Genomic DNA, 72,089 nt, shown 5'->3' on the forward strand with positions numbered 1-72,089 from the left:
CAAAAACGCCCGCGACCATGAGCGGAATGATGGCCTGCGCAAGGCCGGCAGACCCGGCAGGTATTGTACCGGCCGGGCGAGAAGATCGCGCCTCACGGGTGGATCCCACGCCGGCTGCAATCCTTCGGGCAGCGTCGGCAGGTTGGGCCTCAGCAGGAGCATTGAAGTCAGTTGGCTCATCAGCAGATTCATTTGCTAGAGTGGGTGTGTGTAGGTCGTAAGAGCCGCCGCCAGATGGCGCTCGAGTCACGTGAGAAAGATCTCTGACGTCTGCAGATTCATATGCCAAAGTGGGTGCATGTAATTCGTAAGAGCCGCCGTCAGATGGCGCTCGAGTCACGTGAGAAGGATCTCTGCCGTCTGCAGATTCATATGCCAAAGTGGGTGCATGTAATTCGTAAGAGCCGCCGTCAGATGGGGCTCGAGTCACGTGCTGCGTTTGCCGCACATCGAGAGGAGTTTCCAAAGCAGGAGCATGTCGCTTGTTTGAAGTAGGCGTTCGAACGCCAGTCAAGGTCGGTCGTGCTGCGGCCGGTCGCGTTCGCGCCATTTGTTTCGGCGGCCCGGTGTATCTCACCAAGGTCGGGCGTGCAGCCAGAGGCCCGCGAGAAGGAGAGCGGCTCATCAAAGCCGAGTGAGGCGCCCCGTCCGGCGCTCGATCCGTTGGCTCCGCGATGAGCCCATTCAAGGTCGCGCGGGGACGCGTGCCCCGAGTGGCCTTCCTGCAGACCTTTGCAAAATGGCCCTTGGTGGAGCACAGGTGGCATGTAGCCTCCCGGGCCGGGCATTCAGAGCGAGGGTGCTGCCGATTCCCGCAAAAATAACATTTTGCATACCGGTCAGGCCGTGGCCGGGCAGCGGCGGCAGCAGTGAGGCCGGAAGCAGAGTCCGCTTCAGGAGCTCCCGGAGACTCGGCCGTGGTGGTCGGGTCCTCCTCCGTATCCTCGGCGGTAGCCCTCTCCGGTCGCGCGAGTTGCGAGGTCCCCGCCACGACTCGTGGGTGATCATATGCGGTGGATTGTTCTCGGGCATCTGTATATACGCGTGCCAGCCGTAGTGCCTCCGTAAATGTCAGATCCGCGACCTCCAGGAGTCGGAGCCACAAGACTCCAGAATTAATTCCGGAGATGAATGAATCTCGGAGCAAGTCGTCCTGCACTTGCTCGTGGGTCCGGACGTCCTGCACGCAGTCCGCCAACAGGTAGCGCAACTCCTGCGCGAAGCGATCGATCGATTCAGATGGTTGTTGTCGCCACTGGGAGAGTTGATGCCGGCCGTGCACAGCGCTCTGTGTCTTTACGTATAGGCGCTTCAGCTCGGCCAGAGCCGTAGCGTACGTCTCAAATCGAGAAATGTTCCGGAAAACGGTGTGATAGACCTTCGACTGTAACACGGACAGCTTCATCGCAGCGGTGGGCTCTGTTTCGTGAGCAGCAAAGTAATTCTCCAGCGTTTTGAGCCAGTGTGTGAACTCCGATGCTGATCCCTCAGCTTGAGAGTCGGCTCCGAGAATCGGTACCACGATCATCTTGTGGTCAGCCATTCCGGCGATCTAAATGATATTAAATGTCGTGAAAATCAAGCTCAGACACGACTTGACCTCTGGGTAGGTTTAATATCATTTAGATCTGAAGTACATCCTGTAAAAAAATACATTCATGCAACAGGCATTAAAATCAGAGTATTTCATGAGCAATGGTCGATTCAATATGGCAATGGTCCAATAGAGAAGACAGTCAGCGCAGCATTTAGGGGCGTACATACCATTCAAACTACAGGACTATGTCACAGTGAGTTCCGCTGGAGTGTCCGTGCGCCCCGGTTGTCCCGGGTCTTATAGACGCCCCTTTTGAAGCGAGCACACCCTGGGTTCACCTTGGTATAATTTCACTACAGTCATGATCCTTGTAAATACCTCCGTAGTGTAAATGTCAAAGGGCGTCTCGGTAGTTATTCCATAAACACCACATTGCAGGACCCGATAAAACCCTTGTTCAGTAGCTTATATCTTATTATGTGTCTTAGGGTAAGGCTGTGTCTCCCATTAATTTAAATACTCCATTGCACCAAGTGAAATAAGAGTAGATCCCCTTTCATTTCATTTCAATGGCCAAGTGCATTTTGGGCGGTTTTCTTCAACCACCATTGGCCACGAGGCAGGGTTGGGGAAGAAAGGCGGGTCCCCACCTCGTCAGAGAGGGGAGGAGTGGCCCGGCCCCAAACAACCAACCAAGCACGAGGGGTTTGGTTTGAGAGGGCGGAGGAAGAGCGATCGGGGAGGTTCGCAAAGGTTCAAGGGTGGGGCGATATATAGCCCATGAGAGACGCCCCCAAGAGAGATGAGTCCAAGGAAAGAGCTGGGTCGTCAGAACAGAGCTGCGTAGAGAGGTCCATGACAAGAGCTGAGTTGGTCGTCAGGGGTGGTCAGTGGTTGCGTTGAGTGGTTGCGTCGAGTTGTCGGTGGAGAAAGAGTGGTTGGACCAAGAAAGAGAGAGGAGAGAACCCGTCACGCCAGAACCCCCACCAGCGCGTCGGCTCCACCAAGCAGCTCCGACCCGTGATCCCGCGCACAGACAGGCTCGGTGGCATCAGCGGCCGTCGAGGTCCAGCCCGACGTCCCGTGCGGGATCAAGCTCCAGCCAGCTCCGTGCCGTCCTCCCCCTCCAGCCACACACCTCCTTCCAGCCAATTCCTATCATCATTCCCCGTGTGTCGTCTTTGTTTGTTCTGTCCTGGGTAGATAATTAAGTCTGTATAAGCTAGTATTTTCCCTGTGTCTCTAAAAGCTTCTGTATATTATTTTCTTATCTTTACTTCTCCTTGGTTATTTTGAGCCTGTAAATAGTAATAAATAGTAATCGTATTTCAAACCTTTCTTTGCCTTCGTCTTCCTTTTCTTCACATTGGTGTCATCTTAGTCTTTTCCCGATTGAATAGCGGTGGCGCGATACGGCCAACGTTTGGGTAAATCGGGTTTAGTCGAGGAACAACTGTTCGGCCGCGGTTATACCTCCACTCGGTAAAAATAACATCCTAATCCGCGGACCGCAACAAATTATATATATTGTGGCGGACACAAGGGACACGAATTCAGCACACCAGCAGGTGGCACGAACATCCAGGTGGGGAACTGGAATGCATGCCCCGCCTATCGACCGATCGGCCACGCCCGGGGACTAGGCGTGGCCTCGGGATATATATGCGGGCTTTAAGCTCGGGCCCACTCAGTGCTGCAGTACGAGCTTTGGAATAAAGACTTTTTGTTGTAACAAACGCGTTGTGGCCTACCTCTTTGGCATTCGAGTTGTGTGTGTGCAGCACCACACTACACTGGTGACCCCGATTGGTTCAGCCGTTGCTGACCACCGAACGCGCCATGGCCACCAACGCCGTTGCAGTTAAACTCCCCGAGTTTTGGGAGGCACAAGCCGACGTTTGGTTCGTCCAGGCCGAAGCTCAATTTCAGCTCCGAAGCATAATGGCGAACGAGACCCGGTACTACCACGTGGTCTCCGCCCTCGGGCCCGGCACTGCCGCCCGAGTCGTGTCCATCCTTCGGTGCCCGCCGGGCGACAACAAGTACGAGGTGATCAAACGTCTCCTGCTCGCCACGTTCGGGCTCACGGAGATCGAACGAGCCGACCGCCTCCTGGACCTTCCCGAACTCGGCGACACACGACCATCCGTGCGGATGGATTTTATGCTGTCGCTGCTTGGTGACCAACCCCCGGATTTCTTATTCCGTTCGCTGTTCCTACGCCAGCTACCCGCACAGGTACGCCTCGCGCTGGCCGGTTCCAAGATAAAGGAACCCCGCGCTCTGGCCATAGAGGCCGACAAGTTTTTCGCGGCTTGCGACACGCGGTCGGGTTACGGTGCTGCCATCGTGGATCCCGGGGCAGCGGCTACAGCGCCCTCGGCTTCCCTCGTGGCCGCTGCTGCGCCCCGCCCACTACCGCCGCCACCAACACTACGGCTGCCGCGGCCGCCGCAAACCTGGTGCTACTACCACGCCAGGTTCGGCCGCAAGGCTAAAACGTGTCGCCCGCCGTGCTCTTTTGACAGGTCGGGAAACGACCAGGCCGGTGCTCATTAATGGCCCTGAGCGTCGGCCATTCCGGCAGCCTCCTGTTCATCACGGACACCTTGTCCGGGCGCCGTTTTCTTTGTGACACAGGAGCGCAGGTGAGCGTCCTCCCCGCCTCCACGTCCGACAAGCAAACCGCGGGCTGGGGCCCCCGCTTTGCTTGACGCCAACGGTACACCCATCCACACATTCGGGAAGCGTTGCCTCTCCCTGCGGTTCAGAGGGCAGCACTTTCAATGGTCGTTCGTGACCGCCAGCGTGCCAATGGCACTGCTCGGTGCGGATTTCCTATGTGCGAATGGGCTGTTGGTCGACGTGAAGCGCAGACGGCTCGTCCAGGCCGAAACATTCAGCTCGCTCGCTTGTTCTTTGCGACACAGGAGTGCAGGTGAGCGTCCTCCCCGCCTTCACGTCGGACAAGCAAGCCGCAGGCCGGGGGCCCCGCTTTGCTTGACGCCAACGGTACACCCATCCACACATTCGGGAAGCGTTGCCTCTCCCTGCGGTTCAGAGGGCAGCACTTTCAATTGTCGTTCGTGACCGCCAGTGTGCCATTGGCACTGCTCGGTGCGGATTTCCTATGTGCGAATGGGCTGTTGGTCGACGTGAAGCGCAGACGGCTCGTCCAGGCCGAAACCTTCAGCTCGCTCGCTTGTTCGCTGAGCGGCTCGTTGAGCGGCTTGCCAAGCGGCTTGCTGGAGGGTTCCGTCCCGGCGAGTTTAGTTTGCACGCTTCCGGCAGCGGACGAGTTTACCCACCTCCTCGCCAGTTTCCCGGCCCTCACACGGCCCACCTTCTCAGCGGTGGCCGTTAAACACGGGGTGGAGCACCATATCCCCACAGTCGGGCTGCCGGTCTATGCCCGGGCATGCCGACTCGAGCCCACGAAGCTCGCGGTGGCGAAAGCGGAGTTCGCCACACTGGAGCGGCTGGGGATCGTGCGGCGCTCCAACAGCGCTTGGGCTTCCCCTCTGCACATTGTGCCGAAGCCCAGCGGAGGATGGCGGCCGTGCGGGGACTACCGCCGGCTCAATGATGCCACCACCCCCAACCGCTACCCGGTCCCGCACATCCAGGACTTTTCCGCCCGGTTGGCAAACACGACCGTGTTTTCCAAGGTGGACCACATCCGGGGCTCCCGCCAGGTCCCCGTCCAACCGGACGACGTCCCGAAGACGGCCGTCATTACCCCTTTCGGCCTCTTCGAGTTCCTGAGGATGCCTTTCGGGTTGAAGAATGCGGCCCAGGCATTCCAACGGCTTATGGACAGCGTCTTGCGCGACTTGCCTTTCCTGTTTGTCTACCTGGACGACATCCTGGTCGCGAGCGTGTCCCGGGAGGAGCACCTGCTCCACCTCCGCACGCTCTTCGAACGCCTGGGCCAGCATGGCCTAATCATCAACCCCGCCAAGTGCCGTTTCGGCGTCGCCACCATCGACTTCTTGGGGCACCGCATCACCAGGCACGGGGCCGTCCCTTTACCGGCCAAGGTGGAGGTGGTCAGGGATTTCCCACGGCCCCGCACGATGAAGGGGCTCCAGGAGTTCCTGGGCATGGTAAATTTTTACCACCGCTTCGTGCCCCACGTCGCCCAGCTCCTCCGCCCCTTGCACGAGGCCCTCCGGGGCAAGCCGGGCAAAGGTGACATTGCCTGGTCGGCGCCGATGACCGCGGCGTTTGCGGGCACAAAGCTGGCCCTGGCCGACGCCACCATGCTGGCGCACCCGGCGCCCGATGCACCGATCGCCCTCACCACCGATGCATCGGACTACGCGGTGGGCGCGGTGCACGAGCAGTGGGTGCGTGGTGCTTGGCAACCGCTAGCGTTTTTTAGCTGGCAGCTTCGCCCGCACGAACGCCGCTATAGCACCTTCGACCGCGAGCTGCTCGGGCTCCACCTGGCTGTCCGACACTTCAGCCATCTGCTGGAGGGCCTCCCGTTCACGGCTTTCGTCGATCACAAGCCCCTTGTGTTCGCGATGGCCAAGGTCGCCGAGCCATGGTCGGCACGGCAGCAGCGTCACCTCTCTGCCGTGTCCGAGTACACGACGGACATCCGTCACGTGGCAGGTAAGGACAACCCGGTGGCGGATTGCCTTTCCCGGTCCGTCATGCTTGCGGTCCACCTCGGGGCCGACTATGCCCGGATGGCGGAGGACCAGACCGCCGACCCCGGCGTCCAGGCCTTGCGGACCGCCGTCACGGGCCTCCGCGTCACCGAGGTGCCATTCGACGCCGCGGGCGCGGCCCTCCTATGCGACGTCTCCCTCGGCCGGCCTCGCCCCATCGTGCCTGCTGGTGGCGGCGCCCAGTTTTCGACGCCATCCACGGCCTGTCCCACCCGGGCACGAAGGCATCCCAGAACCTCGTCGGGGCGAAGTTCGTCTGGCACGGTCTCTGGAAGGACGTCCGCGACTGGGCCAGGACGCGCCTCGCGTGCCAGCGTGCAAATGTCCACCGCCACACCCAGAACCCATTGGCCCCATTTGCGGTGCCCGAGCCTCGGTTCGACCATGTGCACGTCGACTTGGTGGGTCCTCTGCCCTCCTCGCCGGGGTTCACCCACCTCCTCACCATGGTGGACCGCACCACATGGTGGCCGGAGGCCATCCCATTGGCGGCGACGTCTGCAGCTGATGTGGCGCAGGCCTTCATCGCCACTTGGGTTGCCTGGTTCAGTGCCCCTTCGGACATCTCGTCCGACCACGGCCCCCAGTTCACCTCGGAGCTGTGGGCCACGGTGGCGCAAGGGCTCGGGGTGACACTGCACCGCACCACGGCCTACCACCCCCAGGCCAATGGCCTGTGCGAGCGCTTTCATCGCTCAATAAAGGCCGCACTCCGGGCCAGCCTCCGCGACGGCAGCTGGGTCGACAGACTCCCCTGGGTCTTGCTGGGCCTCAGGACAGCGCCCAAGGACGACCTGCGCACATCTTCGGCGGAGCTGGTCTTCGGACAACCACTGCGGGTACCGGGTGAATTTATCCCCGACTCCACGGCTCCTTGGTCCACGGTGCAACAGCGCTCCGCCCTTCAGGAGACCGCCCGGAGGTTCACCCCGGTGCCGACGGCACACCACGGTTGCCCGCCTTCCCACGTTGCCCCGGAGCTTCGCACGGCGAAGTACGTCTTCGTCCGGCACGACGCCCACCGGGCACCGCTACGGCCCCCGTACGACGGGCCCTTTCGCGTGCTGGAGACCGGGGACAAATTTTTCACCATCGACATCGGCGGTGCCCCGGATCGCATCTCCGTGGACCGCCTCAAGCCGGCCCACCTCGATCCGGACCACCCCCCGCAAGCAGCTCTGCCTCCGCGTCGAGGCCGCCCCCCGGCGGTCGGACCCCCGGCACCCCCCAGCCCCGCCGTCCCGCCACCCCCCAGACCGGCACTCATCGCCAGGGGGCGTTTCGGCCGGGTCATCCAGCTTCCCCACAAACTCACCCTTCAGGTGCGCGGGAATTCTGGGGGGGGGGTGCGTGTGGCGGACACAAGGGACACGAATTCAGTGCACCAGCAGGTGGCGCGAACATCCAGGCGGGGAACTGGATGCATGCCACGCCTATCGACCGATCAGCCATGCCCGGGGACTAGGCGTGGCCTCGGGATATATATGCGGGCTCTAAGCTCGGGCCCGCTCAGTGCTGCAGTACGAGCTTTGGAATAAAGACTCTTTGTTGTAACAAACGCGTTGTGGCCTACCTCTTTGGCATTCGAGTTGTGTGTGCGCAGCACCACACTACAATATATATAATTTCAAAATAAACCTGATCACAAGGTTTATATATACTGCACAGATACATTATATATATACTGTATCTGTGCAGTGTCTGTCTTGTGTTGTGTTGTCTTGTCTCGTCACTGAACTACTCCCTCAAACTCTTGTGAAATCGTACCAAACTTCTGGTATGCACATATCTATCCCGTCGGTATGTCCTAAGGGTATTTTCTTTTTTAATTTCCAATTTTTAAAAATATTTTTTTTGGGAATTTTTTGGGGATTTTTTTTTTTTCAACTTACGTTTTCAACTTCAATTGTTTATGAAGTGTGATATCACGTATATTACAAATACAATTGTGCAAAATAATTGTTTGAATTATGATTGGTTTAAACCATGACTAAATGGCAACTCGGGTACAGTCATTTATCTATATATCTACACATCTGAGCAGTGTCTGTGTTGTCACTTAACGACTCCCTCAAACTTTTGTTTCCGTGATTGTGAAGTGTTTTTAATGACGTTGTGGTGGTTTTGAATCACGTGGTGGTGAGGTATTTTGAATTATGTGGTGGTGAGGTGTTTTTAAATGACATGGTGGTGAGGTGTTTTTAAATGACATGGTGGTGAGGTGTTTTTAAATCACATGGTGGTGAGGTGCAATCGTCCCAAACTTCCAGTCTGCACCCTCCCCTAGGTATGTGCTGAAAGGTTCTTTCTTGAAAAAAAAAACATTCAACCTAAATCTTCAACCTAAATTGCCTATAAAAATGTAATATCACAAACACAACAAATACATTTGTGCAAAATAATTGTTTGTATTATGATTGGTGTGAATCATGACAACACAGAAACTCAGGTACAGTCATTATCCTCACCTAAAATAAGCCCGTTCATCAGTAACGACACGTGGTGAGGGGAGCGCAGCGAGCCGAGCCAAGCTAGTATATACAGACTTGGCATTTAATATGGAATATTTTTTTTTTCTTGACTTGGGTTTACTTTCTTAACTCAGTATTTCAATCTGGTGAGTTTCTTTTACACTTTGGTGATTTATTTGTTCAAAGAACCATGTCACTGATTGTCTGTCGCAGCAAGAAGTCAACAACAGGATTATATCACAAGTGGCATGGCAAAATGTACGGACAGGTGCATTTGATGATTGGCTTCACAGTCGGGTATACAAGGGTTGTTGCGTTCTGTATTAGTGGAAAACAACTGCTGCACGTCTCCAAAAGTTATTGTCGCTTCCTCTGGAGATGGTCCGTCAACTCGACAATGCTGTTTGTCATGGAGTGGTGGCTTTACGAAATTACGGCATGAAACAGCGTGCTATTGCTCGGTAGTATGGCATCACTCAAGGTCAGGTGTCAAAGATCCTGAAACGAAATGCTCAGAGGGGTGTCCCTACTCTAATACCGAGGCCAGGACGTCCCCGCAGAACCACAAGGAGGGATTATCGCCAGCTGCACCGGTTAGTCCGCAATGGCCGTACCAAGTCAGCTAATCGGCTTAGGGCTGAGTGGCAGCCACTGACAAATGTGCCTGTATCCAGAAGGCTAGTCAACCAACGACTGGTTAAAGCAGGCTATCGTGCCAGGCATCCCCTGAGAAAGCCACGCCTGACCAGACAACACCACCAGCGCCGATTGCAGTGGGCCAGAGAGCACCGTCAATGGCAGCCAGGACACTGGAATCACGTGATCTTCAGTGATGAGTCTAGATTTCTGGTCTATCGTCAAGATGGCCACGTCCGAGTTCGCAGATAAGTGCATGAAGCCTACAACAAAGATTGTATAGTGCCAAGAGTCCAAGCTGGAGGTGGTGGGGTGACCGTTTGGGCTGCTTTTCATGCAGGGGGCAAAACTGACCTGGTTGTTCTGAATGGAAACCTGAACCAGTTCAAGTACAGGGCCATTCTGGAAGAAACATTGCTTCCATTTGCTCGTGTAGCCTTTCGAGGAAACTTTGTCTTCCAAGATGACAATGCACGGCCTCATCGTGCTCGCATGATCCAACACTTTCTTGCTGACCATGGTGTAGAGCATATGGAGTGGCCTTCCATGTCCCCAGATATGAATCCGATAGAGAACTTGTGGGCAGAATTAACGCGTCAAATCGACCACTTGAACCAGCAGCCGACCTCTGTGCGTGAATTGCAGCAGGCTATTATCATTGCATGGCAAGCGATTCCTGTCCAAACCTTGGCAAATATCGTGAACAGCATGCCTCAACGTGTACGTGCTCTCCTGAATGCTCGGGGGGTTACACGAAGTACTGAACTGTAATTTTACTGTCCGTAATCCCAGTCGTAATTTAACTTTTGTTTTTGTTAAAAAAAAATTTGGGTAATGTGCAAAATAAAGAGATACTTCTGGAAAACGTACAGAAGTTTAACACAGTACTGTCCATGAATCGAGTTCGATATCAGTTTACATCACTTTCAAGGATCAATTTATTTGCTTCGAAATGTCAAATGTGGTTTTTGTTTCTTTTAAAGGTCACATTAACAAAATCTAGAATAATTTCAACATAATTCCAATGAACTTTTGGTTCTAAGACATCTTGAAAAGTAAGTTCACCCCCACAAAAAAAATATTCCATATTAAATGCCAAGTCTGTATATATATATATATATACTGTGTGTGTATATATATATATATATATATATATATATATATATATATATATATATATATATATATATATATATTGTTACGGACACGGCTTCAGATGTTGCTTGACCGAGCGGAATGGCCGCCGTGTTCGCACAGTTTACCCGATTACCCCCAACTCACCCGATTCCACTCGAACGTTGGCCAAATCGCGCTACGCTAAATCAATGATGGAAAGGACACAACGACTGGGATAAATGAAACGACGCAAGGGGTACAGTTCTCAAGACCTCCGGAGGAGGATATAATTAGTGGTGGAGAAAAGGGGTAGATTACAAGGTAATGAGGTAAAGACAGAGAAGAGATAGGCACTTAGACACAATCTTATCCAACCCAGACAGACCACAGACAAACGGAACAAGACTGACTTACACAGGGATTGATGGCAGGGAAGGACAGGCAGTCGATAGCACAAGGTGCACCTTGGCTCAGGGGCAGAATCAAGCACGGTCCAGTCCAGAGATGCGGGGAGGTGTCACAGCGCTCGGAGGTGGCGTCCTTCTCTCTCCAAGCTCAGCGCGCATCTGACGTCACCTCCCTCTTCCTGCGCATGCTCAGCGGGGAGTCACAGGCCCTCGGCTCGTTGGCTCCGCCCCAGATGGGACCGGTCCGCCGCTTCTATTAGGTGCGGGGGTTACCGGGCTCCGCCCTTGACGAGGAGCTGACAGCGAGCCCCTACTTGGTAACCCCGTCGAGCACATGCTCGATGGCGGCTCGTTGGAAAGGCCTGGTGCACTCCCAACACCCCCCACCAACCAAGCCGGAGTGAGGACGCGCACTCCCCGCGCCGCCGCCGTTGTTGTTTTTGTTGTTGTTGTTGCTGAACCGTGAGGAAGAGCTGCGGGGAGGTATTGGGAGGTCCTAAACTTCCTAACGGTGCCATACAATCACATTCTGGTGCAACGAAGAGTCAGAATTAATGGAAACGAATCCTTAACTGACATAGACTAAGAATAACTAGCAAGATGTCCTATAGTTGTGTACGTGAGATGCGGTGGACCTGGATGCGACATTTAATGGGGGAAATAGGGGGAGGTCGGGTCTACAGAGTGTTGTTTACAGAAAATGGGACTAGGGAATGGGGGATTGGGGATAGTTGGGAAGTATTGAGGAAATAGGGGAATATTTACAAGCGGATATGGATGGATGTAAATCCCATATCCGCAACAATATATATATATATATATATATATATATATATATAATTATATATATATATATATATATATATATATATACAGTATATATGTTCGAGAGTAGTTTTGTGGAATCATTTGTCAGGGTCTTGTGCATTTCATAAATTAAGTTTGATAACTTCTTATCGGCATGAGAATTGACAACTGTAAGTGTGGAAGCATTTAGGAAGGCCTGTACGTAGAGAAAGCCTGTATGGGAATGGAAACTGTGATGGATGCTGTGAAGAGAAACAGGTTGAGATGGTTTGGTCATGTGTTGAGGAAGGATGAAAGTGACTGGGTGAGAAGAGTTATGGAAATGAATGTAGAAGGAAGTCGAGGACGGGGAAGACCGAGAAAGACTTGGCTGAAGGTGGTGGAAGAAGAAATGCGGGCAAGGGGGTTAACAAGGAGAGATTAAGAAAATAGGGCAAAATGGAGAAGATTGTCATGGGGACCGCAAGGCTAACCCCCGCTCTAGCAGGGAAAATGGCCTTAAAATGCATGTTGTTGGTTGTTGTTGTATGTCGAGAGCTTGTGCAATGCCACTAGGTTTGTGCAAAGAGATTTGTGTACATTCGTCATGTTTGCCCTTGCTTTGACCTTTACTGAATATCTCGCTGACCCTCCCCTCCACATACCGTTGAAAAACAAACACATAGTGCTGTTTTTTATTTGCTTGACTGTCTCTCTAGTCTTCAATAAACGGTTTTGGGTACTCGCTCGGTCAAGTGTATGTTGTTGCAAATTGCACATGGCACAGGATTATACGAGTACATGCAGACTTTTTCTATTCTTCCTTCTTTTCATTGTAAAGTTAGAGCAATATCTTATCTGGCCTACTATGCATTAAATCCTGGAGTTCCAATGTATGTTTAATTGATGAGCACTGTCAGATATTGCCAAAAGGAAGGCTGGCGGTAAAATACGAAGAGTTTAAGGTTTTATCCTCGAAAATCATAAAGTACAGAGTGGCTGATGAAACTTCACCTTTATCCCAAGGTATTCATCAGCTCCATGCACTCACCTACAACATTGATGAGGTCGCACCTTGGTGCCATCTGGATTGAACTCTTTGGGATAGAGACAACCTTTACAGCCACATATGCTTTGACGTTTTCATCTTTTATAAACTTCATGCCACCGAGATGTTATTTGAGTTGTCCAAAGAGATGAAAATTGCATGGTGACCAAACTGAACTGCAAGGGATATGATTTAAAACTCCCGAATTCACCTCTGCTATATTCGTAGTGATCATAATTGGTTTGAGAGTGACCGTTGTTGTGCAGTTAAACCATTCCCTGAGACAGCATACATGGTGTGCGCAGTGCTCATCTCATCTCACTTCATTGCATAATAAGTCTCTGTCGTCCTGCGAATTTAGGTTTTTCCCCTTGTTCACCAAATTGCACATTAAGTAAACTATAAGTTTCCGAACAAGCTATTGCTATAAACCTTCTGGTTAATAGCTGAACCTTGATTTTTTATTTATTTTATGGTAGGGACAAATAATATCTCTATTCCATACTAACCTAATTTGAATCTGGCATGAAATGATGGACTGAATTCTCATCACATCACAATATTCTTTTTAAAAAATTTTTTTTGCCTTCTTCTGGCGGCATTTTATGAGGTCTGTTGGAATGGTCACATGTGTTGACTTTTAATCAAACTAGGTGTGCCTGCCCGTTGTTTTGCTGAGGGATTTAATCAAAGGGCAGCATGTTGTACTTCACCCACATATTGCATGTCTGTATGTGAATCTCCATGAGAATGTATAATAAAGTGACACGTGAAAAATGTGGTATGTTTTTTATTACATGTTGTTGTTGCTTCTGTTGTGATGTCTGTGGTTGTTGTTTTTGTGTGCTCCTCGCGTGTACTTTTATATTTTTTTCTATATGTACTTTTTATCTAGCAATATAACTATGCTATTAGTAGAGCAGATAGGGGGAAGAATCGTGCACTTTTTGATAAAAGCATCAAACTTGGTACATATCATCAGTAGGCCATTACAAGAAAAAATAGATATAGTGCCATCCCAGTTTTGGCCTATGACGACTGTGGCGGCCATTTTTCAAAATGGCTGCCATCTAATACTAAAATACTGTAGCGGTTCCCGCTGAATGTACACAATCGCCTTGCACCTGCCAGGACGCGGCCAGGGCGCGATCGCCATGCCGGGCTCGTCCGGACGGGCCCAGACGCACCTCTCCTGGGCATGCCCGGACTCGCTGTTCCCGGGCACGCCCGAACCTCCCGGGCACGCCTGGTCTCGTCTTTCCCGGGCATGCCCGCTCTCGCCTTTCCAGGGCTCGCCCAGAGCGCCCGGGCACGTCCAGCCTCGACTTGCCAGGCCGCGTCCAGGACGCCCGGGCATGTCCAGACTCGCCTTTCCAGGGCTCGCCCAGAGCGTCCGGGCATGCCCGCTCTCGCCTTTCCAGGGCTCGCCCAGAGCGCTCGGGCACGCCCAGCCTCGACTTGCCAGGCCGCGTCCAGGACGCCCGGGCATGTCCAGACTCGCCTTTCCAGGACTCGCCCTTGACACCCGGGCATGCCCGGTCTCGGTTTTCCCGGGCAAACGCCCCGGCATAAATGTGTATATATATTGCTGCCCGATAAACGGGCTTGTCAGAATACCTGAGCTGTTTTGTTTCAATAAAGCAACTCGGACGAATTCCGTCTTTGGTCGCGTCAATTCTTTCGACTCGCGTTGGAGCGCAGCTCCTTCAATACCATATAACAACAACCAAGAGGCCTAGAATCTTAATTATAGTGCCTATGTATCGGTTTTTGGGGTCATATAATTCAAAGAAGGCAACAATGAGTATGTGTGATCACGTATTGTACCACTTTTGGAACATAAGTGCCCTTTTCTAGTTTACAGAGACGCAACATTTGGTTTCCGTGTTTTGTTGTGTCGGAACACACCGAAATATACTGGAAGAGGGAGCTCACGGACTTTATTGTGTCGTATTACTTGACCTTCTTTCCTTCTACGAGAAAAACTGTTAAAGACTACCAGCTGACAAATGCTCATCAAGGATTGCTTCCGAGTTACAAGTGATTGTTCAGTAATATTTGGCCCATACAGCAGCATGGCCATAAGAGTCATCAAAGACTGTGGGATAGATCCTTCTTGACAGTTTTCAGAAAAAGTTCCATCAAACTGTGCTGATGCATCCATCATTTCTTTGCATAAGCGTGAAAGCATCGTCATCTGCATCACTTTCAAAATCTTTCCGCAGGGAATTTCCAACATCCTCATTGCAAACCAAGAGAACTTCGCGCCCCTCCTTGAAGGCCTTTAGCTCAGGTAAAGAAGCTAGGATGTGCTCTATTGGTCTCGTAGAATGTACAGATGGTGATGTCACCCCAAGTTGTTTAAGCCGTTCCCTATACAGCTGAACCAGGTCCGAGAGCATGAACACAGGGGAATTGCTTTGCTCTTCACTATCCACAAGGGTGTCTTCTATGAAAGCTAGAAGTTCTGCAAAAGCTCGTGCCTGATGGCCTTGTATCGTTTGACCTTTTTCGTCTTTTGCTGTGTTCTGTCGCAATGTAGCTTCCACGCCATTTCCGTTATGAAGCCTTGTGAGGGAAAGGGTGTTGGGCAAGCAACCAGCAGAGTAGAAGGCCATGAAATCATTCGCAAGGCATGTATAACCTGCTCCAATGTCAATGCGCTTTGAGTTGGCTGGGAAACAGAGCTTTTCATTAGTGTCTTCCTGACAAATGATACATTTCAACCAATCCGTTTGTGTGATGAGAGGAGGAGGTCGCATCTTTGGGTCAACAAGCTTCACTGTCGATGCCATGTTATTATCCACAAAGAAGTTACACTTGAGTTCGTTCATTTTTTTACAAATAAGTCAAACAGGGGTTTCATGGAAAAAGTTGGCCACCTTAGTCAAACCAAACACGAACTGCAAGTTTAAATGCAATCTGTTAAATTTCCTGTTGAGATGAAAATTGCTGAAGTTATCCCACTTATTAGAAAAGCAAAGATAATACTATTATTATACTAGTAAGCATATTATGAAATATGTGGTCTGTCAGTACAGTGGTTTTTTGTGTACTATGATTCTATATATTTCTTGGTAATTAATCAATACATTCATGCTAAAAGACCATGAATGTGTCTTCATAAACTGTAAAATGGTACCGTAAGTGACCACACATATTTGATATTGCCTTCTTTGATTTATATGACCCCCAAAACCTATATATATACACCAGAATTAAGATCCTAGGCCTCATGGTTGCTGAGTTATGTGGTATTTTAGTGTCATGTGGTGGCCATTTTAAAAGATAGCCGCCATAGCAATCACAGGCCAAAACTGGGATGGCACTATATCTAATTTTGTTTCTTATGGCCTACTGAATGTGTACCAAGTTTGATGCTTTTATCAAAAAGTGCACGATTCGTCTCTATATTGCACCTATCCGCTGGACTGTATCAGGTACCCGCAGAAAACCCACACAATGTAAAATGTGACTTCAAGTCCTCAACACCACCCTCACAACCCTCCTCTCCCAAACCCCCCAAGTCCTCAACCTCCCCCGCCCAAACCCCAAGTCCTCAACGATCCCCCTCCCAAACCCCAAGTCCTCAAACTCCCTCTCCCAAACCTCAAGTCCTCAACATCCCCCTTTCAAGCGCAAAGTTCCCAACCTCCACCTCTCACCTCCAAAGCCTTCAAACTCCCTCCACACCACACTTCCTCAATCTCTACCCAAAAATCCTCAACACCCTCCCCTCCCAACCATAAAGTACTCAACTCCCCCTCCCCAGAGTTTCAACCTCTCCATCCCAACTCTTATAAATTTCTTTTCTCGACAACCATAAGTGGTGAAGCATTTCGGAAGGCATGAAGCCTGTGTGTAGGGAGCTTGTGCAATGACATGAGAATTGTGCAAAGGGATTTGTGTACATTCCTCATGTTTGCCCTTACTCTGACCTTTACTGAATATCCCCCTACTCTTCCCTTACATGTACCGTTAAAAAACAAACACAAATATGCTGTTTTCTTTTTGCTTGTTAATCTCTCTAGTCGGACTTGCCACATATATTTATTTTCTTCACATAATATGTGAATTACTTTATAAATCCTGCCTTTGCACATTATTCAGCCTAAAAAAAAATTCAGGAAAAAAACCAAAAGTTTGTCATACTGATGACTTCAAATATTAATCATGACTATTTCCTTTTCTCTGCAATATAAATAGGTCTTTCATGACAGATGACGCGTTTAAATGTACATAAAATCAACAGTCCTCTTGATTGTATGAAATATTTCTTTGGGAGGTGTGTAGTAATCAGGCCATGAGTCGGTGACTCGGACTGGAGTTGCACTCGAGTTACAGAATTTTGCGCCTTGGGCTTGAAGAAATAGACTTGTGACTCAGACTTGGGATTTGCGACTTGCTTGCCATTGACACGCAACCTGAGTTTATAATGATTTCTTCACAATGTTTGGGTTTTAAATGATTTGTAAATGATTTTCACTTGTCGGTGTATTTTGTACTGTGAATGTGCAGCGTGTCAGCGCTCACAACTGCTAGGTTGTATACCCTTCTCGGATAATTTTAAAGGGAGAGTCCACTTTCCAGATAGCACAGAGCACACACACCAAGTCCAAGTGGCAAGCATCAGTCTTAAGTGGTATACAAATTTATTTTATAGAAAAAGAAAACCACCTTTCGAGGCCATTTTTCCCCGCAGAGCAGGGGTTGACCTTTTTCGGGCACCGTGGTCCTCTTTTTTTGAAGCAATGTTTTATAGCCGGATGCTCTTCTGGCCGCCAACCCTGTTCGTCGCCTCTTGCGACACACAGGGAATTACCAATGAACTGGTACTCAATTTGCCGACCTCAGAAGGATGACCGGCTGAGTCAACCCCCCCCCCCCGGCGTTAATTCAGCGATCGACCGGGATTCGATCCAAGGATCCCAAGCCGGCACCTGAAACGCTAAGCCAACACCAGGCAACACCGGCACCAACAACACCAGGCAAAACTCTTTTATACATAAATATATATTATGAAATGTTATACTGTTTGGGTAATTCAGTATGTCTCTCCCAAAATATATGAACATTGAATCCCTTCTTTGTGAAATTTGCATTTCCAATTGAAAACATCGTACGTGTCACATGACCAACTATCTTGCACAATATAACTACGTGACCCACATCATTAATATTCATGACCGAATAACCCAATCATACGCAACCTTCCATGTCACATGACCACTCAAATCAGTTGCACATACAGTCACGTGAAAAAGTAAGTACACCCCATGTAAAGTTTTGACTTTTTCAACATATTTCAACATACAGCTATTTGATCTTCATTTCAACAATATTGATAGATAAAGGTGATATAATATAACAAGTATCATGAAACATTTACATTTTGTAGTCGATTGTATAATTTAAATAAACATAAATGCAAATTTTGCATGTGGAAAAAGTAAGTACACCCCTACATTTATCACTACTTCAAATACCTAAAATGTTAGGAAATACCTTCAAATACCTTCAAATACCAGCTCAGGTGCAAATGATTAGAACATCGTTAGAGAGGATCTTGGAGGAACCTGTCTTATTTAAACCTCAAACATTTAGTTTGGTTTGCTCTTTGTTGTTGAAGTGTGCAGCGTCACCATGCCTAGATCAAAAGAGCTCTCCAAGGCTTTCAGAAAGAAGGTTATAGATGCCTTCGAGTCTGGAAAGGGATTTAAAAAGATCTCCAAACAATTTGAAATCGATCATTCGACTGTCCGGAAGATCATCTACAAGTGGAGAAGATTCCAAACAACTGCCAACTTGTTCAGGCCAGGATTCGGGTGGTAAGGTATTTCTGGATTGTGTGTGTGTGTGTGTGTGTGTGTGTGTGTGTGTGTGTGTGTGTGTGTGTGTGTGTGTGTGTGTGTGTGTGTGTGTGTGTGTTCGTTTTGTCCTATTTCTCTCCTTTCCTTCTTTCTTTCTTTCCTTTTTTCTTTCTTTCTTTTCCTTTCTTTGTTTATGAAGAGGTTAATCTTGCAAATAGCTTTTGTAAGATTTACCTGGTTGCAGATGGATGGGTTTGAGGGTAGAGGAATATCAGTAAAAAAAAACCCAAATAACTTAATAACAAATAACTTAAGTCAAAAAACGTAATAACAAAGATCAAGATGAAAAAGCAATTTAAAACTCAGGTACTTTATGTAAGGGTGTAAACTTTTAGCAACGGTTTTATACTGTAAAACCATTGCTTATCTAGCTTTGAACTTCTCACTAACAAGCTTCCAAGAGCCACAGATCACTGCATAGTGCACATGTAGGTGCTGAGCTATCATACGATGAGACACAGTGAATCGAATGTCGAGGGTTGCTGCCATGCATCTCTCGCGGACTATCACTCATTCACTATCTCGCGGACTATCACTGTAATTTTGCACGGTCAATCAAGACATGAAATTCTCTTTGGGAACCATAGCAATGACTATTGGCTCAAAGTATCCAGCAAATCCAATTGGAAGAAATTTTTATTTAGCCCAAATAAAACTGAAAAGTTAATGTGCATTGGATCTGGCATTTTAATGTGTAATTTTGATTTACACCTGGAAACGTGTGTTTCTGGCATTGCGGTGTTGTGCTTTGCAATCAAACAGCCCATGGTGCTCCCCAACAGCTTGACAGCTGGCTTGTCCCTCACCATATAAACCAGCTAGCTATATAAATCCACATTCTAGTCATAGATCCACATACATAATGAATCCTTCAAATTGGACCTTCAGTCATGTCATCCCATCACACAAAGGCATAGGTTCACCGCAGTCCTTGAGACCCAGGTTTGGTCCATTTACGCTCCAGTCACCACGATAGAAGACGTGTGGGGCAGTGTGGAAAAACAATAGCTCCACATATGGAAGTTTCTACTTCACTTTATGTGACTGGCTGCATCCTCAGAAAAAAAGGAATGGAAACATAAAATACAGAAAAGGAACGTGCATTCTCCCATATGCTATTCTGACTTTTCAGAAAGATCCGCAAGCATTTTGCGTACATGTAATGTTCATATCAAAATGGCATTCAACCAAACTTGCAAAGTTATTTCAAGACTCAGTGTCATCTAATGTGCCAAGTGGAAAACTTCCATGGGAGAGACAGCTTGGATAAAGGAGCATGAAAGGGTTGTGAGGTTGGAACATGACCCAGAGCGTTCTGTATTTGCATGACACGTGATGAAAGCGGAACATCATGTTAATTTTTTTTTTAAACAGACAGTGACGAGCATTCTCGACAAAGACCTGAACAAACAATGAAGCAGACTTACTTTAGAAGTTTATGGCACACGAAATTCGCATGCGGGGTTGAGTCAACGGAACACGCGTTCGATGTTCCAACACCTTACATCTCACTCATTTGGAGGAAAATAAAGTGCTAGGATGTGTCCAGGAGTACAGGTGTGCAAGTACCCCAAACATTTGGAATAACGTAAAGTTGTGTCAATCAGAAAATGCCATTTTTGTTACAATATTTGTCGTTGTTTGCCTGAAGTTGCCAGAACTTGAACCCTCACCCCCCCAAGCACTCACATATTTAAATTACAGTGAAGTTTGCACTTTGAGAAAATTAAAGTTTGCTTCAGGTAAATATTCATATCATTGAATTTGCACGTGTTTTAGAGGATGTATTTTGTGATGAATGTCTGACAGGTGGCACACATACCTTTGAGTAGTCTAGTCTGGGTTTGATTCCCATCCCACAACAGACTGCTAGATTGGTCGGCCTACAGGTAGGAATTTCATCACAAAGTACACTGTCCCTCAGATGGAACTAAGGCCAGGTGTCCAGATTGCTTGGATTTGTTGGGCATGTTAAATACCTCCGGTGTTTTTCGCGAAGAGTAGGGAAGTTACCCCTGCCACGGTGGAAAAAAAATGACAAATTTCTGCCACGTTCAGCCAAGTGTTAGACCTAGCCGGCTGGATTGTGAAAGTCGCGTTTTTCTTTACAATATCGAGATTCATGAAAAAGCAAGGTGACGGATGATATAACTTGAAAATGGGGCAATGGGAAACAGTGGGGCATGATGGACATAAAAAGAGGAGAGGTAGGAGGGGAAAAATATTGCTAACTTCAAGTAAGAGGAAAGATCTGAAGTGAATAGTTGGATATAAGAGTGAGGATCAGAATCTCCATATTTTTCTTTTCCAAAAAGTTGGCATCTCTGCATATGCCCACTGAGTTAGACAAATTGATGTTGGCTGTGCATGCTCTATTAGCTGAGAGAGTGTAATATGGATCATGATCATTATTGGGATTTTTTTTGCGAGATATTATCGCTTCTGGTTTTGATGTATTCAGAGGTGTGTGACTCGATGTACCAGTATGCGAATCGCAAACAATAAACAGATACAGGACACCATCTGGAAAGGGTAAAGAAAGTTCTCTCCATACGACTATTATATTATAAGCTGTACAAAGACAATGATGAGAGTAAATGTACAAAGTGACTATAACAGCTCTGGAGGCACACACTTATAAAGACGGTATGCACAACAAAAGCAAATTAAACGAGAAAGCATCTGAAAATGCAAAGCCCGTCCATGTCAGTTTGTATTTAGACGTCTTCTTCTTCTTCTTCTTCCGTATGCTCAAAATAACAAAAATAGTTTAAAAATAAATGAATGAATGAAGGAATGAATGAATGAATGATCGTATTAAGGCCATTTTCCCCGCTAGAGGGGTTAGCCTTGCGGGCCCCATGACAATCATGGTTCCCTGTTTGAGGCAATGTTTTTATGGCCGGATGCCCTTCCTGACGCCAACCCTTGGTCGCCTCTTACGATGCGCAGGGATACGGTGTACCTATTCTAACCGGGGTACACACCGTGAAAGGGGTACACACACAGTTGAAATTTGCCTTCTCTGTATAATATCTGTATTATCATAATAAAAATGTACCGGGGTACACACACAGTTAAAAAATAAATACAAAATGAGAATTGATTCTTTTATGCAGCCTTGACATTTGAGCTTTAGATCTAAAAAAAAAACTAAAAAAAACCAGCTTCCAGCTTTTAATTGGTGAACCAATTCAGTGATCCGATATGCAAATTCTTTAAGTTTTAGGTCAATCGGGTGAAAGTTGGTGATTTTACACAACATTGACCTTTGACCTTTTGATCTAAAAAAAACAATCGGCTTTTAGCTTTTCATTTGTGAACCAATTCAGTGACCCAATATGCAAATTCTTTAAATTTCAGGTCAATCAGGTGAAAATTGGTGATTTTACACAACATTGACCTTTGACCTTTTGATCTAAAAAAACAATCGGCTTTTAGCTTTCATTGGTAAACCAATTCAGTGACCCAATATGCAAATTCTTTAAATTTCAGGTCAATCAGGTGAAAATTGATAATTTTATCTGATGCTGACTTTGACCTTTTGACCAAATTATTAATTTGCCTTCTCCATGTTATCATCATAAAGCTTTGCTGAAAATTTTATGACAAAACTCAAATGGTAAATTGAAATTTCAGGTCAATTGGATGAAAATTGGTGATTTTATGTGACGCTGACCTTTGACCTTTTGACTTTTTGACAAATTATTAATTTGCCTTCTCTGTATTATCATAATAAAGCTTTGCTGAAAATTTGATCATAGCTCAAATGGTAAAGTTATGGCCCGGGGACACACACACACACACCCGGACACGCACACACACACACACACACACACACACACACACACACACACACACACACACACACCCGGACACACACACACACACACACACACACACACACACACACACACACATACGAGATTGCAAAACCCCGTCTTCCTGCTGCGCATGGGACAGTCTAATTAAATTGTACAGTACCATTCGGACAGAAGTCTCACGTTATTTCATGTCATTCTTTCTTTATAAGTAATTTATCCATCTGAAAAAGTCTTAGTTTGAGTCTTTGTATTGTATTCGAGGCCCATACAAATATGCACCAAAGGTATACGTAGTACTTGCCTCAAATCAAACATCTCACATCAACCCCAAAAACACCAAAGTTGGTCTGGTAATGGCCCAATTGCATGGAGACCCTGCTGACCAAATTCCATGTTCTGGCCCCAATAACTCTGTCCGGGATCACTCTTGCATGTTGTCATAAACGATTAATGTTTCAAGAAACTAGGTATATTTGCAAATTTTATTTAAATCGCCGTAAATGTTCATGAAATCACCATAAATATCCTGGCTTGTTGTTGCGATGCAAACATATGCTTTTTAACAAGAAAACAAACAGACAAACAAGAAAGATGTCATGCAGAGCATGATACTTGTGAAAACCCCAAAACAACTTTGACCTTATAAATAATTGGTGGTTAAATTGAAAAACCAAATATGCAAAATCTTTTCAAATTTCAAGTCAATCGGATGAAAATTGACAATTTTAGAAATTTGACTTATGTTGACCTTTTGGCCTTTAGATCTCCAAAAATAATGGTGGTTGAATTCAGTCACCTGATGTGCAAATCCTCTTCAAATTTCAAGTCAATTGGATGAAAAGTGAGGATTTTAGAAACTTTATAGTTGTTGACCTTTGGCCTATGTTGACCTTTGGCATATGTTGACCTTTTGACCTTTTGACCACAAAATCAATGGACTTCTTCCGCATGACCAACTCTACCATTTGGTGATGTTTCATGAAGATCAGTTTAAAATTGACCTGTCGGCGAAACGGACAAACAGAATAACGCACGCGAACAACCAATGCACAGTGCATTCAGAAAGTATTCAGACCCCTTCACTTTTTTCACATTTTGTTATGTTGCAGCCTTATGCTGAAATCGTTTACATTCATTTTTTCCCTCATCAATCTACACTCAATACCCCATAATAACAAAGAGAAAACAGGATTTTAGAAAGTTTTGCAAATATATTAAAAAGAAAAAACTGAAATATCACATTGACATAAGTATTCAGACCCTTAACTCAGTACTTAGTTGAAACATCTTTGGCAGCGATTACAGCCTCGAGTCTTCTTCGGTATGACGTGACAAGCTTTGCACACCTGGATTTGGGGATTTTCTGTCATTCTTCTCTGCAGATCCTCTCAAGCTCCATCAGGTTGGATGGGGACCGTTGGTGGACTGCCATTTTCAGGTCTCTCCAGAGATGTTCGATTGGGTTCAAGTCAGGGCTCTGGCTGGGCCACTCAAGGACCTTCACAGAGTTGTCCCTAAGCCACTCCTGCATTGTCTTGGCTGTGTGCATAGGGTCATTGTCCTGTTGGAAGGTGAACCTTGGGCCCAGTCTGAGGTCCTGAGCGCTCTGTTCCAGGTTTTCATTAAGGATATCTCTGTACTTTGCTCCGTTCATTATTCCCTCAACCCTGAACAAGTCCCCCAGTCCCTGCTGCTGAAAAACACCCCCACAGCATGATGCTGCCACCACCATGCTTCACCACTGGGATGGTATTGGGCAGGTGATGAACGTTGCCTGGTTTCCTCCAGACATGACGCTTAGAATTGAGGCCAAACAGTTCAATCTTGGTTTCATCAGACCACATGATCTTGTTTCTCACAGTCTGAGAGTCCTTTAGGTGCTTTTTTGCAAACTCCAGGTGGGCTTTCATGTGTCTTTCACTGAGGAGAAGCTTCCGTCTGGCCACTTTGCCATAAAGCCCAGATCGGTGGAGTGTTGCAGTGATGGTTGTCCTTCTGGAAGTTTCTCCCATCTCCACACAGGATCTCTGGAGCTCAGCCAGAGTGACCATTGGGTTCTTGGTCACCTCTCTTACCAAGGCCCTTCTCCCCCGATTGCTCAGTTTGGCCGGTCGGCCAGCTCTAGGAAGAGTCCTGGTTGTTCCAAACTTCTTCCATTTAAGAATTATGGAGGCCACTGTGCTTTTGGGAACCTTCAATGCACCAGAGATTTTTTTTGTAGGCTTCCCCAGATCTGTGCCTCGACACAATTCTGTCTCTGAGCTCTGCAGGCAGTTCCTTCGACCTCATGGCTTGGTTTTTGCTCTGATATGCATTGTTTGCTGTGAGACCTTATATAGACAGGTGTGTGCCTTTCCAAATCATGTCCAATCAATTGAATTTACCACAGGTGGACTCCAATCAAGGTGTAGAAACATCTCAAAGATGATCAAGAGAAATGGGAGGCACCTGAGGTAAATTTCAAGTGTCATAGCAAAGGGTATGAATACTTATGTCAATGTGATATTTCAGTTTTTTCCTTTTAATAAATTTGCAAAACTTTCTAAAATCCTGTTTTCTCTTTGTCATTATGGGGTATTGAGTGTAGATTGATGAGGGAAAAAATGAATTTAAACGATTTCAGCATCGGGCTGCAACATAACAAAATGTGAAAAAGTGAAGGGGTCTGAATACTTTCTGAATGCACTGTACCTGTACTTGAAAAATCTTCCATTTTCAAAAGTAACAGAAATGCTGTTATTTCAACTTAAACCTGAAAGCAAAGGTTTACCATTAGTAAGCCTGCTTCGTTTATGTATATGTATTTCGCACAGTTTGTGGATTTGTATCTTGTGTTATTATTTTATATGTAAAAGTATGTTAAATCTTCATGTACTTGTTTTTCAGATACAAACTCCTCCATGAGTTTCATCAGACAGTGCAGTAAATAAATAAAAGTAGTTGTTTTGTTTTTGAAGATGAACATAATTAAACATGTATATTGAAACATGTTGTGTGCATTATGTGGGGTGTTCAAAATGTTTATTGGAAAGAGATACAATGGTCCAATTTTTGTCGTCCGTGTAATCAATAGAAAAACAAGAAGACGTCATGCGGAGCACGATACTTGCAAAATCCCTCCCCCCCTCCCCAATAAATAAAATTCCATTTATACAGCAAATTGTCCATTTCATCAAGATTAAAATTGACAATCTTGATCAAAGCTCGGGTAAATAGGAAGAAAAGTGACGATTTTTCAGTTGAAAAATGATGATTTTGGAAGGTTGACTTTGAGTTTACCTTTGACCTTTTGATCTCAAATAGTATTTTTCCCAATTTACTGACTCGATATGCAAATGCTGTTCAATTTTCAAGTCAATCGGTTGAGAATTGACGGCTTTTTAGATGAAAATTGATGATTTAAATTTTTTTGACTTTGAGTTGACCTTTGACCTTTTGACCTCAAAAATAGTTCATTTCCCAATTTAGTGACTCAATATACAAATGCTATTCAATTTTCAAGTCAATCGGATTTAAAATGGCGATTTTAGAAATTTGACCTCCAGATGACCTTTGACCTTTGTCCTCAAAATCAATAGGCTTTTCAATTGGGACGACCTATACAACTTGGTAAAGTTTTGTGATGATCGGTTTAGAATTGTGACCTATAGGCTGGTGGCAAACAAACAAGAAGACGTCATGCGGAGCATGATACTTGCAAAATCCGCCCCCCACCCCCAAGAAAAAAATTCCATTGATACAGCAAATTGTCCATTTCATCAGGATTAAAATTGACAATCTTGATCAAAGCTCGGGTCAATAGGAAGAAAAGTGACGATGTTTCAAATGAAAAATGATGATTTTGAAGGTTGACCTCAAGTTGACCTTTGACCTTTTGACCTCAAAATAGTTAGTTTCCCTATTTAGTGACTCAATGTGCAAATGCTGTTCAATTTTCAAGTCAATCGGATGAAAATTGAGGCTTTTAAAAACTTGGCCTATGTTGACCTTTTGGCCTATGTTGACCTCAAAAATAGTTGGTGGTTGAATTAAGTGACCATATATGTAAATCCTCTTAGAATTTCAAGTCAATCAAATGAAAATTGGTGATTTTGGAAATTTGGCCAATGTTGACCTTTTGGCCTATGTTTACCTAAAATATAATTTGTGGTTGAATTCAGTTACCTGATATGCAAGTCCACTTCAAATTTCAAGTCAATTGGATGAAAATTGGGGATTTTAGAAATGTGGCCTATGTTGACCTTTTGGCCTATGTTGACCTCAAAAATAGTTGGTGGTTGAATTTAGTTGGCTGATATGAAAATCCCATTCAAATTACAAGTCAATAGGATGAAAATTGAGGATTTTAGAAATTTTAAATATATATATATATTTTTCTTTTTTTTCTTCTTTTTTTGTATACTGAATCGAGGCTCGTGAAAGAGCTAACATTTACTTCACAAACAAATCAACCAAACAAACAAAACACACAAAAAGAGGGAGCGGAAAACAAGCTGGGGAGAGAAGAGGAAGCACACAAACACAACATTTGAGAGCAGGAAGATGTGTGGAAGGGAGAGGGCTTGGGGGGAGGAGGAGTGGGAAGGGGGGGGGGGGGGAGGGAGAAGTATAAAACACAAGGACACCAAGGACTTCCAGGACAGAAGTTGGAATTTCAAAAAAGTGCAATTGGGGTCACATTAGCGGGGGTAGAAAAGATCAAGGTTTTGGATGGGGGAAGATAAGAGATGGTTGTGAACAGCTGTTTTAAAGACCTGGAGGGTGGAGTGGGATTGAAGAGAGTGAGGGAGTTTGTTCCAGAGGCGGGAGAAAAGAGGAATGAAGGAGTGAAGGTGAGCAGAGAGGCCTGATTTTGGCAGTTTGACCATAAGAGGGTTGCAGGCAGATCTTGTGCGACCTGTAGGAATATTTGCGGGACAGAGCCCAGAGAGAGCTGGGGGGGCAAGGCCGGAGAGGAGTCGGTAGAAGACAGAAAGACCACCTACCTGCCTGCGGTGAGTGAGTGAAAGGCCCTCAGAGATAGCTTCATCGTGGGAGATTCCAATGATTTTGAAAGCTTTGGATTCAACAGCGTGAAGCCGAGCCAGGTGTGAGGCAGGAGCACCAGCCCATAGGGGAGAACAGTATTCCATTGAGCTGTGGATGAAAGCCGCAGATGTGGCCGCAGATGTGGTGAGCCGCAGATGTGGTGAGGAGCTCGGGTGTGCCGAGGAAGGACTTCGCACGACGGAGGATGCCCAGTCGGCGACTGGCTTTGGAGGCCAGCTTGGAAATGTGGTTTTCCCAAGAAAGATCATGGCAGATAGTGAGACCCAAAAGCTTGAGCGACAGAACTTCTTGGAGAGGATTGTTGAGAAAGTAGATGGGAGGGTTGTCCAGTCGATCTTTTCGGAGAGACATAGTAAGAGAGTGAGATTTGTCAGGATTGAAAGACATGTTCCACTTGCTTGACCAGTCTGTGATTTTGTCCAGGTCTTCAGAGAGTGAGGAGGCTGCAGACTGCCGATCTGAGGGAAGAGGAATGGAGCGGCAGAGAGTGGGGTCATCAGCAAAGAGATAGAGAGGATTTTCCAGAGAGTCGGAGAGATCATTGATAAAGACCAGAAAAAGCACAGGGCCCAGCACACTTCCTTGGGAAACTCCAGCCTGAATAGGAAGGGGAGATGAGAGAAATCCATTCAGGGCCACACGTTGACTACGACCAGAGAGGAAGCCCGCAAGCCATGCATGGAGATTTCCATGGATACCATAGGAGGAGAGTTTGGTGAGCAGAGCTGGGTGCCAGACCGTATCAAAGGCCCGTGATATGTCAAGGGAGCCAGCTCTGATTTCCTGTTTGGCATTGAGGACCTCCATCCATTGTTGAGACAGCAGAAGCAGCATGTCCAGAGTAGAGTGACCTGGTCTGAAACCAAATTGATGATCAGAGATCAAGCCATTGGAGAAGATGAAAGATTTCATATCCGAAGCAATGATGGATTCCATGACTTTGCTGATAATTGGGAGCAGGCTGATTGGTCTGTAGTTGCAAGGATCTGTTTTTGCACCTTTTTTGTGTAAAGCAGTAATGTTAGCTGATTTCCAGGATGCTGGCAGATGACTTTGAGCAAAAGATAGGGTGAAAAGAACAAAGAGAGGGTGAGATAATGCGGCAGAGCAGGATTTTAGGACCCGTGGGCTGATGCCGTCTGGTCCAGTTGCAGAATCAGAGTCGAGGTTTGACAAAAACTCCTCCACCTTGTCAGGAGAGAAGGACACAGAGTCCAGGAGCAGTTGGGTTCGACTGGGAAAGGTGGGAACAGAGAGAGATGGGTTTGGGACTAAGGATTTTGAGGCGAACACAGAGTTGAGGCATTCGGCTTTGTCACGTGCGATGTCAACTGTGTGGCCATTTGAGGTAAGGGAGGGGATGGAGGGGGAACAAACACCAGAAACGGATTTGACCAGACGCCACCAGGATTTGGAGGAAGGAGACAGGTTTGAGAGTTCATTCTTGAGTGAGGAGAGATAGTGCTTCCTGGCACTCCTGAGGGTAGACACACACTTGTTCCGAGCTTGGTGGAAGGAACTGAGATTGCCTTCAGTTGGATTAGCCTTCCAAGAGGCAAAGGCAAGTTGTTTCAGGGCAACTGCCTCACCACAAGATTCAGTGTACCATGGACGGGAGGAAGGGTAAGACAATTGAAGGCGAGATGGGATAAATCTGTGCATGAGAGAGATCAGTTTGCTTTGGAAGAATTCCCAGGAAGAATTGATGTCAGAGGCAGTGGAGATGGGAGACCAATCCAGACGATTGATGGCTGCTTGAAGACCGTCCCAGTCGGCCTGAGTGAAATGCCAGACTCGTCGACGCTGAGGAGGCTCTCTGAGAATGGCCAGAGAGATGTCCACTTTGACAAGCACATGATCAGAAGAACCGATTGGAGCAGAAGAAGAGCAGCAGACATTAGCAGGGAAGTTTGTCATAACCAAGTCTAGAAGAGAAGATACTCCATTGGCTGAGATCCGGGTCGGGAAATTGACAGATTGTGTCAATCCCAGTGAGTCACAGAAGTCCTTTGCTGAGGTGCCATGACTGGTGAGAGAGGAACCCACGCCCAACCAGGTGGCATGATGACAGTTGAAGTCACCACATATGAGGAAGAGAGAGTTGGGATGAGTGGATAGAAGTTGGTCCATGTTGTCAGACAGTGAAATGTAGATGGAGTCATCACTGTTTGGGGGATGGTACAGAACACATATGAACAAAAGGTGGGAGCGGAGAGGAAGCCGTAACCAGAGGTACTCCTGCGGGTGAGGAGGAAAGAGGGCAGTGCAAGGAGAGTGAGGAAGAGAGTTTTTGACAAAGATAGCCACCCCACCACCAGGCCGAGGCTCAGGTCTATCATACCGGAGGAGGGAGTAACCAGGAAGAGATATTAAGGAATCAGAGACATCTTGAAGGAGGAAAGTCTCTGTTAAGCAGATCAAGTCTGGATTGTCAGAAGCAACCTGTATGGAGAGATCAGTCAGGTTTGAGCGAAGGCCCCGGATGTTTGAGGTCCATACCGTTAATGAAGAGAGAGGGGGAGCATCGGGTACAGGACAGGGGAGGGGAGGAGTAGGGTAAGATGAAGGATGAGAGGGGGAGGTAGGGAGAGCAGTTGATAGTGTGTCAGATGTTGCAGAAGAGTTCCAAGAAAGGGAAGGATGAGGAGGATGAAAGGTTTGATGGTGAAGGGATGAGGCACAGTGAGGGGTTGTTTGAGGGGGGGCAGAGGAAAGTAGAAGGTTTGGGGGGGTGGAGGTATGAGATAGAAGGGAGACGAAGTGGGGAGGAGGCAGCTTGGAGGAGGAGGGGGGAGGAGGGAGAATTGGAGAGGAATGGTATGGGGGGAGAATTGAATGGGAGGGATTGGGGGGGAGTTTTGAAGGGGAGGAGTGAGGGGGGAGTTTAGGAAGGGAGGGGCAAGGGGGGAGTTTTGGAGGGAAGGGGCAAGGGGGAAGTTTAGAAGTGGAGGGGCAAGGGGGGAGTTTAGGAGTGTAGGGGCAAGGGGGGGGATTTGGAGGGGAGGGGCAAGGGGGGAGTTTAGGAGGGGAAGGGCAAGGGGGGAGATCAGGAGTGGAGGGGAAAGGGGGGGGGATTAGGAGGGGAGGGGCAAAGGGGGAGTTTAGGAGGGGAAGGGCAAGGGGGGAGTTCAGGAGTGGAGGGGCAAGGGGGGAGTTTAAGAGTGGAGGGGCAAGGGGGTAGTTTAGGAGTGTAGGTGCAAGGGGGGGGATTTGGATGGGAGGGGCAAGAGGGGAGTTTAGAAAGTGGATGATTAATGAAAGACGAACATTGATAACAAATTGGGTTTGTTGTGATTTTCAAGTTAGCAATCCGATTCAGAACGATGGAGGTGGGATGGAATGAATATGAATTTAGACCATGTAGTGAGGGAGACATATAAGATATTGAATTTCTTTTTTTTGAAGTGGAATGAGTTGGAGAGGAAATTGAGAAAAGCCTTTTAAAAAGGAAGAAAAACAGCGTGTTGTAATATACCACTGAATAAAACACAGAAGGGGAAGGGTTAAACATATTTAAATAATATTTAAACAGAACTGTGAACAATCTTATATGCACAAAAATACCAACGGGGGGAGAGCCGAGAGGGACCACCACGAGTCACGTGAACAGGGCAAACGGTGGATGGCAAGGAGATAATGGGGGCGGGGCGAACAGCACACCTGGACAGAAAATACAGGATGAGACAACAGTACACGTGGAGAAAATAAAATAAATGTTTTTGGTTTTTTTGTTTTTTTTGGGGGGGGGGGGGGTGGGGGGGTGGGGATTTAGAACGTTAGACAGAGTATTATGTTCGGGGTAGAAGGGAAAAAACCAAGAGCCAAGCAAAACACGCTTAAGTTAACAAAACACCGACGGGGGTACAACTACAAGGCCACACACGAGGAGCAGAACACGATTAATTAATTACGAGTTACAGGAAATTCAAACCAAAACTAACTATAATCAAACAATATCGCATGGACGATAAAATAACGAGTTGAAATTTGACAATCTATCTGGGGAAATGGGGGAGAAACACGTGGTCGAAGAACGAACGAACGAATAAGAATGAATAAACGAATGAGCACAGAGAAGGTAATGTCTTTTTCTTTTTTTTTTTTGAGTTGAGATTTACATAAGGAAGTAGGCTTTGGGGTGGAAAGACTGCGAAAACAGAGAACGAAAGTTATTGGATCACAAACGACAGACCGCTGAGAGAAAAACAAAGCCTCAAGGTTGTACAGTGTACACTGTACAAGGCCTCAAGACACGACACGAATTAACACGATTTTCAATACAGGTATGAAAGATTTGCACCGAAAATCTTAGTCGGGACAATATACGTACATACACCATAAAATAAATACAGTTTTAACGAAAATACAAAATGGGAACAATTACTTAACTTCGATTTCGATGGAGAGCGTGTGGAGCTGCGAAAAAACGAACCCTCGCCAGCAAGACCGGAAACGGAAGTCCGGAAAGACCGGAAAGACCGGAAAGGATCAACATACTTGGGAAAAAAAGCGGCCAAGTAACAAACAAACAGACAGATAGACAGACAGACAGAACCGCAAACGCAACCGACCAATATACTTGAAAAATCTTCGATTTTGCAAGTAATAATTTTTATAATCTTATATTGTGGCAGACACGAAAGCCCACTGGCGTGGTGACATCATTCCGCGCACCAAGTGGGCAGCGGCCACACCCTAGGGGTAGGCGTGGCCTCAGGATATACACTGGGCGCGCAGCCCGGAGCGCGCCAGTGCTACAGTGACCTCTTGTCAATAAAGACACTTTTGTTTAACCGCGTTGTCCGCTTCCTCCTTGGTAGCAAGTCGCGCGCGTAGCACTGCGCTTCATTGGTGACTCCGACGTTTTGGTCAGCCGTCACTGACCACCCGAACCCGCCACAGCCATGGCAACCAACGCGGTAGCGATAAAGCTCCCCGAGTTCTGGGAAGCTCAGGCGGAGATCTGGTTCCTGCAGGCCGAAGCCCAGTTCAGGCTTCGACACATCACGGCGGACGAGACACGCTACTGCCACGTGGTCGCCTCCCTCGGGGCCGGCGCGGCCGCCCACGTCGTGTCGGTCCTGAGGAACCCACCGGCCCACGACAGGTACGGGGCGATCAAGCGTCTCCTCCTCGCCACGTTCGGCCTCACCGTGGACGCACGGGCCGATCGCCTCTTGGACCTCCCCGAGCTCGGTGACATGCGACCGTCGGTCCGAATGGACCATATGCTGTCGCTCATGGGCGACGAAACCCCGAACGCTCTATTCCGGGCGTTATTTCGATGCCAGCTGCCGGCACGAGTCCGCCTCGCGTTGGCCGGTTCCGCGACAACGGAACCCTGTGCGTTCGCGGCCGAGGCCGACAAGTACTACGCAGCTTTGGACACGCGGGCGAGTTTTGGTGCGGCCGTAGCATCTCCCGAGCCCGAACCTCCTGCGGGTGCCCACCCCTGCTCCGAGGGGCGCCTCGTGGCAGCCGCCACGCCCCGCCCACCACCACTGCGGAAACCGCGGCCTCCGGCTTCGCCGCAAACCTGGTGCCATTTCCACGCTAGGTTCGGCCACGAGGCTCGGCAATGTCGCCCGCCGTGCTCATTCGGCAGGTCGGGAAACACCTGGGCCGGCCCTCGGTAGTGGCACTGAGCACCGGCTGATTAAACAGCCTCCTATACATAACGGACACCTTATCCGGGCGCCGTTACCTGTGCGACACGGGAGCGCAGGTGAGTGTCGTTCCCGCCGGTACGTCCGACAAGCAGTCCGCGGGCCGGGGCCCCGCGCTGCTTGCTGCCAACGGTACGCCCATTTGCACGAACGGAAAAAGCTGCCTTTCTCTGCGGTTCGGAGGGCAGGTTTTCCGGTGGTCGTTCGTCACTGCCGACGTGCCTATGGCACTGCTCGGTGCGGACTTCCTCTGTGCCAATGGCCTGTTGGTCGACGTCAAGCACAGAAGGCTTGTCCAGGCTGAGACGTTCAGCTCGCTCACGTGCGCGCTGCACGCCTCGTTGAGCAGCTCACTGAGCGGCTCATCGAGCGGCTCGCCGAGCGGCTTGCTGAGCGGTTCCATTCCGGCCAGGTTCATCTGCACGCTTCCGGCAGCGAACGAATTCACCCGCCTCCTCGCGGGTTTCCCGGCCCTTACGCGGCCCACCTTCTCGGCGGGGACCGTCAAGCACGGGGTGGAACATCACATCCCCACCGCCGGGCTACCGGTCTATGCCCGGGCACGCCGCCTCGAGCCGACGAAGCTCGCGGTAGCTAAAGCGGAGTTTGCTACGCTGGAGCGGCTCGGCATCGTGCGGCGCTCCGAGAGCGCGTGGGCGTCACCGCTCCACATCGTGCCCAAGCCCGGCGGGGGATGGCGACCGTGCGGGGACTACCGCCGTCTCAACGACGCCACCACCCCCGACCGCTACCCCGTCCCCCATATTCAGGACTTTTCCGCCCGCTTGGTGAATATGTCCTTCTTCTCGAAGGTGGACCTCATACGCGGTTACCACCAGGTACCCGTCAGGCCAGAGGAAATCCCGAAGACGGCTGTCATCACGCCGTTCGGTCTTTTCGAATTTCTTCGGATGCCCTTCGGTTTGAAGAATGCGGCTCAGGCATTCCAGCGCCTCATGGACAGCGTCTTGCGCGACTTGGATTTTGTGTTCGTATACCTGGACGACATCGTCGTCGCCAGCGCGTCCCGCGAAGAGCACCTACACCACCTCCGCACGCTCTTCGAACGTCTGGGCCAGCACGGCCTGATCGTGAGCCCTGCCAAGTGCCGGTTCGGTGTCGCCGAAATCGACTTTTTGGGGCACCGCGTCACCAGGCACGGGGCCGTCCCCCTACCGGCCAAGGTGGAGGCGGTGAAAGGGTTTTCGCGCCCCCGCACAATCAGGGGGCTCCAGGAGTTCCTGGGCATGGTAAACTTTTACCACCGTTTCCTGCCCCGCATCGCCCAGCTCCTGCGCCCCTTGCACGAGGCCCTCCGGGGGAAGCCGGGCAAAGGTGACGTCACCTGGACCGAGCAGATGGACGCGGCGTTCGTGGGCGCGAAGCTCGCCTTGGCTAACGCCACCATGCTCGCGCACCCGGCGCCCGATGCACCGATCGCCCTCACCACCGACGCCTCGGACTACGCGGTGGGCGCGGTGCACGAGCAATGGGTGCGTGGAGCTTGGCAACCGCTGGCGTTCTTCAGCCGGCAGCTTCGCCCGCCTGAACGCCGGTACAGTACCTTCGACCGCGAGTTGCTCGGGCTCCACCTGGCGGTCAGGCACTTCCGCCATCTGCTCGAGGGCCGTGCGTTCACGGCCTTTGTCGACCACAAGCCACTGGTGTTTGCGATGGGCAAGGTCGCCGAGCCGTGGTCGGCCCGGCAGCAGCGTCACCTCTCGGCCGTGTCCAAATACACGACAGACATCCGGCACGTCGCGGGGAAGGACAACCCGGTGGCGGATTGCCTTTCCCAGTCTGTTGCCCACGCGGTCCACCTCGGCATCGACTATGCCCGGATGGCGGCGGACCAGGCCGCCGACCCCGACGTCCAGGCCATGCGGACCGCCATTACGGGCCTCCGCGTCACCGAGGTGCTGTTCAACGGCGCGGCATGGCCCTCTGGTGTGACGTCTCCCTCGGGCGGCCTCGCCCCATCGTGCCCGCGGGCTGGCAGCGCCGGATTTTCGACTCCATCCACGGCCTGTCCCACCGGGCACGAGGGCCTCCCAGAGGTTGATCGCCGACAAGTTTGTCTGGCATGGCCTCCGGAAGGCCGTCCGCGGCTGGGCCAGGACGTGCCTCGCGTGCCAGTGCGCGAAGGTGCACCGACACACCCAGGCCCCATTGGCCCCGTTTGCAGTGCCGGAACGTCCGTTTGACCACGTTCACGTGGACCTGGTGGGACCTCTGCCCCCCTCGCGGGGTTTCACCCATGTCCTGACCATGATGGACCGCACCACCCGGTGGCCGGAGGCCGTGCCTTTGGCATCAACGACGGCGGCGGACGTCGCGCAGGCGTTCATCGCCACCTGGGCCGCCCGGTTCGGCGCCCCCTCGGACATCTCGTCCGACCGCGGCCCCCAGTTCACCTCGGAGCTCTGGGGGGCGGTCACGCGGGGGCTCGGGGTCCAGCTGCACCGTACCACGGCCTACCACCCCCAGGCTAACGGCCTGTGCGAGCGGTTCCACTGCTCATTGAAGGCCGCGCTCCGGGCCACCCTCCGCGACGGCGGCTGGGTCGACAGGCTCCCCTGGGTCTTGCTGGGCCTCCGGATGGCGCCCAAGGAGGACCTGCACGCATCCGCGGCAGAGTTGGTCTTTGGACAACCGCTGCGGGTGCCGGGCGAGTTCCTCACCGACCCCAGGGCACCTTGGTCCACGGCGCAGGAGCGCTCCGCGCTGCAGGAGACCGCCCGGAGGTTCGCCCCGGTGCCGACGGCGCACCACGGGCACCCACCCACGCACGTCGCCCCGGAGCTTCGCACCGCGGAGTATGTCTTCGTCCGGCACGACGCCCACCGGACACCACTGCGGGCCCCGTACAACGGGCCTTTCCGCGTGCTGGAGACTGGGGTGAAATTCTTCACCTTGGACATCGGCGGTACTCCCGACTGCGTCTCGGTGGATCGACTCAAGCCGGCCCACCTCGACGTGGACCACCCACCGCCGGTGGCTCGGCCCCCGCGTCGGGGCCGCCCCCCGGCGGGCGGACCCCCGGCACCGCCCAGCACCGCCGGCACGCCGCCCCCGGTCCGTCACCCATCCCGGGTACAGCCGGGGGCATCCCAGATGGCATCCCTGCACCCCGGACGCAGCCGGTCGCCAGAGGGCGCTTCGGCCGGGTCATCCGTTTGCCCCGCAAACTGGCCCTCCAGGTGCGCGGGAATTCTGGGCGGGCGCGTGTGGCGGACACGAAAGCCCACTGGCGTGGTGACATCATTCCGCGCACCAAGTGGGCGGCGGCCACGCCCGAGGGGTAGGCGTGGCCTCAGGATATACACTGGGCGCGCAGCCCAGAGCGCGCCAGTGCTACAGTGACCTCTTGTCAATAAAGACACTTTTGTTTCACCACGTTGTCCGCTTCCTCCTTGGTAGCATGTCGCGCGCGTAGCACCGCACTTCAATATAATTATATGTTGAAGCCTGGTGTTGGCTTTGCGGTTAGGGTGCCGGCTTGGAATATAGGATCCTGTGTTCGAATCCTGGCCGATCACTGAATTAACGCCAGGGAGGTTGACTCAGCCTGTCCTCCTTTCGAGGTCGGCAAATTGAGTACCTGAGTACCAGTTCACTGGTAATTCCCTGTGTGTCGCAAGCAGCGACTAACAGGGTTGGCAGCAGGAATGGTATCCAGCTGCAAAATATTGCTTCAAAAAGGGGACCACGGTGCCCGAAAATGGCCAACCCCTGCTCCGCGGGGAAAAATGGCCTCTAATGGTGGTTCATATACATATATGTTGAAAAATAAAAATTTATTTAATTAAAAAAACCCATTAAATTTCTTCGACCATTTGAACATCTCTTTTGTATAACCTTTTGAATTCCCCTCGTACATTTCAAACATTTGTGACAGCTACTGCGCAGGATTAGGCTCTGAGAGCAGTAACAAAAGGTCTTATAATTAACGCATTTCTCGAGCAATGGAACCAGGCATACAGAAGGAAAGGAGAATAGGAGAAACATTTCATCTGGAACAAGGACGCGTCTAATTTAAAGCAAGTTTGGTGCCATAGCTGACGTGAATGTTTTCATTAGAGCGAGATCAGGGTGGGCGAGAGTTTTGCATTATTCATGAGTGTTATTGGAGTGTAACACGTGCCATGGACGGCAGGTGTGATAACGGGCAGTTCGTATTACCCTAACAGCAGCACTAGCAGAGTGTATTCCAAGTGGTTGTGGTTTCCAGACAGGAAATAAATAAAAAATACAATAGGAATACATGTGTGAGAAGAAAATATCACCAGGCATCAGTAAACCTGAATTTGACAATCTATTCATGACTGAATGTGCCATATTTCTGGAAATACTTTTAAAAATTGACAAGTGCAACTTCATACATTAAAAATCAGGATATGGATGTCACAAACAGCAGGCTATATATATATATATATAGCTGACACCATTTGTTGCGGATCTCGACGCCGGCCTTCTCCACTTACCAAGGGGGGATTAGTCCCCTTGTCTTTGACTGGCCGGGCGGGACCCGGGACCTATGACGTCCTTCCCGGACAGCGCGAAATAGGGTATTAGGACTAGAATCGCTATTACCTAATTACTCGCGCTGCCCTGAAACGAGGAAATAAGCCCCGCACGAACCACGCGTGTTGAGACGCCAAGCGGTGCGTACACGCGATCCGGCCCGTTTAGTTGGTGAACCCGGGTTGCAGCGATCCTATTCGTGCCACGCTTAGTCAATGGCGAAATCACAGAGGCGATCAAATTGGAAAAAGGAATAACAGGTTTTATTAACACTATTCACAAGGGTTCAGAGAAAACGAGGACACAGTGCAGCCTTATCTTACTACCCAGGACAAACGGGCCTGTCACACACCCACTCACATGGGGTTTGCAACTGCAGGATGATGGTCCGCGTCCAAGGATGGCTCTCGTGCAGCTCCCTCCGGTCTCCGGCTCGTCCCGTGCAGATGGTAAGTAAAGAAGGCTGGAGCTCTATGCGTGTCGTTTGGACGCACAAGGTTATTACGGGTGATTTGGTAGGGAGCGGACTTCGGCGGTTAATCACTGTCAAGTATTACTGCGTTTACTCACGTGGCTGAAGTAGGTGCTATTCACCACCGGCGCGTCTGGCTGCAGCCGTGTACTCAACGCCTCTTCTTCCTCTCCTCTGGCGCGTTCATTATATGCGAGATATAGTTCAAAGCCTCAAAGTGAGTGATGCGAGTCAGGTTCTTTCTCTCTCACCACTTGCAAGTCAGTCTTCTAGATCAAGCCCTCTCCCAACAAGGAAAGGAACAGGAAACCGGATTGGGAACTGGACGAAGAAGAGGAAAAAAAGGGCGGAGCAAATGAGTCGGACAAGAAAGCTGAGTTGCTCCAGGTTCTGAAGCGAACGTTGGCGAGCAAGAGTCACTCGCGAACTTTCGGGTTCCCGGGAAAGGGGTCCCTGCGACAGAATTGTCATCGCTGTAACCGATCACCCTGCGTGTCAGGTTTTTGGCGGTGGATTCCGAGGAGAATTATCGCCGGTCCGTTACGTCTCAAGAGCGGGCCGTCGGCCATTTTGACTCGCGCAGGACTTGTGCTTCGCTCGCGGTTTCGTCTCTTTTCGACCATTTTCACCGCATTCAGACGTCGATCTGGGGCGTGTGTGTGACGTGGCTTTTTGAAGGTTACTTGGTCCATACCCGAGGGTGTGATCTCTCAGTCGCCTGTAGAGCGCCCTTGGGTTTCCCAGTCGCCTTGAGGCGCCTTTGTACAGCTTCGGCGGTGTGACTGTTCTTGCCATCCGCACGGGATTCTGATCTCGATTGGACATCGTTCTGGCGATCGCTGGAGCGAATCAACTTCGTCTTGAAGCCGGGAATAAGAGACATTGGGGAATGTTCTTGTTTCACTCACTTGGAGCACAGTGAGTTATATATTACAAAACTGATGGTACCATCATAGGACATATTGATTGTACTTTTGAATACTATTGTTGTTGTACTGTTATTCTTGTGTGATCTTAATACAATATTTGTTTGTGAGTAACAATTGGGGTGGCTTCTCCGTTGATCTTTGACACACAGAATAACACATTTTTCTGCCACGACTTCTCTCGGGGCTCGGAGGTACACTGTGACTGTGACCAGGGGGTCGGGGAGGAGCACGTAACAGAAATTGGGGGCTCGTCCAATTGGCTCGGGGGCTCGAAATTGGGATCCTCGTCCGGGATTAAATTCCCTGATAACATTCGTCCGGGATAGAATTCCCTAGCATTCCCAAAATTCCCAAACTTGGAATTTTTCCGACATTACAAAATTTTTCAAAAAAATTGGAAATTTTTGTGTGAAGGTTGACAGCTGCTAACTGATAGTCACCATGGTGTTTGACACAGAACAGTTTGCGGCGTCCTCTAATGAGGCACAGTTCCAAGCGTTAAAAAAATCGGAACTCTTGATATTGGCCAGACATTTTAACTTGGAGGTCCGAGTTAATATGAAGAAAGCAGAGATGCAGACATTGGTGGTAGAATCTCTGGTGGGACAGGGAACATGGACAGAGGTAGTCTTGGATTGGTTACCCGAGGGAAAAGAAAATGTGGAGCTCCGGAAAATGGAGATGCAACTGCAGAGCCAGGAAAGGTTAAAAGCAGAGGAAAGGAGAGCTGCAAGAGGACTCGAGGAGAGAAAAGCAGAGGAAAGAGCAGAGGAAAGGAGAACTGCAAGGGAACTCGAGGAAAGAAGAGTAGAACAGGAAAGAGAATGCGAGGAGAGAAGAGCAGAGGAAAGGAGAGCTGAAGAAGAAAGTAGAGCAAAGGAAAGAGCAGAGGAAAGGAAAGCCGAAAGGGAGTTAAAGGAACGTGACATGGAGTATCATAAGGAAGTTAAACTCAAGGAGATTGAATTAATGGGAGAAAGGGGAGAAGAAGCAGCATCCATGCCGGCTGGTTTGACAACAAGTCAGAACACCTGGGATGTTAGGAGGCATGTGAGGCTGGTTCCACCCTTCAATGAAAAGGAGGTAGCCAAGTTTTTTTTAACATTTTGAGAAAGTGGCTCAAATGCTAAAATGGCCTGTGGGGTCCTGGACTATGTTAGTGCAAAGTGTTCTGGTGGGTAAAGCTCAAGATATATTTTCAGCTTTACCGATTGACAAATGTACAGATTATGAGGAAGTGAAGAAAGCCATTCTCAAAGCCTATGAATTGGTCTCTGAAGCTTACCGGCAACAATTCCGGAATGCCAGGAAGAGGGAGAGTGAGACCTATGTGGAGTTTGCCTGAATGAAGGAAACCATGTTTGAACGGTGGTGTGATTCGAAGGGGATTGGGAAAGACTTCGAACTGTTGCGACAATTGATCTTGGTGGAGGAATTCAAACAGTGTGTCCACGAGGACACTAAAGTACATCTGGAGGAAAAGAAGGTACCAGAGTTGTATGAGGCAGCAACCGTGGCAGATGACTATGCCTTAACACACAGGATGGGGTTCCACACACCTAACTTCCCGCCTAGAGTTCGCCAGAGGAGTTATGGTACATCCGGTGCGGAGAACGAGTATTCATGGGGGCAGCCTAGGGATGACTATGAGGACAAATCTGATACCGTGACTTTTTGGGATCAGAAGACTACAGTTCCAAGACAGACTTATCTTCCGGGGGCTCGAGGCAGACCACGAGTTTTTCCTCAGGGCCTACTTGCGCTTTTTGCAAGCAACCTGGACATTTGATGTCCCAATGTTATGCCCTGGAAAGGAAAAATCAGGAGCGGAGTCAGACTAGTACAACTCCGAATGCATTGGCAAATGCGAGAAATCGTCCTTGGAGGACAGTGCCTTGTGAAGGTTCCCATGCCAAAGTTACGGCATCACAGAACGACCTTGTTCATGAGGGTTACAAACCTTTTATTACGGAGGGGTTTGTGTCCCTGGATGGAGACTTGACTAACCAGAGACCTGTTAGGGTATTGAGGGACACAGGAGCACATCAATCTTTGATGCTTGAGGGCATTTTGCCATTGTCAGAGAAGACGGCAACTGGTGTTAGTGTTCTTTTACAGGGGGTTGGTGGCTATGTTAAAGCTCCACTTCATGTCATCCATTTAAAGTCTGATTTGGTGTCAGGACCGGTCACCGTAGGTAAACAAGCCACTATTCCTGTAGAGGGACTCTTTTGTTATCGGGAATGATTTGGCCGGTGGTCGAGTTTCTGGTAACCCAATGTTTGTTGGAAAGCCGAGTATGGAAAATAACACTGCACAGGTAGAGCAGGAGATGCCGGGTATCTTTCCATCCTGTACCGAGACTCGTGCTATGGGTAGGAAGCACTCTGAAGAGAAGAGGAAGGTACTGACGTCACGCTTTGCACAGACACTTCTTGTCAAGTACCCTGAAACTAAGTGTCAGCACACACAAGTCAGGGATGGAGGCAATGTTGGCAAGCTCTTTGTAGGTGGACTGAACTTCAACACAAGGGAAGATGTTCTGGACTCTGTCTTCGGCAAATATGGACGACTCTTGGAAGTGTTGTTGATAAAAGACAGGGAGACGCAAAAGTCGAGAGGGTTTGGCTTTGTCACGTTTGAAAACACAAAGGATGCCAAAGATGCAGAAAAGGATTTGAATGGCAAGGATTTGGATGGTTGGACCATAACAGTAGAGAAGGTAGTCCATGGGCGTCGAGGGGGCTACAGAGGAGGAAAACGTGGAGGTAGTTTCAGGGGTGGCTATGGCTCCCGGGGTGGAAGTAGTAGTTTTGGTGGTGGCCGCAGTCGAGATTACTATGGAGGCTCCCAGAGTTATGGCAGCTCCTGAAGGGATGATTATCAGGGTAGTGGCCGAGAAGGAGACCGCTATTCATGTGACTACAGTGACAAGCGCTCCAACCGTGATTATTATGAAAGTTATGAAGAGTTTGAAGCACTGAATGCTGCGGTGCAGCCGAGCCAAGATTCCTACATGGATTAACCGTGAACTCCACGTTCCTAAAGGCGTCCATGGAGTGAATACTTCCAGGCCTCACCACCCAACCACCATGAAACCTGGCTCTCAGCTCGGCCTCCCTAAAAAAGTGCTATAGATTTGCTTGACTTTGGATTTTTGATCACAACCCCTTAACCTTCATTCAAAAAATGAAAAATAAAAACCAGAGGTTGATGAGATGGAGTTTGGCTTTGCAGGAGTTCAACTTTGAAATTCAGCATGTAAAGGGCAGGGACAATGTCGTTGCTGATGCTTTGTCGAGAGTGAACTAACTTTGGAAATCTCTGTAGGTTGTTTGAAGTTTTGTTGCTTTATTTTTGGGAAATATTGATTAGCGTTACTCACGGGAATTGATGATTTGGGTGTGAGTTCACTTTTGTTTGTTGGGAGAGTTTTGCCGACAAAAAAAGTTTTCACTATGTTCAAACTTTCTTTCTTGAGGGGGGGAAGTGTTACGGATTCGTCACTTCCGTTGTGGTGGTTTGCATCCACTGTAAATATTTCTGATTCCATGTACTATTATTGTGTTCAAAAGGTTTATTGTTCATGAACTGTTTTCAAAAGGTAAAAAAGTTAATGTTAAAAGAAACAGGAAACCGGATCGGGAACCGGACGAAGAAGAGGAAAAAAAGGGCGGAGCGAATGAGTCGGACAAGAAAGCCGAGTTGCTCCGGGTTCTGAAGCGAACGTTGGTGAGCATGCGTCACTGGCGAACTTTTGGGTTCCCGGGAAAGGGGTCCCTGCGACAGAGTTGTCATCGCTGTGACCGATCACCCTGCGTGTCAGGTTTTTGGCGGTGGATTCCGAGGAGAATTATCGCCGGGCCGTTACGTCTCAAGAGCGGGTCGTCGGCCATTTTGACTCGCGCAGGACTTGTGCTTCACTCGCGGTTTCGTCTCTTTTCGACCATTTTCACTGCATTCAGACGTCGATCTGGGGCGTGTGTGTGACGTGGCTTTTTGAAGGTTACTTCATGCATACCCGAGGGTGTGATCTCTCAGTCGCCTGTAGGGTGCCTTTGGGTTTCCCAGTTGCCTTGAGGGCGCCTTTGTACAGCTTCGGCGGTGTGACTGTACTTGCCATCCGCACGGGATTCTGATCTCGATTGGACATCGTTCTGGCGATCGCTGGAGCGAGCAACTTTGTCTTGAAGCCGGAATAAGAGACATTCGGGGAATGTTCTTGTTTCACTCACTTGGAGCACAGTGATTTATATATTACAAAACTGATGGTACCGTCATAGGACATATTGATTGTACTTTTGAATACTATTGTTGTTGTACTGTTATTCTTGTGTGATCTTAATACAATATTTATTTGTGAGTAACAATTGGGGTGGCTTCTCCGTTGATCTTTGACACACAGAATAACACATTTTTCTGCCGTGACTCCTCTCGGGGCTCGGAGGTACACTGTGACTGTGACCAGGGGGTCGGGGAGGAGCACGTAAAAACAGTCTCCAGACTGAAACCCATCGAGCTAGTTTGGGAGGAACTGAACAGAAGGGTGAAAGCAAAGCAACCTACAAGTGCAACACATTTGTGGGAACTTTGTAACAGTGTTGGGAAGAACTTCCCGAACAATATTTGATTTCAAATTGTAGAAAGAATGCCAAGGTGTGTTCGGCGGTTATATCTGCAAAAGGTGGCTACTTTGCTGAGTCAAAAATTTAAATTAAATTTTGTTAAACAACATGATTCTATGATTTCTTTTTTATCTCCAATTGTTTATTTGTTCTCTGCTTAATTTCAGAGTACATTGAGACATTAAACTGGGTAAATTTCATTAAAAACTGGAAAATTGAGGTTTTCTAAAACTTTTGACCGGTAGTGTATATATATATTGTTACGGTTTTTAGAACCTTCACTTTGTAAAATAATAGTTCTTGTAAATATCCCCCTTTGTAAAGGTTGCACCCTAGTTAGGCCATGTACAACACGTTGGACACCATAGATTCTTCTTTAGATATTTCATTAGTATGTGTTTCAGGTAAGGATCTGTTTCCAATAGTTGAATCTGCGTTGTATTAATCAAATAACCTAGCCCCCTTCTCCAATTCCTATTCCATTCATATTACGGCGTAAACTGCCCTCCACAACATATTGCGCTTCTCTGCTAGCTGCAGCGCCCATCTCAAGACGCCATTACGCACGCGGTCAAGTTGGAGAAGAAGGGAGGAGCGGCCAGGAACATAGGCGTGGCCCCATCAACGCGTCACGAGGGGAGGTAGCAATGAACCCTCGTGACCAATCCGGGCCGAGGCGTGTTCACCGGTAGGCGGAGCAAAGCCGACGCGGCTTAATATGCGAGACTTGCAATAAAAGCGCGAGCGCAAAGTCTTTTCACAGGAGATGAACGAGAGAGCAGACAGGGAGAGAGGAGATGAACGAGAGAGCAGACAGGGAGAGAGGAGAAGAGCAGAGAGCAGATGCAAGGGAGATCGGCAGATGCGAGAGAACAGCGCAGAGGTGGCGAATACAAGAACATTGCGTGGAGGATCGTTTGGGACGATCGTTTTCGATACGAACTGTCGTGGTTTTGAGAGCGTTCGGCACGCTATTCGTACGCGCATTCCAGCCCCTCGCATATGTAAGATCCCGGTCGCGCGCCAACGACGCCAGCTGCCTGCCATTCTTAGCGGCAGACCCGGAGCCTGGAACCATCTGCCTGGACATTCCTCCCCTACCAGCTACCTTTCGTGTGAGTCTGTCTGTTTGTCCTGGGTGTGTTATATAAGTGTATAAGGTTGCCCTACGTCCTTTTATTTCCTCTTTCTTGTATATTCCCTTCGTTTGTTTCCTCTTTTAGATAGTAATTAATCATATTTGTTCTTCCTTTACCCTTCTTATTCTTTGGCTTCCTCTCGTCCGATCGTCTTAGTCTTTTCCACATTGAGTACCTGTGGCACGATTTGGCCAACCGCTATAATCGTGTTTAGTCCTTTTGTTAACGGCCTGAGTCGTGGCTCGCTTCGCTCGGCGTGTCCATTACAGCCGCGGCTCGGGCGGGGCTCATTACCTCGCTTACCAGAAGGCGCTGGTAATTAGGTAATAGGAACAATTGGCCTACCACCCTATTCAGCGCTGACCGGAAGTGACGTCATAGCTCCAGGACCGGAGACGGCCAGCTTAATAGACGAGGGGATTAACCCCCCCTCGGTAAGGGGAGCGCCGTACTCTTAAATCCGTAACAATATACTAGCGTCGTTAGAGGAACGGGCTTATTTTATATGAGGATAATGACTGTACCTGAGTTGCTGTGTTGTCATGATTTACACCAGGGGCGGGCAACCTTTTCAGAGTGAGGGCCAGATGAGACTTTTGGAAGGAGATCGCGGGCCGGAGTGAAAAACGAAATCTCAGAATTACTATATTTTGTTTACATGAATAGATTGTACAAAAATTGCATTGAACACTCTACAAATCAATGAGACTGCTGGTGCTGTTTGCCATGAAGAAGTATTTCCATGTCTGGCTCGATGGTTGAGGTAGACAACAGAAGAATGTCATTGAGGTGGCGGTCCGAGAGTTGGGAGCGAAGGTGAGACTTCGTGTACTTCATTTTCGAGAAGAGCTGTTCACAGCAGTAGGTGCTGCCGAACATGGCCACAATGCGTTGGACATGGGCAATGTATTTTTGAAAATTGTTAGAAGGGAGAACGGTGTCGCGGAAGAAGGACAATGGAGAAGAGGTGCGGAACTTCGCCTTCATTTCATCATTGCACTGCAGCTCCACCAACTCCATCTGTAAGGAGGCAGGGGCGTCTTCCACGGGGAAGTCAAAGGGAGCAGTGAAAAGCTTGAAGTCCGCAGCCAGCACCCTGACTCCTGCAAAACGGGAAGCAAATTCCTCACGTAGAGAGTTGACGACACTAACGCAAGTGCCCAGGTCCACATCGTCAGGGGCACATGCAGCAAGGCGAGGAAAATGCACAAACTGACCAGAAGCCAATTGAGCCTCCCACAAGCGCAGTTTAACCTCGAAGGCAGTGATGTGCGCGTACATGTCTGTCACGAGAATGTCTTTGCCTTGCAGCTTTATGTTGAGGGTGTTCAGGTGCGCCGTGATGTCCGTGAGCAGGGCCAGGCGAGCTAGCCACCGCGGATCAGAGAATTGATCAGCGTGGGGAAGGTTCTTCTGACGTAGAAAGGTGGCAATCTCCTGCTGTAGGTCGCACACCCGAGACAGCATGGCCCCACGACTCAGCCAGCGTACCTCACAGAAGTAGAGCAGGTCGTTGTAGTGCACGTTCACCTCGTCCATCAGTGCCTGGAACTGACGATGGTTAAGGCTGCGGGAGAGGATGGAGTTGACGACCTTCACCACGACAGACATGACACCAACGAGGTTGGCAGACTTAGCGCACAGGGACTCTTGGTGGATGATGCAGTGCATCTTGTTAATGGGCTGAGTGTATCCGGCGGCTGCACAGTGACGCACTAGCAGCGAAGCGGCGCCCTTCTTCTCACCAACCATCGCCGGGGCACCGTTGGTCGTCACACACACAAGACGGGAGAGGTCCAGGGAGTGCTGATCAACACACAGAAGCACGGCGTCGCAGATGTCTTTCCCAGTGGTGGTGTCGCGCAGCGGGACAAGCTGGAGGAATTCCTCACACACTTGAAAGTCAGCGGTGACGCCGCGGATGAAAACGGACAGCTGGGCCGTGTCCTTTGTGTCGGTGCTGTCATCCAGAGCGAGGGAAAAGGCGACGAAATTTGAGCTGCGTGTTTTGAGTGAGTCGTGCACGTTTTCCGACATATCCTCGATGCGGCGACGAACGGTGCGGGGACGAAAGGCTCACGTTCTCAAAGGCGGAACGCTGCTCTGGACAGACGGAGTCCACTACAGCGAGGAGGCATTCCTTGATGAAGTCCCCATCCGCGAATGGCTTCATTCGGCGAGCAAGGATGCGGGAGACTTCATAACTGGCGCGCGTCACCTTTTCGGCCTCAGTATTCTGCTTGCGGAAGAGTGAAGTTTGTTTCTCCAAGTTGCCTGATAGTCTAACCATGGCGTCCTTCCTTTCGGTGGCAGACACCGACGTGAAGTTTGACGAGCGGTGCTCTGTCTCCCAGTGGCGGCGCACGTTGTACTCTTTTAGGACAGCCAAAGTCTTCAAGCATATGAGGCACTGGGCCTGTCCAAAGCGCTCGATGAAGAAGTACTTCTCCCACTCAGGGTTGAAGATCCGACGCTCGAGGTCCACTTTCCTCTTCTTAACACGCTGGGTCGCAGACATGATGAGCTGAAAAGGAAGAAAATTAGGTATATCAGCAATGAATAAATGATGTAACAGCAAGCAATCTGGGGCACAAAAAATCTCGGAAGACGAATTGTACAGATGAATGTATTTATTTTGCGCGCACGTGGCCAACGCTGAATATGACACAGTTTCACCGTAAAACTGAAATACAGGAAATGAATCAGTCTGCATACTTTTTTTTTTAAAGAGTTCGTTTTCCTTTTAAACAAAAGTTCGTCAATTTCGTTTTCCTTTTAAACAAAAGTTCGTCAATTTCTTTTTTCTTTTACAAACAGAAAGTTCGTTATATATATTTTTTCTTTACAAATAGAAAGTTCGTTATATTTTTATTTTTACAAATAAAAAGGGAGAATAAAATTATTTAAACGCAGCAAATGAAAGATAATAACATGTTCTAACAAACAAAACAAAGCAAATTGAAAGAAAGTGAAAATTGAAATAGGTTTAGAGAACTCTGCGTCGCTTACCTCTTTGTTGCAAGTTATTTGTCCCAGACACCAACGTTTGTCGCAAGCTGACTGAATCGGAAGGACGTCCGTATCACATGCCGGCTGATTTGAAAAGACCGCCTATCAGCAAGCAGGCGGTGTCTAGGCAAGACAGTTCCCCGTGCGCATGTCTTCCGGAAGAGGACGGTGCTGAAGACAAAATGTCCCTTTCTTGAATTCAGACCGGCTAAATATAAACTCTTACATTTACAAATGATATGAGTTTTACTGGGAGGTCCGCGGGCCGGATTGCAATAATAAAGCCTAGCAGGGTGGCGGGCCGGACGCTAAGCCTTCGCGGGCCGGATGTGGCCCGCGGGCCGGGGGTTGCCCGCCCCTGATTTACACCAATCATAAATACTGTTACAGACGCGGTTTTAGATGTTAGTTTACCGAGCGGTTTGGTATTACCGCGTCCGAACAGTTACTCCCCGATTAGAACCCGATCCCGCCCAATTCCACTTGAACGTTGGCCGAATCGCGCTACGCTAAATCAATGAAGGAAAGGACACAACGGCTGGGATAAATGCAACGACACAAGGGGTACAGTTCTCAAGACCTCCGGAGGAGGATATAATTGGTGATGCAGAAACGGGTAGATTACACGGTAAGAGGTAAAGCACAGAAAAGATGGGCACTTAGACACAGTCTTATCTAACCCCGACAGACCACAGACAAACGGGACAAGACTGACTTACACGGGGATTGATGGCAGGGAAGGACAGGCAGTCGATAGCACAAGGTGCACCTTGGCTCAGGGGCAGAATCAAACGCGGTCCGGTCCAGAGATGCGGGGAGGTATTTCAGCGCTCGGAGGTGGCGTCTTCTCTCTGCAAGCTGAGGAGCACATCTGACGTCACCTCCCTCTTCCTGCGCATGCTCAGCGGGGAGTGACACGCCCTCGGCTCGTTGGCCCCGCCCCAGATGGGATCGGTCCGCCGCTTCTATTGGGTGCGGGGGGTTACCGGGCTCCACCCTTGACGAGGAGCTGACAGCGAGCCCCTACTTGGTAACCCCGTCGAGCACATGTCCGATGGCGGCTCGTTGGAAAGGCTTGGTGCCCTTTCAACACCCCCTACCAACCAAGCCGGAGTGAGGACGCGCACTCCCCGCGCCGCTGCCGCTGTTGTTGTTGTTGTTGTTGTTGTACCATGAGGAAGAGCTACGGGGAGGTATTGGGAGGTCCTAAACTTCCTAACGGTGCCATACAATCACATTCTGGTGCAACGAAGAGTCAGAATTAATGGAAACGAGTCCTTAACTGACATAGACTAAGAATAACTAGCAAGATGTCCTATAGTTGTCTACGTGAGATGCGGTGGACCTGGATGCGACATTTAATGGGGGAAATAGGGGGAGGTCGGGTCTACAGAGTGTTGTTTACAGAAAATGGGACTAGGGAATGGGGGATTGGGGATAGTTGGGAAGTATTGGGGAAATAGGGGAATATTTACAAGCGGATATGGATGGAGGCCAATCTCATATCCGCAACATTGCACCCTTCTCTACCTCGGGGCGTCCCGACCCGATAAATTTTTACTTACTTTAGTGTGGCACTCAGATTCCCTCTACTATTAACTCAACCCTGAGTGCGACAGTTTTACAGATGTTCACAAATGAGTAAATATGTCCCCCTGCGACGTTGCACCCTTCTCCTCACAGAAACACACCCACAGGATAACCGAATCGCGGAAAGAATCCTCAAACTAAACATACAGCCGGTAGGGAGCATTATTGACACAAGACTGATATTTACACTACGATCCAGGACCTGTTCTTTGAGGAACACATGCAGATGTTATGCATAGAGAGAGCACGCATGCCAGCATCGATACACCAACCCACGAGTGCCCTGTGGCCTTACGGCCTTTAATAATGTGCAGAGCACCCCATCCAAGCACCAAAAGCACCACCCCGTACACACAGTCAGCACCATCCGGTGCACCAATAAAGTGTTCATAGTCACCGGTGGTGTCGCAGCCGGCCGATGTTCTGCCGCTGGTCTTGCCTTCCTGGAGTGCACTTGGCCTTCTGGCTTCTTTAGAAATAAAGAAAGGTGCCAACCGCGTCCATTTCTGAATTGTGGCCGTCAGGGGGCCAACTAAAAGTGGTTCACCTGTATGGCATAGGTGCCACGTTGACCCAGAGGTCCATCAACGGGTGGTGCTTGCCCGCAAAAGAACTGCGGTCCATTGTGGGCGGCCACCAAAATTGCGGTCCATATGGTGTATCGATCCAGGCAGCAAGCAGCGAAAGTACAGGCCCACAACTGCGGAGCCAGCACCTCTCTCTCCTCTCTCTCTGCCCCAAAGCCAGATCCTCGGAGGTGGGAGACAAAAAGAAGACAAGTGAGTAAGGTGGTAAGGGCGCAAAAGTGCACGCAATACAAGGTAATGCACACTGGGGGCACATGGGAACCAGGTGAGACAGGTACGTTCCTACCGTACGCCCCCCCCCCCCACCAGGTAACCTACATTACCCCTCCCTTACCCCTTACTGTATCCACAAAACACAACACTACCCATAAACATCTACTTTACAAATCAACAAACGTCCCTACTGTCTTCCCCGTTCCTCCCATAAACCAAATTCGTCTTCTCTCCCTCCTAACCAATCAAATTTGCCATTTCCAACTCCCATCAAAATTTGCCATCACCAATTCATCATCAGTCCCTCCTAGGGAGGGAGAGATGGAATCACCCCAATGTCTCATCCACGTCGTGATGCGTCTCACAAATCCAAACAGCAATTCTCACTTCCTGCAACACAAAACAAAGGAACACAGGTGTGGAGTCATCATCACCACAGGTAAGTGGCTGCGTATGGTGCGACAGGTTCATCAATCCTAACTATTTCCTAAATGACTTTAACAACTTTACATTACCCGGGGTCTTTCTCCTGCCAAACCATTGGCCCACTTACACTATGGGTTCTAAAAACCAATTCCCATTGACCAATCTGTGGTGCCTCTCAATTTGGGGTCTCACTCCCCCGATTCATCTCCCGGTGCCCTCGCACAATTTCTGGGCTGTGACGTGTAGCTCTCCCAGCAGGTCTACCCACCTGCACACCTCCACCACTGTAGTTGCCACCCGAGCTTACCTGCTCCTCACCCTAACCTAACTAACTGGGGAAGGCCTTCTCGCACTCTCACCCCCTCAGTGCCCTCTCTGGCACGGGCTGCCCGATCCACCCCCGGGATCCTCAGGCACCCACTGACACTAACGGCTCCCAGAGCCCACCTGCGGCCTCACCTGGCCGACATCCTCACAGTGGTGGAGTGCCCAAACCAACTACACACACTAACAGGCTACACGCCCAGCCATTTCCACAACACTAATGCACCCATCCACAATTCCATTCTGCATCCGCACCACAAATGCCAATATCCAACCACAATTTACCTATACCCTCTACCTAACACTTACACTACCCGCCCCGGGTACTCGTGAAAAGGGGTCCACTCTTCCCCCATCCACACCTTCGCACCATGCACACCACTCCGTACCACTTACTCCAACTCTCTCCACACCACTCATTCCAATACTCCATATATTCCACACACCTGTACTTGCACACCTGTGCTCTCATACTTGGTGCCGCCTGCACCCTTCTCTCCCCCAAGCGCATTCGCGCTGATCCACAACACTCACTACTCATACACTGCTCCACACACCTGTCCAGTTCTCACACAGCATCATCTCATCTAACTACTCCCCTCTGAAACTTGCGCTTCCCAGTCGTCCCTTTAAACTATTGCGCTCCCTCGTCATTATAATCCACACTAATCTACCTGCGTCCCCACTACAGGTATCAGTCACTATCTAAACCTTAACGTTACCTACTGTCATCTTCTAGGGCCCTACACACGATATCCTAACCCACCCGGGCTAGTTTTCACTGCCATACACCCCATAAACTATAGCGCATTTGCCCCACGTTTGTGAGGGATGACAGAGTTGCCATCCCACCACATCGGGCATCTCCCACTACCAATTTTGCACATCAAATTTCAACAAATCAAAAATTTGCCAATCACTACTCATCATCTGCCAATCATTACTGCCAATCCTTTGCCAATCATCAAATTTTGTTTTTCTAATTTCGGGGCCAAAACACTAACCTCATCACACAGTCTACTCACTAATGCCTCTCGGTGCGCCAATTCACTTCTAAAGCTCGGCTTCGTACAGCCGAGCAATGAACGCGGGTTCTTTGGTGCCGGCGGCTGGATGCGTCCGGCACTCGGTGCAGGGACGGGGGCGTACCCGGGCCGAGATCCCACGCACCATCTCGGCACGGAGCCATCCCATGGCCCGATCTCGACCTGCCGGCACGTCTCAATAGAAAGTGGTCGCCATGGCGACCCTTCCTATCGGGCTGCCCGCTCCGCCTAGTGGAGCACGGACGCGGCCGTTCAAAGCGAGGCCCAGCGTGGATCCGTACGGCGGTTCTTTCGAAACCGCCGTGGTTCGGATCCCCGCTGGTCCTCGCGGCACGCGAAGCTGCCCGACGCGCACCGAGGGCCCGATTCGGCTATAAGTCGTTCTAACCTCTAACCCGGTTACCGTCGATGCCTCACCTGGATGCTTACAAGCATACGCTACCCCTTTCTTGCTCATACCTCCAGCTGTTCCCATGCTCCTCGTACCTTTCCTTACACACCTCGGTACACTCATTCCACTCACAGCCTTGGTCACACACCTGACCACCGAACACCTTGGCACACATTCGTCGCTCGCACACCTCACCAACACACCTCTTTGCGCCCCTTCCTCGGTCACCTCCTCTGTGACCATCACAGGTGTGCTTTCACTCGCACACCCAACCACGTGCCTCACGACCAACTCGAGTGTGCATTCCCACACACGCTCTACCATTCCAGGTGTGCTTCCTTTCTCACCTGTCACAACCAACTCACGCTCCGTGTCACTCTTACTACTCTCACCTCCACTCTTGACAGCGCACTCACCGTTACTCTCGACAGCGCACTCTTTCCTCATGCACCCGTCCGTTACACACCTTTCTCGCGCACACTCTCCCGTTACACCCTCTGTAACACTCACCACAGGTGTACACTCTTCCTTACTTTTGACAGTGCACTCTTTCCCCATGCACCTGTCCGTCACACATCTTTCTCGCACACCCTCTCCCGTTACATCCTCTGTAACACTCACCACAGGCGTGCATTCTCCCTTTACACCCTCCGTAACACTCCTCACTACGCGCTTCCATGTGCTCCCTCGCACACGTGCTACGACCGACTCACTCTCGCCAGCACCCTCACTCCTTGGCACGCACTTTTTCCTCACACACCCCAGAGTCGGACTTTCTCGCACACCTCCTTTTTCGCACACCAGACCTGTCGCACACTTCACCAACGGCCTCTCACGAACACCCGGGTCCATCTCGACCCCCAAGCGCATTAAATCACCTGGCGCATCATACGCACGACCATATTGGTCACCACTTACACCGGGTCCTCTTTCTCTTCGCTTCTCCTCCATCACCTGCGAATCCCTCATCCGGTTAATGAGCACATCATCACGATCCGAACACAGACTTTGGACCAATTCTTTTACTTCCTCCTTTATCTCTTTCTTATCCCCTCTCCGTCGCTTCTTAATTTCGCTCACCCCTTCTTCCACTTCTTCTAATTTCTGCTTCACCTCTTTTATTTCCCGGTACGTCTCCTCAAGCTCGTCCTCCAAAGATACCTTGACCGCTTCTATGTGCGTCCTCACCTGCCGGTCCTTCGTCTCCATTACCTCTGTCACCTCATCCAACCTCGTTGTCAGTCCCTCACGTACCATCTGACATTCCCTCTTCGTCGCTATCAAGTCGTCTTTTAGTTCTTTCTGTGTCGCTTTTAACCCTCCTAGTACCGCAGTGTTCCTTTGTACCTGCTCCACTAACTCAGTCTGTCCCACCGTCAGCTGTTCCACCTCCTGCGTCAGGTCCTCTATGCCCCCTTGTAACTTTACAGTCCCCTTTCTCACTTCCTTCTCCATGCGCTCCTTACAGTGCCTCACCTCCTCGCGCACTCCTCCGACCTCCTCACTCACACCTCTTCTGATCCCTTCTCCCATCACTTGCATCTCCTGCCCAGATGCCACCCTCATCTGCTCCATTTCCTCCCTGTGAGCATCCAATTTAGTTTCTACCCCCATTCTGACCCCCTCTATCTGCTGCCCCATTTGTTTAACTTCCCTTTCCGCTTGGTCCCTCATGTCCCTCAATTTGCCTTCCATACTGTTTTCTAACCCCTCTAACCCCTTTTGCATCCCTTCCATTTGATTCTCTTGAGCGGCCATTCTGTTTTCTACCCCCATTAACCCCTCCTGTATTTCCCCTAATCTATTGTCTAATCCCTCTATTCTACTCCCTAACCCTCCGATCTGGGCCCCCATGTCCTCCCTCAATTTCTCGCTATTGGACCCCATGTCCTCCCTCAATTTCTCGCTATTGGACCCCATTTGGCCCTCCAATCGCTCACCCTGAGCATCCATCCGGTTCCCCATTACCCCCATTTGGTTTCCCATTACCCCCAATTGCTCACTCTGCAGTTTGAGGGACGCCTGCATTTGCGCCATAAATTGCTCCATGAGGGCCTGCATTTGGGCCATCCCTCCCACTTGTGCAGCGGGTGCGGCCGCCGTAGCTATGTGCGAGGCGCCATTTTGCGCGCCCGCAACCACGTGCGCGAGGACGCCAGTTTGCGAACCTGCCGCCCTCACTGCTTCGCTCTCCTCATGTCCCTCATGTCCCTCAATTTGGTCCTGGATCGACCCTGCCTCACTCTCCTCTACCGGAACCCAGCCGTCTTGATCCGCCATAGCGCGACTTTCAAAATTCGGGTTTTTATTTTTGTAAAACAAAATCAAATTTCGCCGTTAATAATTTCGAGCGCGTGAAGCGCGCTTCGGGTCCAATCCCACTTCCCGACACCAATTGTTACAGACGCGGTTTTAGATGTTAGTTTACCGAGCGGTTTGGTATTACCGCGTCCGAACAGTTACTCCCCGATTAGAACCCGATTCCGCCCGATTCCACTCGAACGTTGGCCGAATCGCGCTACGCTAAATCAATGAAGGAAAGGACACAACGGCTGGGATAAATGCAACGACACAAGGGGTACAGTTCTCAAGACCTCCGGAGGAGGATATAATTGGTGATGCAGAAACGGGTAGATTACACGGTAAGAGGTAAAGCACAGAAAAGATGGGCACTTAGACACAGTCTTATCTATCCCCGACAGACCACAGACAAACGGGACAAGACTGACTTACACGGGGATTGATGGCAGGGAAGGACAGGCAGTCGATAGCACAAGGTGCACCTTGGCTCAGGGGCAGAATCAAACGCGGTCCGGTCCAGAGATGCGGGGAGGTATTTCAGCGCTCGGAGGTGGCGTCTTCTCTCTGCAAGCTGAGGAGCGCATCTGACGTCACCTCCCTCTTCCTGCGCATGCTCAGCGGGGAGTGACACGCCCTCGGCTCGTTGGCCCCGCCCCAGATGGGATCGGTCCGCCGCTTCTATTGGGTGCGGGGGGTTACCGGGCTCCGCCCTTGACGAGGAGCTGACAGCGAGCCCCTACTTGGTAACCCCGTCGAGCACATGTCCGATGGCGGCTCGTTGGAAAGGCTTGGTGCCCTTTCAACACCCCCTACCAACCAAGCCGGAGTGAGGACGCGCACTCCCCGCGCCGCCGCCGCTGTTGTTGTTGTTGTTGTTGTACCATGAGGAAGAGCTGCGGGGAGGTATTGGGAGGTCCTAAACTTCCTAACGGTGCCATACAATCACATTCTGGTGCAACGAAGTCAGAATTAATGGAAACGAGTCCTTAACTGACATAGACTAAGAATAACTAGCAAGATGTCCTATAGTTGTCTACGTGAGATGCGGTGGACCTGGATGCGACATTTAATGGGGGAAATAGGGGGAGGTCGGGTCTACAGAGTGTTGTTTACAGAAAATGGGACTAGGGAATGGGGGATTGGGGATAGTTGGGAAGTATTGGGGAAATAGGGGAATATTTACAAGCGGATATGGATGGAGGCCAATCTCATATCCGCAACAATACAAACAATTATTTTTGCACAAATGTATTTGTTGTGTTTGTGACATTACATTTTTATAGGCAATTTATGTTGACGATTTAGGTTGAATGTTTTTTTTTCAAGAAAGAACCCCTCAGTACCTACCGAGGGGAGGGGTAGGTGCAGACTGGAAATTTGGGATGATTACACCTCACCACCACGTAATTTAAAACACCTCACCACCACATAATTTAAAACACCTCACATCCATAAAACATGTAATAAAAACACCTCAACACCGCAAAATTTAAAACACTTCACAGCCATAAAACACGTAATAAAAACACCTCACCACCACATAATTAAAAACACCTCACCACCACATAATTAAAAACACCTCACCACCACTTCATTTAAAAACACCTCACCACCAAGTAATTCAAAACACCTCATCACCAACTAATTCAAAACACCTCACCACCACATAATTAAAAATACCTCACCACCATGTAATTCAAAACACCTCATCACCAACTAATTCAAAACACCTCACCACCACGTAATACAAAACACCTCACCACCATGTAATTCAAAACACCTCACCCCCAAGTAATTCAAAACACCTCACCACCAAGTCATTCAAAACACCTCATCACCAACTAATTCAAAACACCTCACCACCACATAATTAAAAACAACTCACACCATGTAATTCAAAACACCTCATCACCACATAATTAAAAACACCTCACCACCACATCATTTTAAAACACCTCACCACCACGTAATTCAAAACACCTCACCACCATGTAATTCAAAACACCTCACCACCAAGTAATTCAAAACACCTCATCACCAACTAATTCAAAACACATCACCACCACATAATTAAGAACAGCCCACCACCACGAAATTGAAAACACCTCAGCCATAAAACACGTAAAACACCTCACCAGCACGTCATTTAAAAACACCTCACAGCCACGAAATTGAAAACAACTCAAAGCCACGAAACACGAAATTAAAAACACCTCACCACCACGTCATTTAAAAACACCTCACCACCAAGTAATTCAAAACACCTCACCACCACGTCATTTAAAAACACCTCAGCACCAAGTAATTCAAAACACCTCACCACCAGATAAATAAAAACACCTCACCACTACGTCATTTAAAAACACCTCACCACCATGTAATTCAAAACAACTCACCAAAAAGTAATTCAAAACACCTCATCACCAACTAATTCAAAACACCTCACCACCACATAATTAAAAGCACCTCACCACCACGTAATTATAAAGACCTCACCACCACGTAATTATAAATACCTCACCACCACGTGATTTAAAACACCTCAACACCACGTGATTTAAAACACCTCACCACCACGTGATTTAAAACACCTCACCACCACGTAATTCAAAACACCTCACCACCAACTAATTCAAAACACCTCACCACCACAAAATTAAAAACACATAACCACCACTAAATTATAAATACCTCACCACCACGTGATGTAAAACACCTCACCACCACGTAATTTAAAACACCTCACCACCACGTAATTTAAAACACCTCACCACCAAGTAATTCAAAACACCTCACCACCATGTAATTCAAAACACCTCACCACCAAGTGATTCAAATCACCTCACCACCAAGTAATTCAAAACACCTCACCACCAAGTAATTCAAAACACCTCACCACCATATAATTCAAAACACCTCACCACCAAGTAATTCAAAACACCTCATCACCAACTAATTCAAAACACCTCACCACCACATACTTAAAAACACCTCACCACCACGTCATTTATAAACACCTCACCACCACATAATTCAAAATATCTCACCACCACGTGATTCAAAACCACCACCACGTAATTAAAAACACTTCACAACCACGGAAACAAAAGTTTGAGGGAGTCGTTAAGTGACAACACTGCCCAGATGTGTAGATATTGTTACGGACCGCGGATAAGATGTTAATTTGCCGAGCGGATGGCGCCGCGGCCCGAACCGTTAACAATGACTAGACCCGATTCTGAACGTTGGCCAAATCGTGCCACAGATATTCAATTGGGAAGAGACAACGACGACGCGGATGTGAAGAAGAAGAAGAAGAAGACAAAAAGGTTTGAAATACGATTATTATTTATTACTGTTTACAGGACCAAAAGAAACCAAGGAAGAAGGAAAGATTATAAAATAAAGACAGACAGAGGGACGGACCAGAAGGACACAGTGAAAATTCTAGCTTATCTAAACAGGCTTAACTTAACCCAGGACAGAACAAACAAAGACGGACTCACACGAATGGGGAATGGAGGCAGGAACGATTGGCTGGACCGGGAGGAAGGTTCAGCTCGGACCAGAGGACGGCCAGGCCGTGAGGGAGCAGCCGCCACCCTCCATCAACAGCAACCTGCCATCAACGCTCAAGCTGCGGCGGTCAAAGCTGCGATGGTTCAAAGCTGCTGTGGTTCAAGCTCCGGTGGTTCAAGCTGCTGTGGTTCAAACTCCTGTGGTTCAAGCTCCGGTGGTTCAAACTGCTGCCGTGGGGACGTCGTGTGCTTTCTCAGGACTCCTTTTCATCACTCCTGCGCACTTCTCTCAGAGGCTTCCTTCTCACTTCTTTCGCACACTTCTCTCAGAGGCTTCCTTCTCACTACTCCTGCGCACTTGTGTCAAAGGCTTCCCCCGCGCTTCTGTCAACGGCTTCTGCGTGCGCTTTTTATAACGCCGCCGGCGATCAAGCCGCCGGCCGCTAGAACACGCCCATCGGTGAGCTCGCCTCGGCCCTGATTGGTCGGCACGGGCCCTCTGGCTCCACCCTTGATGACGATGGGTGGGCACGCCCAGGATTCGGCAGCTCCTCCCCCTTCTTCTCCGAGCCTACCTCGTGGCTAATGGAGTCGTGGTGAATGCAGTTGGCAATTGCGGAAAGGCTTTGGGAATGGGAATGAAAGGGGATCTATTCATTTGAATTCGGTGCAATGGAGTGTCAATTAATGGAAGACAAATCCTTAGCCTAATACACAGAATAAGGAAATAACTGTCAACAAGGAGGAAATCTATTATTGGCTACGTGGGTGCTTATGAAATAACTACGGAACGACCTTTGACCTTTATACACAGACTGGAGGCAGGAGGGTCCACAATGAGACAATAAAAAAAACACAATCCTCATATCCACAACACTGCACCCTCCTCCTCTTAGGCACGTCCCGGGCCTCTTACCTTTACTTTTAGTGTGGCACATAGGTGTAGTTCCCTCTACATTTAACCTGACCCTGAGTGTGACAGTTTTAAAACATAAATAAATATGTCCGGCTGCTCCATTGCACCCTACCTAACAGACTTACGCCCACAGCTAACCGAATTGCGGAATTGTCTTCAAACTAAACATTTACGGTGGGGACGCATTATTTACAATGACTCTACTTTATTTACAAAACGCAGCCCAGGACCTGTGATTGTTCTTTTGGGGGGAGAGACAGTCTGCCCTGCATCGATGCACCATGAAAGCACCCAAAAATGCATCAAAGCACCCCCAAGCACCAATCGGTGCACAGTCACCACAGTTCTTAATAAAAATAAACCAACAAACCCTTGGTGGTGTCTTCCTCTTCGGCTCCCTCTGCTGGCTATTGTTATCTTCCTGATGTTGTCATCTTCTTTGCTGGCGGCCTATTTGTCCTAAAATAAAATGCACCAACCGTGTCCGTTTTTATTTATTTATGGCCCACAGGGCCGACTAGTGTGGTTCACCTGTGGGGCATAGGTGCCCTGTGACCAAGGTCCGCCAGCAAGATCTCGGGCCTTCATGGCCGGTTCCAGCAGAGGGGCCATGCCCCAACCCATGGGGTCCATAAGTGGTGCTCAGCCACAGACATGTGGTCCATAATGTGGTGCATCGATGCAGACAGCTGTGGTTGCGAGAGGTTCGGGCGCCCAAGGGCGGACTCTCGCACGCTCCCCTCGGCGCCCAGTGGCGCACAGTCCTCATGTGGGAGACAAAGGGGGGGGGGAGGGGGAAAGACAGATGAGCGAGGGGTAATGTCTCAAGGGTACACATCAAACAAGGCAATGCAAGGCGAGGTGCGTATGGAGACGGAGCGGAGAAAAGCTCGTCCCTACCGTACGTCACCCCCCTTGTCACCTACTCTACCCTTGCCCTTACCCCATATGTACAAAATCTACACATTACAAATTCGTCACTATCGTCACGTCTTCCCCATTTTTCCCCTATACCAAATTCGTTCCCACAATCCCTCTAACCAAAATTTGCCATCACCAATTCATCATCAATCCTCATAAGGAGGGAGAGATGGAACATCAGCACAATGTCACACCCACGTCATGATGCGTCTCACAATCCAAACATTTGCATCAAAAATAATAAAAACCAACAAACCATGGCAGGGTGTGGAGTACCATCATTACCTCAGGTGAGTGGATGCAGATGGTGCGAGGAGATTTCAAACCTAACTATCTTGTAAATGACATAAACACACTTTTACACTACCCGGGGTCTTTCCCTGCAAAACCATTGGCCATCTTACTCTATGTGGTTTTAAGAACCAAATTCCCATTGACCAAACTGTGGTGCTTCCTCAATTTGGGGTCTCACTCCCCCGATGCAACTCCCTGTGCCCTTGCACAATTTCAGGACTGGGGCATGTAGCTCTCCCAGCAGGCCTACCCACCTGCACACCTCCACCACTGCAGTTGCCACCCGAGCTTACCTAGCTCCTCACCCTAACCTATCTAATTGGGGAAGGCCCCTCCTGGCTCTGTCACCCCTTGGCGCCCTCTGGCACTGGGCTACCCGGGTCCGTCCTCCGGATCCTCGGGCCCCATCCACAACAACTCTACCGGCTCCCAGGGCCCACCTGCGGCCTCACCTGGCCGACATCCTCACAGTGGTGGAGTGCTCAACCAACTACACACACTAACAGGCTACACGCCCAGCCATTTCCACAACACTAATGCACCCATTCAACCATCATTCTTCCACCACGCACCACAGATACCAATATCCAACCACAATTTACCTGTACCCTCTACCTAACTCTTACACTACCCTCCCCGGGTATTCGTGATGGGGTCCATCCTTCCCCCATTCACACCTTCGCACCATCCACTCCACTCTACAGTTTCCCCCATACTCACTCCATGACCATCCAATCCAATACTCCATATACTCCAGACCATTTATTCCATACACCTGTTCTCCATACCTCCTGTAGTTGCACACCTGTGCAATCACTCCTATACCTGGTGCTTCCTGCACCCTCCAATGGATGGAGGTCCTCAATGCCAAACAGGAAATTAGAGCAGTCTCCCTTGACATATCACGTGCCTTCGATACGGTCTGGCACCCCGCTCTGCTCACCAAACTCTCCTCTTTTGGTATCCATGGAAATCTCCACGCAGGCTGGCGGACTTCCTCTCTAGTCGTAGTCAACGTGTGGCCCTGAATGGGTTTCTCTCATCTCCTCTTCCTGTTCAGGCTGGAGTTCCACAAGGCAGTGTTCTAGGCCCTGTGCTTTTTCTGGTCTTCATCAATGATCTCTCTGACTCTCTTGAAAATCCTCTGTATCTCTTTGCTGATGACTCTACTCTCTGTCGCTCCATTCTTCATCCCTCAGATCGGCAGTCTGCTGCCTCCTCACTCTCGGCAGACCTGGACAAAATCACAGACTGGGCAAACAAGTGGAACATGTCTTTCAATCCTGACAAATCTCACACTCTTACGATGTCTCTCCGAAAAGACCGACTGGACAACCCTCCCATCCACTTTCTGAATAATCCTCTCCAAGAAGTTCTGTCACTCAAGCTTTTGAGGCTCACTATCTGCCATGATCTTTCCTGGGAAAACCACATTTCAAATCTGGCCTCCAAAGCCAGTCGCTGACTGGGCATCCTCCGTCGTGCGAAGTCCTTCCTTGGCACACCTGAGCTCCTCACCACGTACAAGGCTTTCATCCACAGCTCAATGGAATACTGCTCTCCCCTCTGGGCTGGTGCTCCTGCCTCACACCTAGCTCGTCTTCACGCTGTTGAAACCAAAGCATTCAGAATCATTGGAATCTCCCGCGATGAAGCTAACACCAAGGGCCTCTCACTCACTCACCGCAGGCAGGTTGGTGGTCTTTCCATCTTCTACCGACTCCTCTCTGGCCTTGCCCCCCCAGCTCTCTCTGGGCTCTGTCCCGCAAATATTCCTACAGGTCGCACAAGATCTGCCTGCAACCCTCTTATGGTCAAACTGCCAAAATCAAGACTCTCTGCTCACCTTCACTCCTTCATTCCTCTTTTCTCCCACCTCTGGAACAAACTCCCTCACTCTCTTCAATCCCACTCCACCCTCCAGGTCTTTAAAACAGCTGTTCACCACCATCTCTTATCTTCCCCCATCCAAAACCTTGATCTTTTCTACCCCCGCTAATTTCACCCCAATTCCACTTTTTTGAAATACCAACTTCTGTCCTGGAAGTCCTTGGTGTCCTTGTGTTTTGTACTTCTCCCTCCACCCCCCCCCCCTTCCCATGCCTCCTCCCCCCAAGCCCTCTCCCTTCCACACATCTCCCTGCTCTCAAATGTTGTGTTTGTGTGATTCCCCTTCTCTCCCCATCTTGTTTTCCGCTCCCTTTTTTTGTGTGTTTTGTTTGTCTGGTTGATTTGTTTGTGAAGTAAATGTTAGCTCTTTCACGAGCCTCGATTCAGTATACAAAAAAATAAAATACAAAAAAAAAAAAACCCTCCTTCCTCACTGGACCATTTGGTCAACACAACTCCATCACTATCACTCACTCAAACACTGCTCCATACACCTGTCCAGTTGCACACCTGTGCAATCACACCTTTTAACCATACATACGGCATCATCTGAACTACCTGTTGCCCTGCTAACTTAGTGCTCCCCGTCTTCCCTTTAAACTAAGCACATACCACGTCATTATCATCCACACTAATCTACCTGCGTCCCTACTACAGGTATCATTGTCACTACCTAACCTTAACGTTACTTAAGGTCATCTTCTCTAGGTCCCTACACACTATATCCTAACCCTCCCGGGCTAGTTTTCACTGCCAACCCCATAAATCTAGTGCTCCTTTGCCCCCGCTGTGAGAGATGGCAGAGTTGCCATCCCACCACATCGGGTATCTCTCACTACCAATTTTGCACACAAAATTCCAGCTAAGTAAAAATTTGCCAATCACTACCAATCATCTGCCAATCATCACTCTGCCAATCCCTTGCCAATCATCAAATTTTGCTTTTTCTAATTTTGGGTCCAAAACACTATCCACATGACACGTCTACTCACTTGAGCCTCTCGGTGCGCCAATTCATTTCTAAAGCTCGGCTTCGTAAAGCCGAGCAATGAATGCGGGTTGCTTGGTGCTGGCGGCTGGATCCGTCCGGCACTTGGTGCAGGGAAGGAGGTTTACCCGGGCCGAGATCCCACGCACCATCTCGGCACAGAGCCGTCCAATGGCCCGATCTCGCCCTGCTGGAACGCCTCAACAAAAAGGGGTCGCCATGACGACCCTTCCAACCGGGCCGCCCGCTCCGCATAGCGGAGCACGGACGCGGCCGGTCAGAGCGCGGCCCGGCGTGGATCCCGCACGGCGGTTCTTTCGAAACCGCCGCGGATCCCCGCGGCACGCAAAGCTGCCCGGCATGCCCCGAGGGCCCGCTTCGGCTATAAGTCGCTCTAACCGCTAACCCGGTCAGCGTCGATGCTCCACTTGCATGCTCACACCCCGCAGCCCGTTCCTTGCTCACACATCCAGCCGTTCCCATGCTCCTAGTCATTGCACCTTCTCTTACACACCCAGGTACACTCATTCCGCTCACAGACTTGGTCACACACCTGACCACCGCACACCTTTGCACACACTCGTCGTTCGCACACCTCACCAACACACCCCTTCGCGCTCCCTCCTCGGTCACCTCCTCTGTGACCACCACAGGTGTGCACTCGCTTGCACACCCAACCATGTGCCTTACTACTAACTCGTGTGCATTCCCACACACGCTCTACCATTCCAGGTGTGCATCCTTCCATTCCAGGTGTACATCCTCTCTCACCTGCCACAACCAACTCACGCTCCGTGTCACTCTTACTACTCTCACCTCCACACTCGGTCGCGCACTCACCCTTACTCTCGACAGCGTACTCTGTACTCATGCACCCATCCATTACACACCTTTCTCACGCACACTCTCCCGTTACACCCTCCGTAACACTCACCACAGGTGTGCATTCTTCCTTACTTTTGACAGCGCACTCTTTCCTCATGCACCCGTCCGCTACACACCTTTCTCGCGCATCCTCTTGCGCACACTCTCCCATTACACCCTCCGTAACACTCACCACAGGTGTGCATTCTCTCCTTACATCCTCTGTAACACTCCCCACTCCGCGCTTCCATGTGCCCCCCCGCACACGCGCTACGACCAACTCACTCTCGGCAGCACACTCACTCCTCGGCGCGCACTTTTTCCTCACACACCCCAGTCGGACATTCTCGCACACCTCCTCCTTCGCACTCCGTACCTGTCGCACACTTCACCAACGGCCTCTCACGAACACCCGGATCCAAACCAACCCCCAAGCCGACTGAAGCTCCCCTCACACCATATACATTTCCGCGTATATCGCCACTCACCTCGGCACTTCGTCTCCGCACCTCCTCCGCCACCTGCAAACTCTTTATTTGGTTAGCGAGCACACCATCACGATTTGAGCACCGACCTTGCACATATTCCATAACCTCCTCCTGTATTTCTCTCCTAGTTTCCCTCCGTCTCTTATTAATTTCACTCACCCCCTCTTCCACATCCTCTAATTTTTGCTTCACCTCTTTTATTTCCCAGTGTGTCTCCTCAATTTCGTCCTCTAAGGCCACCTTGACCGTCTCTATGTGCGTCCTCACCTCCCGGTCCTTTGTCTCCATTGCCTCCGTCACCTCGTCCAACCTCGTTGTCAGTCCCTCACGTACCATCTGACATTCCCTCTTTGTTGCTATCAAGTCGTTTTTTAGTTCTTTTTGTGTCGCCTTTAACCCTCCTAGTACCGCAGTGTTCTTTTGTACCTGCTCCACTAACTCCGTCTGTCCCACCATCAGCTGTTCCACCTCCTGCGCCAGGTCCTCTAAGCCCCCTTGTAACTTTGCCGTCCCATTTCTCACCTCTTTCTCCATACGCTTCTCACCTCGCTTTACCTCCTCGCGTACCCCCGAGACCTCCTCGCTTACACCTCAGCTTATTTCCTCCTTCATCTCCTCCCTTTCTTTAGTAGATGCCACCCTCATCTGTTATAATTCATCCCTCTGAGCATCCAGTTTACCTTCTAACCCGATTTTCACCTCCTCTATCTGGTTCCCCATCCGTTTGATTTCCCGGGCGGATTGCTCCCCTATCTCCCACAATTTGCCTTCCATCCTATCTTCTAGCCCCGTTAACCCATTCTTTACCTCTTTTATCCCGTTGTCTAACCCCTCAATTTTATTGTCTAAACCCTCAAATTTATTTCCCATATTGTTTAACCCATCTCTTAATTGCTCACTAGTACCCCTCGCTTCGTCCCTCATTGCTCCCAATTGCTCACTAGTCCTTTCCATCATTTGTCCCATTGCTCTGCTTTCCGCCCTTGATTTATCCATCTTTTCATCTATTTCCTTACTTTGCACCACGAAGCATGCCCTGATTTGCGCCATAAAGAGGTCCACTTTCCCCAGTGCCGCGGACTCGGCTGCCGCAGCGCCGCTATTTTGTGCCTCTGCAACCACGGGCGCGGCTAAATTTGGTGCCGCTACACCCACGTGCGCGAGGGCACCATTTTGCGCGCCTGACACCTCCTCAACCACCTCCTCATTTCTCGCCTCCATTTCTTCCCTCTGGTCCTGGGTTACCCCTAACCCCTCTTCTAGTTCCCCCACCGGCATCCCGCCGCCTTGACTATCCATGGCACGATTTTCAATTTAAGATTTTATAAAACAAATTTCGGCCCACTCATAATTTGAGCGCACTCAGCGCTTCAGGTCCGCATCTCGCTCCTGGCACCAATTGTTACGGACCGCGGATAAGATGTTAATTTGCCGAGCGGATGGCGCCGCGGCCCGAACCGTTAACAATGACTAGACCCGATTCTGAACGTTGGCCAAATCGTGCCACAGATATTCAATTGGGAAGAGACAACGACGACGCGGATGTGAAGAAGAAGAAGAAGACAAAAAGGTTTGAAATACGATTATTATTTATTACTATTTACAGGACCAAAAGAAACCAAGGAAGAAGGAAAGATAATAAAATAAAGACAGACAGAGGGACGGACCAGAAGGACACAGTGAAAATTCTAGCTTATCTAAACAGGCTTAACTTAACCCAGGACAGAACAAACAAATACGGACTCACACGAATGGGGAATGGAGGCAGGAACGATTGGCTGGACCAGGAGGAAGGTTCAGCTCGGACCAGAGGACGGCCGGGCCGGGAGGGAGCAGCCGCCACCCTTCCTCCACAGCAACCTGCCGTCAACGCTCAAGCTGCGGTGGTCAAAGCTGCGATGGTTCAAAGCTGCTGTGGTTCAAGCTCCGGTGGTTCAAGCTGCTGTGGTTCAAACTCCTGTGGTTCAAGCTCCGGTGGTTCAAACTGCTGCCGTGGCGACGTGGTGTGCTTTCTCAGGACTCCTTTTCATCACTCCTGCGCACTTCTCTCAGAGGCTTCCTTCTCACTTCTTTCGCGCACTTCTCTCAGAGGCTTCCTTCTCACTACTCCTGCGCACTTGTGTCAAAGGCTTCCCCCGCGCTTCTGTCAATGGCTTCTGTGTGCGCTTTTTATAACGCCGCCGGCGATCAAGCCGCCGGCCGCTAGAACACGCCCATCGGTGGGCTCGCCTCGGCCCTGATTGGTCGGCACGGGCCCTCTGGCTCCACCCTTGATGACGATGGGTGGGCACGCCCAGGATTCGGCAGCTCCTCCCCCTTCTTCTCCGAGCCTACCTCGTGGCTAATGGAGTCGCGGTGAATGCAGTTGGCAATTGCGGAAAGGCTTTGGGAATGGGAATGAAAGGGGATCTATTCATTTGAATTCGGTGCAATGGAGTGTCAATTAATGGAAGACAAATCCTTAGCCTAATACACAGAATAAGGCTCTGTGGGTGCTTATGAAATAACTACGGAACGACCTTTGACCTTTATACACAGACTGGAGGCAGGAGGGTCCACAATGAGACAATTAAAAAAACACAATCCTCATATCCACAAGAATATCTTACTATAATTTACCAAATGTCCGTCCGTCCATCTGTCTGTTCGAAGGTACTGTAAAAACTGCTGAACCGATCTCAACGATATTTTGGGTGGATAATCCTGGGATCTCCAGGAGTAAAATAGGGTATTTAGTTTTCCCAATTTCAGCTTTAGTCTCCAGCATTCTCGGGTTTGGACTCCCGCATAACATTCGCGTTCGCATAACGTTCATTGTTCTCATTGTGACGATGTTGCTTTCCCGGGTGCCGCACAAACGGCTGCACCGATCGCTGCACAGCTGCACCGATCGGACTCGGTGACCTCGGACAAAGACCTTTTATAAGGATACCGGTTGAATCCCTGCTTGAGAGAATTCTAACCCATTTCAACTGAAGAAAACACGTACCGGGAGTACATACGACATAGCGATTGTGAACACGACTAGTTTAATCTCCACATGAGAGAATTCCACATAGCTATTTGGGCGGTGAATACACTAACAGATCGCTGTCTCCATCGATCTTGCCAAAGCCGTAACACCTATCGGCTCAAAATCCTTTTAACTGTTGATTTGGAAGTTTTTGCAATGAAGGAAACACGTATCGGGAGAACATACGACATAGGGAGGACTAACTGCAAGCATCTTCAGTATGGTATCAAGCTTAAATCTGTAATGGCGGATCTGAAGAGCGGAATGCTTGGAGAAGTGGTGGGCTACTTCGGCATGAAGGAGGATCAGAAACGTGGACTCCCACACTGCCACATCCTGCTGATACTTGCTCCCGCATGAAGTTATTTTCCCGGGTGCCACGCAAACGGCTGCACCGATCGTGTTTAAAAGAAAAAAACCCTTCAATTTCTGATATTTAGCCTTTTCATTTGGGCCTCCCAATTGAAGCCCCGCCCATAGGGCGGGTACCGTTGCTCGTATAGATAAATGACTGTACCCGAGTTGCCGTTTTGTCATGGTTTACACCAATCATAATTCAAACAATTATTTTGCACAAATGTATTTGTAATATACGTGATATTACCTTTTATAAACAATTGAAGTTGAAAACTTAAGTTGAAAAAATAAAAAATTTCCCGAAAAAATTACAAAAAAAACCAAAACAATTGGAACATTTTTTTTTAAAATACCCTTATGACATACCGATCGGAGAAATATGTGCATACCAGAAGTTTGGTACGATGTCACAAAAGTTTCAGGGAGTAGTTATAGGGAGTGACAACACAGACACTGCACCAATATATATATATTGTTACGGCCCACGGATAAGGATGTTGGTTTGCCGAGCGGATGGCACCGCGGCCTAACAGTTACCCCGATTAACCCGATCCCCGAACGTTGGCCGGATCGCGCCACAGCTATTCAATATGGAAAAGACAAAAGTGACACAGATGTGAAGAAGAAGAAGAAGAAGGCGAAAAGGTTGGAAATACTACTAAATTTATTCCTACTATATACAGGCTCAAAATAACCAAGGAAGAAGGAAAGATAATAAAATAATATACAGAAGAATTAGAGACACAGTGCAAATTCCATATACAAGCTTAATTAAATCCCCAGGGACAAAACAAACAGAACAAACTCACGTACACAAAAGGATGGAAAGGCAGGAGGTGGATGGCTGGAGGGAGAGGAAGGTCCAAGGGGTCCTGCAGCACGATCGGCGCGTTTATCAGCCGCCGTTCATTCGCGGCCCTGCTCAAAACCGCCGTCCAGGCCCCAAGCAGCTGTTGTTGCTGCTGTGGCCGCCGCTGCTGCTGCTGTTGTCTGCTGCTGCTGCGGTGGATGTCGCGTGCTTTTCCAGGACTACAACAGGCTTCTTGCTGTTAACTACTGCTCAGTCCAACCTTGGCGAGCAAGGCGACGAATAGCAGGCTTTGTGCTTTCCGGGATGTCCTCTCCTTGGATGTTCTCTATGTTCTCTTTCTTGGTCCAACCACTCTTTCTCTCTCTTGGTCCAATCACTCCTCACCACCGACCACTCTTGCTTCTTGCGCGCGCGCCTTTATAGCGCCCCCGGCGATCAAGCCGCTGGCCTTCAGGACACGCCCCTCGGTGTGCTCACCTCGGCCCTGGTTGGTCGCGCGACCCTCTGGCTCCGCCCTTGATGACAACGGGCGGGCACGCCCATCTTCCCCGACCCGAGCACATGTTCAATGGTGGTTTTGGATGGGATGTAATTGGCAATCGAGGCTTGGCAATGATGAAAGGGGAAAGTGAAAGGAATCTACTCTATTTCACTTGGTGCAATGGAGTGTCATCTTAATGGGAGACAAGGCCTTACCCTAATACACATAATAAAGATATAACTATCAACCAGGGGGAAATCTATGATTGGCTGACGTGTATGCTTTATGGACTAATTATGGGACGCCCTTTGACCTTTACACAACACTGGAGGCAGGAGGGTCCAGAATCAAGCAATATTAATAAACATACAATAAAAAAAATACAATCCTCATATCCACAACAATATATATATATATATATATATATATATATATATATATATATATATATATACAGTGGAACCTTGACTTACGAGTGCCCCAACTTACGAGTTTTTCGAGCTACGAGCCGTCGCTCCGGCAGTTTATTGCTTTGAGATGCGAGCCGAGATCCGAGTTACGAGCTTTCGCCACCCGGTCACGTGGTTATCTTGCCGTTCAAGTACGTATCTCTGTCGTATAGCGCTGCATTTTTTTTTTCGCATTTTGGTTATTTCGAGTTCACGCCGCCAGGTGGGTTCTGGTCACGTGGTTATCTTGCCGTGCACGTACAGTACGTATCTCTGTCGTACAGCGCTGCATTTTTTTTTCGCATTTTGGTTATTTCGAGTTTACGCCGCCAGGTAGGTTCTGGTCACGTGGTTATCTTGCCGTTCAAGTACAGTACGTATCTCTGTCGTACAGCGCTGCATTTTTTTTTTTGCATTTTGGTTATTTCGAGTTTACGCCGCCAGGTAGGTTCTGGTCACGTGGTTATCTTGCCGTTCAAGTACAGTACGTATCTCTGTCGTATAGCGCTGCATTTTAGTTTTCGCATTTTGGTTATTTCGAGTTTACGCCGCCAGGTAGGTTCTGGTCACGTGGTTATCTTGCCGTTCAAGTACAGTACGTATCTCTGTCGTATAGCGCTGCATTTTAGTTTTCGCATTTTGGTTATTTCGGAAAATTTCATGTTCATGTCGAACATTTCATGTTCATGTTCATGTTTTCATGTTCATGCCATGCCAGGCCACAACTTGTTCAGAGTGCCGGCGATAGCTCGCCTTCTCTTTGTGGAAAACACGGTGAGATCCTTAACATCCAACAACTAATGGGATGCAAACGGGGCGCCCAGTTTAGCGGTACACACATTGATGAATCACCCTGCCTGTGATTCACCCATGACAGGTTATAGCTGGGTCGGGATTCAAACCCAGGCTGGACAGTTTAGACTTTAGAGTCAAGTGTGCGTACCTCCAGTCCAGGCCATCCTGCCAACTTGTATGCTGCATACAGGTGAATTCACCCCTCCCCGCCAAGACGCCCCCTCGCCCCTCCCCTCCTAGACTCCTGCCTCACCCCTCCCCTCCAAATCTCCCCCATATCCCATCCCTTTCAAATCCCTCCCCTTGCCCCTTCCCTCCCAAACTCCCCCCTCACCCCTCCCCTTCAAATCTCCCCACCCTCATTGCTTCTCAATTTCCCCCCTCTCACTGCCCCTCCTCAAAGCGTCCTCCCCGCTTCTTCCCCCTTCAAACTCTCACCTCCATCTCCCCCAACCTTCTGCCTCGCTCTTCCCCCTCCTCAAATAACACCTCATTGTGGCTCACCCAATCACCATCAAACCTTTTGTCCGCCCCATCCTTCCCTTTCTCCGAGCTATTCTGAAATCTCTGACACACCTTCAACAGCTCTCCCTACCTCTTCCACCTCTTCCACATCTTACCCTACCCCTCCTCCCCCCTGTTCTGTATCTGATGCTCCCCCTTCCTCTTCATTAACGGTATGGACCTCAAACATCCGGGGCCTTCGTTCAAACTTAACTGATCTCTCCATACAGGTTGCTTCTGTCAAACCAGACGTGATCTGCTTAACAGAAACTTTCCTCCTTTATGATGTCTCTGATTCCATAGTATCTCTCCCGGGCTACTCCCTCCTCCGGTATGATAGACCTGAGCCTCGTCCTGGAGGCGGGGTTGCTATCTTTATCAAAAACTCTCTTCCTCACTCGCCCTGCACTGCACTCTCTCCACCTCACCCCCAGGAATACCTCTGGCTACGGCTTCCCCTTCGCTCCCACCTCTTGTTCATATGTGTGTTGTACCGTCCACCAAACAGTGATGACTCAATCTACATCTCGCTGTCTGATGATATGGACCAACTTCTATCTACTCATCCCAACTCTCTCTTCCTCATATGTGGTGATTTCAACTGTCATGATGCCAGTTGGCTGGGTGTGGGTACCTCTCTCACCAGCCATGGCTCCTCAGCAAAGGACTTCTGCGACTCACTGGGACTGACACAATCTGTCAATTTCCCGACCCGGATCTCAGTCAACGGAACATCTTCTCTTCTGGACTTGGTTATGACTAACTTCCCTGAAAATGTCTGCTGCTCTTCTTCTGCTCCGATCGGATCATCTGATCATGTCCTTGTTAAAGTGGACATCTCTCTGACCATCCTCAGGGAGCCTGCTCAGCGTCGACGAGTCTGGCATTTCACTCAGGCCAACTGGCACGGTCTTCAAGCAGCCATCAATCATCTGGACTGGTCTCCCATCTCTACCACCTCTGACATCAACTCATCCTGGGAATTCTTCCAAAGTAAATTGCTCTCTCTCATGCACAGATTTATCCCATCTCGTCTTCAGTTGTCATACCCTTCCTCCCGTCCATGGTACACGGAATCTTGTGGTGAGGCTGTTGCCCAGAAACAACTTGCCTTCGTCTCCTGGAAAGCAAATCC

The sequence above is a fragment of the Myxine glutinosa genome, chromosome 3, assembly GCF_964187855.1.
Source record: "Myxine glutinosa chromosome 3, kmMyxGlut1.1, whole genome shotgun sequence".
In the NCBI taxonomy this organism is placed as follows: Eukaryota; Metazoa; Chordata; class Myxini; order Myxiniformes; family Myxinidae; genus Myxine; species Myxine glutinosa.